Raw genomic sequence first — 72,089 nt, forward strand, 5'->3', positions numbered from 1 at the left:
TGGCAGGAGGCGGTCTCTCAAGTACCCAGGTCCAATATCATGTAGGGCTTTAAAAGTAATGACTAGCACCTTGAAGCGCGTCCAGAGTCCAACAGGCAGCCAGTGCAGCTCACGGAGGATAGGTGTAAGGTGGGTGTACCGAGGTGCACCCACAATCGCTCGCGTGGCTGCATTCTGGACAAGCTGACATCTCTGAATGCTCTTCAAGGGCTGCCCCTTGTAGAGTACATTACAGTAGTCCAGTCTTGAGGTCACAAGGGCATGAGTGACTGTTATGAGAGCCTCCCGGTTCAGGTAGGGATGCAATTGCTGCACCAGGCGAACCTGGGCAAATGTCCCCCTGGTCACAGCTGACAGATGGTGTTCTAAAGTCAGCTGTGGGTCCAGGAGGACACCCAAATTGCAAACCCTGTCTGAGGGGCGTATAATTTCACCCCCCAGCATGAGAGATGGAATACTGGGCCAATCTTTGGGAGGGAAAAACACAAGCCACTCGGTCTTGTCAGGATTGAGTGCAAGCTTGTTCACACCCATCCAGACCCTGACAGCCTCCAGGCACTGACACATCACTTCAACCGCTTCACTGAGTTAGCACGGGGCAGACAGATACAACTGTATCGTCCACATATTGATGGTACTTTATCCTGTGCCGACGAATGATCTCACCCATTGGCTTCATGTAGATGTTAAACAGGAGGGGGGGCAGGACCGAGCCCTGCAGCACCCCATATTTAAGGGGTCTAGGGGTCGACCTCTGCCGTCCAACTAACACTGACTGCGACCTGTCAGAGAGGTAGGAGGAAAACCACCGAAAAACAGTGCCTCCCACTCCCACCTCATGTAACTGCTGCAGAAGGATACCATGGTTGATGCTATCAAAGGCCGCTGAGAGGTCAAGGAGCACTAGGATGGAAGCATTGCCCCCATCCCTGGCTCTCCAGAGATCATCAATCAGTGCGACCAAAGCAGTTTCCATGCTGTAGCCAGGCCTGAATCCAGACTGAAAGGAGTCCAGATAATCGGTTTCATCCAAGGACCGCCGGAGCTGAGACTCCACCACTTTCTCAACAACCTTCCCAACAAAGGGAAGGTTGGAAACTGGATGATAGTTACTTAGAATGGCTGGATCCAAAGACGGCTTCTTCAGGAGGGGTCTCACCACCGCCGCCTTTAAAAGGGGTGGGAAGGCTCCCTCCCGAAGAGAGGTGGCAACTATTGTCTGGATCCAGCCCCGTGTCACCTCCCTGTTGTTCGTGACCAGCCAGGAGGGGCACAGGTCCAGTACACAAGTGGAGGCACTCGCCGCTCTGATGGCCTTGTCCACTTCCTCAGGCATGACAAGTTGAAAATCAATCCATAAATTCTGCTCAAGACCCTCTCCCGATACCTCGGCTGGCTCTGAGCAATTGGAATCCAGATCTGTCCGAATCCGAGTAACTTTATCCGCTAGAAACTGAACAAACTCCTCAGCTCTACTTTGCAAGGGTTCACCCAGATCCCTCCCTCTCAAGAGGGAGCAGTTTATTCTAAACAAGGCGGCTGGGTGCGATTCATCGGACGCAATCAGAGCGGCAAAATGTGCACTTTTTGACGCCTGTATTGCCACGAGATAGGCTCTGATATGGGCTCTCATCAGTGCTCGGTCTGACTCAGACTTACTGGCCCTCCAGCGGCGCTCTAGGCATCTCTTTTGGCGTTTCATCTCCCGGAGTTCCTCATTGAACCAAGGAGCTCTCCTGGATCCACTACCTCGGAGAGGCCATAAAGGCACAATCCGGTTTAGAGCCTCCGCCGCCGCTGAGTTCCAAGCAGCAAGGAGGGTCTCCACCGGACTGTGGACGAGAGTATGAGGTATAACACCAAGCGCCGTCTGAAAACCCAAAGGGTCCTTTAGGTGCCTGGGGTGGAACCACCTAATCAGTTCCTCCTCCCTACAGTGGGGGATTGGCCTCCGAAAGTCAAGCCTCAGTAGGAAGTGGTCCGACCATGACAGGGGTACGATCTCAGTACTCCTCAAACCAAGATCACGACTCCACTACGAAGGCAAATTGAAATCCCCCAGCACCATAAACCTGGGGAACTCAACTGCCAGCTCGGCTACTGACTCGAGGAGCAAGGGGAGGGCTGTTGTAATGCTGTTGGGAGGCAGGTATGTTAACAACAAGCCCACTTGTCCCCCCCCAAGGTCCAACTTCACCAGCAAGGACTCACACCCGACAAGATCTGGAGCAGGGATCCTACGAAGAACTAGAGACCTTCGGATAACAATAGCAACTCCCCCACCCCTTCTCAGGGGTTGCGGCTGATGAAGCACCTGAAAACCCTCTGGGCACATCTCAGTGAGGGTGACTCCTCCCTCTGGACCCAGCCAGGTTTCAGTAATACATGTCAGGTCTGCCCCCTCATCTAAAATTAGGTCCCGGATGAGGGGAGCCTTGTGAACCACAGACCTGGCATTTAGCAACAGCAGCCTGAGACCTGGGCCCTGACTACTCATGCCATCTGGCCTTGGAGTGGAACTAATTGGCCCGGAAGGAGGGATCACTGTGACATAGCGAACCCTCCTTCCCCGGTAATGGCTAGCCCTAAAGTTCCCGCCATATCTGCCCCTCCCTGTTATGTCCGTAATGTTCTGGACCACTCCCGTGTCCGTGTTCCCCCCACCCTCCCCCCTAGCTACCGCATTCTTCGGCAGGCCCTTCAAATCAGTCATTCTACGCTGGGATTAGGCCTAGGGCCCCCCAACACTTCTGCAGAGCACTCAGTGCAGGGGGTACCCAGGTTGTGGTCCCAGCCTTCTCAGACATACACAATCATACAACCAAACACTCCCCACAAAATGATTTAAAAAACACAGATACAGCAATATGGAATAAAAGTGGGAACAGTCAGTCAATCACATTCATACTACACACACTCACCATACCATTTAAAAAGTTGTGCACTAGCGCAATTTGAGATCGTGCAAGAACGCTCTAGAATGAGGGAGGGAAGCTATAATACAGTATTCATGAGGTATTCCTATTAAGTAACATATTAATAATTTGACCAGGATTGTAATCCTGTTCCATAAATGGTAATGATCTCAGGTAATATTGGTTTAACAAAATTTAAATAACGGAATCCTGTTAAACTTTCAAAATTCTTTTATTATAAAGTAAAACAGTAAAACATCTTTTTTCCAAGCTGACTTTTTTTGCAGGGTTGACAATATGTGATTTTCTTTTCAACCATTCTCCCCTTTTAAGGAGCCTTCCCTGCTGTTGGATAAGAGAGAAGAAAAACTTACATTTCAGAGATAATGAAGGCTGAATAATTTGTACCCAAAGGATTTAAGAAACATGTTTTAAGTTGTTATTGTATATGTGTTCCTGTTTATTTGTGTAGCTGTATAGCTATGGATTTTGTATGCAAGGAATAACATAAAGCAGTTTGTAAGTTCATATTTATATTATTCTTAATAAATTCACAATGGAAGTGGGGTGGAAACTATCAACTGAAGTCTTCCTGCTGGTAGGAGAATTAGCAGGAAGCTCCTTTAGTCAGTCTTTCAAACTCAGGACAAAATCAGTATTTTAAAAAAAGAGACAGAAGAAGAGAGGGCTAATTGACACATTAAAATGTGAGATAATGGTAGGTCAGAACATATAAAGAAGTTAAACTTTCTTTATTACATTGGGAATTGAGATTCCCATCAGAGAGATTCCTTAAAATGGAACAGAAAACAGAGATGACATAATTTCTCTCTACAAAGCAAAACATTCCACAATAGCACATTTATATTTTAAAAGACTGGCAAAGCTTTCTTCTCAAGAATCCAGAGGTAAGTAGAGCTCTTTTTCACTCATTCCATCTGTTAAAACATTGCCAAATAACTTTTCAGGATTCAAGTTCAGGTAAATCTGAGGGAGATGGGCAGTTAACAAATATGAAATATAAATAAGGTATAGAGGATGTGCTCATCTTTGTTTCTTAGCTGAGGGAGCCAGCATTGTCCAAAGATACTTCTGTGATCATGTAGCTAGCATGACCATATGCCAAGGAATACAGAATGCTGTTACCTTCCCACTAAAATGTATGTATGGGCAGGAGCTGTGGCAAGTAATGGGAGCTCACTAGGTTTCAAACCCGGGCTGTCAGCTTTCCAACTGACAAGCTCAATGGCTTTAACCTCTGAGCCACTGTATCCTTTAGAAATATAAATAATTAAGTTAAATTAAATAAATAGTGGCAAACTTGTAATGAGAAATAAATTAATTATATGTTAACACCAAATCATGTAATACTAATGAAAGGCCCTTCATGCAAATTTACAGGGGTTAATGAATACCTTGTTTGACCAGATAGAATATCTAATCTCCTGGCTTTTCTTATTACCGTATATACTCGAGTATAGGCCGACCCGAATATAAGCCGAGGCACCTAATTTTACCACAAAAAACTGGAAAAGTTATTGACTCGAGTATAAGCCTAGGGTGGGAAATGCAGCAGCTACCGGTAAATTTCAAAAATAAAAATAGATACCAATAATGTTTTTGAATATTTATTTCAAAGAAAAACAGTAAACTAGCGGTGTATTCAATGAAATACTTCACTCACCTCATGATGCTGATGTCCCGCTGTGATGATGATGTCCCGTGCAGCCGCGGGAGCGATGTCCCGCCTCCTATGACACACGGCACAGTGATTCCTATCATTGGATCACTGTACCAGAGGAGGTGGGACATCGCTATGTGGCTGCTTGCCATAACAAGGAGGAGGTGGGACATCGTTGCAGAGCGGCAGGAGGGGGAGGAAGAGGAATCGTAAGACAGCACTGCATTACATTAGAACGTGAGGAGGGGGGATGGTGCGGTGCGCGCTGCGCGGCAAACTGACACAGAGGGAGGGGAAACTCACAGGGGCACTGGGCCATTCACGAGTGTCACCCAGCGGCATGGCCCCGCCCCTTTTTCTCCTCCATTTCGGGCAAATTTTCACTGACTCGAGTATAAGCCGAGGCGGCTTTTTTCAGCCCAAAAAGTGGGCTGAAAAACTAGGCTTATACTCGAGTATATACAGTACTTGAATATGTATATTAAAATCTGAAAATATCACTTTTATAAATTTGATAAAAATTGATCAATTATTATCTGTACACTACAAACTATATTCACCTGTCTAACCATCATCAAATTAAATTCAATGAGGTTGACAGATGGGTTAAGCTTTTGGAGAATATATTGGTATCTAAAAGACATGACTATTTGTAACTCTATATAAAAAAAGATCAGCTCACAATTCTGTAGCAGTTAACTTGAATTAAGCACCACTGATGCCAGCAAATTAGAAGTAAGTTAAGTAAAGAAGCTAGGAGGCAGGCAGGCAGGCCGACAAGAAGTAAGTAAGTAAGTACATAAGAAAGGAAGGAAGGAAGGAAGGAAGGAAGGAAGGAAGGAAGGAAGGAAATTATTTATTTTATATGGTGAATTGCTAGAAAATATTCTTTGAAAGAATAATTTCTTCCTATTAATTTTAGCTCATTCTAAGATTTGGCTTTGCTTACAATTTTAGGTAAAGAGGAATTTAGCAGAATTGTTTAGCTATCTTTATCAAAATTAATACATGCTGGGTGAATAGCCATGCATCATTCTGTTCCAAATAATACAATTCATTACTGTTAAAGTAACCAACTTTTAACTATATTCTGACAGTAAATAGATAATAGTGATCTGTATGTAAAACTCATTTTCCCTCATTTGTTTCCTGTACTAACTTTTTTTTCCATCTGTTTTGGTACAGAATGATTGAAAGAACTAGAACAGGCAACCAATCTTCTGTGAGAGAATTTCTTCTAATGGGATTTTCTGATGACCGTCTTTCCCAATGTTTGCATTTTGTCATGTTTCTATTCATTTATTTAGTAGCCATAGCTGGGAATTTACTCATAATTATTGTTGTGATTCTAAACCATCAACTTCACACCCCCATGTATTTCTTTTTGGTCAACCTGTCCCTAACTGATATTTGTTATATCACAACTACAGTCCCCAAATCAATGGCAGTTTCACTGACAGATAACAAAATAATTACTTTTCCTGGATGTATTGCTCAGGTTTTTTTCGTTATTACTAGTGCATGTTCTGAGATCTTCTTGCTTACCCTCATGGCTTATGACCGTTATATAGCTATCTGTCATCCTCTGCAATATAGTCTCATGCTAAACTGGGACACCTTCAATCAAATGACAGTTACTTCCTGGGTCAGCTCCCTGCTCTATTCATCACTACAAACGGTCATCACTTTCCAATTAAACTTCTGTGGGCCAAACACAATTGGTCAATTTTTCTGTGATATTCCACAGTTGCAAAAGATTTCTTGCACAGATATAAAAGTCAATCAAATTTTGATTTGGATATTTGGATTAATTGTGGGTTCCTTTTGTGTGGGATTCATTTTTGCTTCTTATGGCTACATCATCTCTGCTGTGCTGAAGATTCCATCAGTCGAAGGCAGATACAAAGCCTTCTTGACTTGCAGTCCACACTTGACAGTTTTTTCTTTATTCATGTCTACAGCTTTCTTTTCATACATGAGGCCAAAATCTCTTTCCTTTCCAATTATAGACTTGCTTTCTGCTGTTGCTTATACTGTTTTGCCTCCCATTCTGAATCCCATCATTTATTGCCTGCGGAACAAGGACATTCAAGCAGCTGTGTGGAAAATAACATCAAAAATCAAATGATTTTTTTAAGCCTGATTGAATCACCTTCAGTGTGACAAATACATTATTCTATTGAGCCCCTTCAGATGTGTTTTCCTCCATTATTAGTGTCTAATATATAGGACAGTCTTTTAGCGCTTTGGTTTGTATATTGCAAGTATTTAGATGTAAATGAGGGGAAGAACACATTATTTAGGATATATCTGTGGCCACATTATTTACAGCCAAATATTGTACTGGGTCATTTGTTCTTATTTGTTTATAACTTACATTAATATAATATTTATTCATATACCCAAACACACACAGACTTTTGTTTCTGTAGGATCAGGAGTACAATTTTTCAATACAACACTTTAATTTACTTTCATGGCATTGCAGATATTCGTTTTAATACGATTCATTTTAATCAGAGTAAGGTAATTGGTTATACTAGATCACAGTCCTAAGCCAATATATTACAGCACTTCAATGTCTGCAAAAGGCAATCTCCTTCTAGGAAAATTAGTAATAGATGTTTATCCACCTGACTAAGGTGTTATACAAAGTAGTGGTAGGTTGCTAACCAGTTTACTACTGGTTTGCTTGTGCTTACACGCAACACTTCTGCTCATGTGCAGAAGTGTCCACCTGGGTGGGTGAAGCCTCCTGCTGCCATCACTCTCATTTCGGCTGAATCAGGCCAAACTGGCAGCAATCCACCTCTGATACAATGACTCTCTATAAATTTTATGAATAAGATTTTTCTATCTTGAGCATCATATTTATTATTTTGTCTTTTCTGTCTTAATCAAATCAAATTGTGGCCAAATATAATCAAATCCATATATACTACTTTTAATGAATCATATTTGAATGCTTAAACTCTATTTGCTAAATGCCTGTTAGCTAAAAAGCAATTAAATTTTTAATATATCCACAGATGAGTGATATAATACATAACTATGTGTTCTGACCCCCCTCCTCCCACACCAACACACTCTGAGCCAAAGATAATTAACAGACAGACGGGTCCTTGGCAGCAAACTGGCACAGACAAGCTTCGGCAGCAATCCAGCACAGATAAGCCATGGCAGCAATCCAGCCTGCCAAGCTCACAATAATGTTCTCCAACATTAGTTCCTGCCTTGACTTCTGCAAAAGGGGAATATGCACAAGCAGTCCTTTTATAGTCTGGAGAGGAGCCTAATGACCACCAGCTGAGTGCAATTATCTCCTGTACTTCTGCAACTGTTCCTGATGCCTATTAGCTCTTTGGTGCTGGGCATCCAGGGACAACTCACTGCTGATGTCAGGATCACACTCCCTTGTCTCCTCCCCACTGATCCAAGGCTCAGGTGCCTCCTGGTGGCCAACCAGCCTCTCTACACCCTGCTCAGAGTCAGAACCCCGTCCAGGGTCCTCCACATCCTCCAGAGCCAACTTATAGGGCCCCTCGCTGTCGGAGTCTGGTGGCACAACAACTATGCTATATGTTTCATTAAATGTAAAAGATAAAAGTGTTAATATTTTCAGTATGCTGTTCTTAGAATTTGAGGAAAAGTATATCAACACATACTTTATATCCTTCTACAAAAAACCCATGAGGTTTGTTCTTCACTATTACTTGTAATCAAAATTGCTTTTTAATCTCATTTATAGTGAAAGGAAAAACTAATAACTAATCTTTTTTTTTTAAAAAAATCTTATTTTGGAATGTATGAAGTTTTTAGTTAAAACAGTTCTAACTGATATTAAAAAATGAACAGTTGCAACCAATACAATAATTACAGAATAATAAGAAAAATACAGTGTATATAATGATCAATTTTAGAATTAATATAATATTCCTGGGACCAGAAGTTCCACATCAGTTAAATGCCAAAGTTCATCTTTGAGAATAAACCAGATGCTGCAATTTGGAAGATCTAAGAGAGTGGAAGCTACTTGCTTTGGATAGGGAAAGTTTCTTCAGAGAAAAGAAGTCTCTGCAGGAAAGACCCATTCAGATTTTCTTCATTCATGGGCATACTCTTGACTTTTAAGGCAAAATCTATAGGGACTAGAAAATCTCAAATATGCAAGCTTCTATATGACTAGGGCTTTATAGAGGACAAATTAATATTATTAGTTAATATTAGCTCCCACAACAATGGTACAACATGATAGTAATGAGGTTGCATAAATAGATGCTGCACTACATATTGTGGTCTTCAAGAACACCCCCATATATAGCAAATTACAGTAATCAACATGGCACAATAAGGCCATGAGTAACCTCCATCAGCATCCTCTGTTCTAGGCAAGACTACAGCTGGCATAACAGTCTAAACTGGGAAAGGCCAATCTGGTCCTAGTATTTACCTGTTATACAGCAGGGGAAATAAATCTGTGTACATCACCAGACTGCTGGCCTGCTTTTCATGGTGGCACCCTTCACCACTGTGAATTGAAGATGGTATAGTTCCAGAAATAGTTGGTTTCTGATTGAATAGGTGTTGTTTTGTCTACGGAGATTCTCACTCATCAAGATCATGGTTGTCCCAAAGATGCTTTTTCAGGAACCAGCTAGACTTTCTTGTTTTTTCTTTGCAGACATTTCACTTCTCCTCCAATAAGCTAGATGGTGGAGAATGGAAGAATTTATTCTCCTTGCAGACAGCTGGTCATTTTCATTCTTTTAGAGAGTTGTTGATGCCACTTGGAGGTTTATCTGTATCCTCACCGTCACCTGAGTAGTGCCAATGAGGGTGAATCCTTCTTAGTTGCCTAATATTTTCTGCCATGTGTCCCTTCACTGTTGAATACAGGCGCAGACTGCTAAGGATGAGTTTGGGTTGTCTATATGCTTCTTGAATGAGAAGCAAAATATTTTTTAAAAAGAAAACAAGAAAGTTCAGTTGCCTCTTGAAAAAGCACCTTTGGAACAGCTGTTGTTTTGGTTCACATAAAGCAGGGGTGTCAAACTCGATTTCATTGTGGGCACCACATCAACATTGTGTTTGACCCCAGGATGTGGGGTGGGCATGGCCAGATATATGTCATTTGTGTCAGGGGAGCCTGTAGTGGCCAAAGAACTCTGCCAGCAAAAATGAGCTGTTTCCAGGGTGGCCCTGTGGGTCAGATGTAAGCATTCTGCAGGCCAAATCATTTCACCCCCCCATGGTTTGAGTTTGACACCCCTGACATAAAGCAATGACATCATTTTGATGATACAACATAAATTTATTAAGTATGCAAACAATTACAATGGACACTGAGATCCCAACAAAGCTTGATGGCTTACTGAACAAGAGCAGAAAAAACTTTTGACCTACCTACATACATAGTATTAATTATATTAGACTGGTTTTGATAAACCCAACCCATAAAATAAGTGACCATTTCACAATTTATCATTTCCTACTTATTCAACCTATTAGCTATATTGTCTCTGAAATATAGCCAATGAATATAAACATTTTGTTTTTCTGGGCCACTGGTTCCTATTTGACTCCTATTCTTGCCATCACTCTGAGTCAATTCAGTTTTCTATGGATGTTTTCTCACAAGCCTACTCTAAGTAGTTCACAAGTGTGAGTGTGTGCAGTGGGGAGACATTTTAAAGAATTGGCAATATATATAGGTCACAGGTGCATAGAGGGGTATCTTTTACTATCACATTGCTCAGAGTTTTATAAGATTTAAAGGCCATAAAGGTAAAAGGAAGAAAATCTACCTAAGTATTGATTGGAGAAGTCTATTTCAAGAAACTAGTTTAAGAAAGCATCTCAAAGAGGCTTTTCCCTAGTTAATTCAAAGGTAAAGTTTGATCTGAGGGAGGAGATTCAGGCATTCAAGATTTTGTTATTGTAATTATTCCAATAAAAGTAATTTTAGGTCTACATAGGATTTATTTCTGAGTTTTTGCATTATAGGCTTGGCATAAGAAATACACTTTTCATTTATTCAAATTTTAAACTATTGATTTTGCATATAAGGCACTCAAACAAAACACAAAAGTCAATATGAATTACCATACTAGAGTTAAAGACTGGTATAAGGGTGCACTGAGACCAGTAAATAATGAAAGGGAAACATTCAGGAGAATAAGATATCCATTGTAAATGGTACAAGACTTAGTAAGGAAGAAGACAAATATTTGTGTTGTCTGATTGGAAAAAGAACAGAAAGAAGTGTTGAGAATACTTACTAGCTTTAATTGAGAATTTACTCATTGTGTTTGTTGTTATCCAGAACAATCACCTTCACACTCCTATATATTTCTTTTTGGTCAATCTATCCCTGACTGATACTTGTCTCAATCATTGTTTCCAAATCAATGGCAGTTTCGTTAACAGAAAACAAAATAATTACTTTTCCTGGATGTATTGTTTTTTCAATTGTTACATGTGTAGCTTCTGAGGTTGCATTGCTTACTATCATGGCTTATGTCCATTACATAGTTATTTGCCATCTCTGTAATATAGCCTTATTCTGAAATGGAATGTGTGCAGCCAAATGGCAGTTGCTTCTTAGATGAGTTCCCTGACATATGTATCTATCATAACAATAAAAAAAATTCCAATTAAACTTTTCTGGACTAAATGTGACTGGGCAATTTTTTGTGAAGATTTCTTGTACTGATGCAAAAATTAACCTAAGTTTGATTTTGGATATTGGATTCATTGTGGGTTTATTTAATACTGGGTTTATTGTTGCCTCTTATGACTATACAATTTCTGCTGTGCTAAAAATTCTGTTGAAGGCAAAGTGTTCTCAATCTGTCATCAATTCTTGACAGTCTTTTCTTTTCTTTATTTGTCTCTACAGCTTTGTTTCCATATATGAGGCCACAAACTATTTCCTCTTCCACAATAGACTTATCTCTGCTGTTTTACACTGGACTGGACACTTAGATGTCTGAAATGGTATAAGGTCTCCTGCTTGAGCAGGGGGTTGGATTAGAAAAACTCCTAGGTGCCTTCCAATCAGATTCTGATTGTGGTAAGATGGATGGCCAATAAATTGAATAAATAAATAAATAAATTAAACCACAATTCTCACATAAAGGGTGATAGCAGAAAACAAGAAAGATTATTATTTTTCATTATTATTTTCAAGGAATTGGGCATTAAAAGTCAGCACTTTAAATTTAGAATACACACCCACACACATACATAAAATATGCACTCACACAAAAACCATAACCTTAAACAAAATAAAAGTGAGGGAAAGTGCATTATATATTTGGGTCACTCCATGTCGAGTGGTCTGTGGGTCTCTGCTCGATCATCATGGATTTCGATGAAACTTTGTGTGAACATGCACACATGTCCACAATGAACATTGGTAAAGTATTATGTGTGCCGATGCAATACTTGTGGAGATATAGTCATTTGTTTGATCCCATACCGCAGCCTTCTACAGTATGAGTCTGAGATTCCAGCAAATGTGACACACAGTATCTCTCACAATATTTTTTTTAGAGCAACAAAACATGGCCATCTTGTACAACATTTCACGCTCTATTAAACAAAATAATAAAAACATTCTCATGAGTGATCTCCATCTAGATAACTTGGAGCAAAGTTGGCCAAAAATATTGTGACTTGAAACAAGGTGAATTTTCAAAAGTTCTATAAGTTTCTATTATTTATTTATTCCTAAAAACACAGTTTAGTCTCTAATACATTTATTTTCAGATCTATGCTCATTAATACATCATATAATTATTTAATGTTCCCTTCAAATGATGTAGGATCTTGGCCAACAAGTCAGGTTTATCTAAATAATAATGATTTATTTCCCCAATTAACAAAAAACCTGATTTTAAAGAAGTACAGTTTCCATATTTTAGTAAAAAAAAAAAAAAAAACACCTGCTATTCTTTCCAAATATACCATATAAAGAAACAGATATCACATGGATTCCTGTTCTGACCCCCTCCTCCGTCCAGTAACAAATGCTGAGTCAAGCTTAACTGGAATTTCACAGCACTTTAATTAACAGGAAACATAAACTTCGGTGGTTGAAAGCCCATGCATAAACAAACAGATAAAGACCTTGGCAGCAACTCAGACTTCGACATAGGCAGATAACAGCTTCTCCAGCATTATGAATGAAGTTGAATCCTGCAAATCAGACTGCGTCAGTGCTGGGTTACAACTGGTACACTCTGGTACACTCAGGTACAGGTGTACCAGTGCCTGCCAGGAGCACCAGGTACCATTCTGGTATGGTGCTCCAGAGGGCCCACCTGCCTGCCCACCGTCCTTACTTGTATTTGAGCTCTTTGGGGTTTCCACGCACAGAGTGTACATCTGGAGCATTGCAGAGGCGTCGTGGAGTATCGCAGATGATAAGTACGCATGTGCATGCTGTGCTTGTCTGCACGCGTGCTGCATGTGTTCATGTGGTGGATGCTGGGCCCCGTTGCATCGTACCGGTTGCACCGGGGTCCAGAACCTACCACTGATGTGCATTGAAATTCTATGAAGTTATGCTTGTCTCCTCAACCCTGCATTTTGTCATCCATGGATGACAATTTAAACAGCTAAAGGTTTTTTGGACAATGCTATTCAGATTATTCTCCTTGACCCAAGGGAAGAAATATTGCCATTCTGCCATGACAACAGAATTGCTGCACATGGGCAAATATTTAAACATTTACATTGTGAGCTCAGAGAATTGAATGGTCAAACATAAGAGAAGATATCAAGGAGTCAGTTTCATCCTCTTGCATCACTACCAGTGCAAGGGCAACTAGTTTATCTCAACCATTTAATTCTGATGCTTGTTTGTTTTTTACCTGGGGCAAAAAGTAACTCTGATGGGCTTTCAAGATCCTGCTATTGTGTCTCAGAAGTATCATTTGACACTTATTTCAAAATACTTGAATTAACACAGATTTTTCTATTCAGATGATTCTGGTTCATTGGCTGATATTCCAAACCATTTGAAAGGAATGTTAGATACATTTAATGATATATAAATGTGCACAGATCTGAAAATTAATGTATAAAACCAGATTTGCTGGGTTTGGAGTACAGATGTCAAACTAGCGGTGTCACATTGTTGTCACATGATGTTTCATGATGTTTTCCCCATTCATGGAGCTGGAGTGGGTGTGGCCAGCATATGATGCATCTGGCCTATGGGCCACCAGTTGACACCCAGGTTTAGAGGAAAAGAGGAATGAACAATCTCTAGTTATAAAAAAAATAGTGAAAACTCAGGGCAAATTGATTAAATTATGTATTTTGGCAGAATTAGAGATAGGGGAAAGTTGAAGTGCTTTTGAATAATACAAATGTTGGTAAAAAGAGACTGAGTAATACAGTACAGTTATTCGTGTATGTTTATTTTAAAAAAAATGACAGTTTATAGGAATATTGTCTTTTATAAGGGTACATTTTCTCAAAGATAATCTTTATTCATTTGGGAGTCATTAGAAGCTGCTACAGAGTATATATTTCACATTATAAAAGAGAAAAAGTATGAGAGTATGAAAGTATGTGCTATAGGACTTAGTTAAGTAGTGCATCCCAGTATAAGCTTTATTGTGTTCCTCAAGGCGTGACTTTCTGAAACACAACAAAAAATAAAGATGATACAATTTCTTCCATTTTTGTGGCAAGGTTATTTTTTGCAAAAGTCCATTTATACTCTTGGAAGAGTTATCTTGGAAGCAAAGTAAGCAAAGGTAAATAGAAATATCTATTCACTCATCTGAGTCTCATATTTGTTCAGTTATAAATGAAGAGATATTTTATAAACATTGGACACCTCGCAGTAGAAGTTTATTTTAAGAATATATTGATATGTTTGGTTTAATATTGCTGCATTTATTTATTTATGTGTGTGTGTGTGTGTGTGTATGTATGTATGTGTGTATGTGTGTGTGTATGTATGTATGTATGTATGCATGCATGCATGCATGCATGCATGTATGTATATATGTATAGTTATTGTGAATTATATGCTAAAATGATGCATTTTATTATAATAATTTTACAGAATTGGAAGAAAATAATACACATAATTATGGATAATAAGCCTGATAACAGAGCATATTATCATTTCTATTTAAAGCAGAAATACCCATGAAATTGGTTGTGTTAAAAGATTTGAGGAAAGAGAATTAGTGGAACATTAATTCCAACATCTTTTTATCGCCTATCATACATTCATGCAGATTTAAAAATCTGCATGAATTGTGTATTATGCACATTACACAATAATTTTCAAGTAATGATAACAATTTTATATTTTTCTTGTTATATGTTTCTCTTCAGTTATTTTAAGAATAAAATAAAAAAAGTCTGATTTAATGATGTTGCTATATTTCATGATGTTAGGATTGAGAAAAACAATTGGGAAAAATGAAATTTATTTGCAGGTCAAATTTTAACATCCATTAAAAAGAAATATTATTATCAAAATTCTGTTTGGAGCCCTTGAAGTGACATTTAAAGGACTTCCTCAATACTTGAAATATTTATCACTCTAATTATACAAAAAATCACCTTACTTGGAACTATATGTTTAGATATTTCCTTAATATATATTGGATTCTTGGTTACATGTCAATTATTAAATTTTCACCAGTCAATGAATATATCTGTGGATAAACTTTGTTTATCTTATGTAATAATAATAATTCTTCCTGAGCTAGTCTCAGGCCAACAATTTTAACTTTCATTTGTAGTGATGGAACCTGAAAAAAATTCTTTTGATTTTAAGGAAGTATTGTAAGGATTTATCAAATTATTTTAGAGCAATTTATTGGACATAATACTAAGTGAATTTATTGACTAGTAGAATATGCTGCTAAATGAATACTATCATTAAGGACATATTCAAGAAGGGTGTATTGACAATCATCTGATATAAAAGTAAGATGACTCAGTCAGACTATTATAACCTTTACTCTGCAATCCTATATCCATTTGTCTATACTGATCACACAAATGTTTTCTCCAGGTGTGTTATAAATATTAATCTCAATTCATAATTTCTTTTTGCTTAGAATGGTTGAAAGAACTAGAATGGCCAACCAATCCACTGTGATGGAATTCCTTCTGATGGGATTTTCTGATGACCATGATTTACAACTTCTGTTCTTTTTTCTGTTTCTCTTTATTTACTTGATAGCTTTGGTTGCAAATTTATTCATTGTGTTGGTTGTGGTCCTGAATAACCACCTCCACATACCTATGTATTTCTTTTTGGTCAATTTATCCTTGACTGATATTTGTTATATCACAACCACCATCCCCAAATCAATGGCAGTTTTATTGACAGATAACAAAACAATTACTTTTCCTGGATGTATAGCTCAAGTGTTCTTAGTTATTGCTTGTGTGGGTTCTGAGGTTGCCTTACTCACCATCATGGCTTATGATCGTTATGTAGCTATCTGCCGTCCTCTGCAATATAGCCTTATGTTGAACTGGGATGCATGTAGTCAAATGACAATTGCTTCCTGGATTAGTTCTCTCATTTATGCTATGTTGCTTACCACCATAACCTTCCAATTGCATTTCTGTGGATTGAACATCATTGAACAGTTTTTTTGTGATGTTCCTCAGCTGCAAAATATTTCTTGCACTGATACAAAATTTAATCAAATTCTTATGTGGATAGTTGGATTCATTGCGAGTTCATTTTGTACTGGATTTGTTTTTGCCTCTTATGGTTATATCTTCTCAGTTATTCTAAAAATTCCATCCACTCAAGGTAGATACAAAACCTTCTCAACGTGCAGTCCACACTTGACAGTCTATTCTTTATTCATCATTACATCTATGTTTTCGTACTTGAGACCACAAACTCTTTCTTCTCCCACAATAGACTTATTGTCTGCTGTCTTGTATGCAGTGTTGCCCCCAGTTCTGAATCCTATCATTTATAGCTTCAGAAACAAGGATATCCAAGAGGCTGTATGGAAAGTAATGTCAAAATCTAATCTGGCACGTTAGGCATTCTGCAAGTCCTGTTATCCAAGGAATATCTGGTGACTATAGCCAGGAGATATATTTTGTTGGTGTAGTCTTTGACCTTTGGAATATCTTTCCTTCAAAATAAAAATGGACTTAATCTTTTTAGACATTTATAAGAATTTAAAAACTTGGCTATGTGCCTGGTCTTAGTTTTACTGATATTTTTACTGACAATTGTCTTCTTTTTTTAATAAAGTCTTCTTTATTTTCCATTTTTATAGCATATAATCACATTTATACTATTACATAGCCAACATCGTATTGTATTATTAAATGGTTACATCAATTCATCTTACCATCAACTCCCTAAAAGAAAAAAGGGGAAAAAAACAGTTATTGGCTCTTCTGCTCTCCATACAGTATATTTGTGCATTCACCTCTCTTCTCCCTCTATCATCCCCTCCCTATCTCCTTTCTTCTCTCTGTCCTCTTTCCCTTCTCTACTTTCCCTTCCTCTCTCCTACTCTTCTCTCCCCTTTCCACACTTCATTTCTCTCCTCCTCTTCCTGCTCCTACCCTCTCTCCTATCCCTCTCTCCTTCTTTTACCATTCTCATTTTCTTCCCACTCTTCATCTCATTTGCTTGGTGTATTTCAGCTTCTGAGCAAACTTCATTTTATGTTGATGGTATTTGTAGTTCCTTTTCAAGTTACATATTTAATTTTAAACCTATATTTTCCTCCTTTAAAAAAAAAGAAAATAGAACAAAAAAGTATACATATATAATCATTGTACTTTTAACCCCCCCCCCCCAGCCTAATTTTGGTCGAGATGTAGACCTGGTTACAATTCCCAGCTATTGTCATCATTATCTTTATATAATTATACATATTTACATGCCTCCAATTTGTGATCCTACCTTTAAGACTGAATAGTTTCCCATTATAAGTGTGTTTCAAGTTCCCTCTCCAATTTTTCCATGTCTTGGATTAGATTACCTTTAGTTGTTTATGAATGGCAAACCTTGCTGTTCAATATTCATTTCAATTCTCTTAATCTATTGTATAGAATAACAAACGGTAAACATCTTGCTTTATTTCGTCATCTTAAAAGTTGTATGTATATCCATGTTTCATATATATAACCCATGCTTAATTGTCCTTCTGTTGTCATTTCCAGTCAATTTGCCACTGAGTTTAATTATCATGTATAATAGTGAATGGCAAACCTCTGCTTTACAACCTCCCCATGTCAGTTTCATATTTATCCACATTCTATATATTTTGGGCTTTGTTTAGTTATCTTCCATTAATATATTCAACCAGTTAGCAACTCCATTTTATTGTCATGTTTTTGACAACCTCCCCACATCAATATCAATATCATATTTATCAATATTCCATATATTTCAACCTTTGCTTAACTATCTTTCCATTATTACATTCAATCAATTAGCAACTAATTGAGAGCCAAGGTGGTGCAGTGGTTAAATGCAGCACTGCAGGCTACTGCTAGATCAGCAGGTCAGCGGTTCAAATCTCACCGGCTCAGGGTTGACTCAGCCTTCCATCCTTCCGAGGTGGGTAAAATGAGGACCCAGATTGTTGGGGGCAATATGCTGACTCTCTGTAAACCGCTTAGAGAGGCCTGAAAGGCCTATGAAGCGGTATATAAGTCTACTGCTATTGCTATTGCTATTGCTATAACTCCATTTTGTTGTCATATTTAGAAATAAAACCCTTATCTTAGTTTTATATTCTCCCACATAAAAATTCCTGGTTATCTGATTTTTTTTCCTAGTAAGTCTTTTGTCCCACTTCTCTACTCTTTCTCTCTCCCTTCTCTTTGCTTTGGCACATCCACTCTCTCCAACTTTCCCTAGGTCACCACAAAAAGGATGTTTTTTTATTTCTCTTTGTTGGGGCAAACCTCTCCCTTCAATTTCCCTTATACCACTACAACATCAACCTCTTTTGTCTGCCTTTTGTTTTCCTCCATTTCTACTTCTTCATTATCTTGCCCCTCTTGTCCCCCTTCTTCTTTGAATTCTTCTTTAGATATATGCTTCGCTGGGTTCACAATTCTATTAAGTTTGTTCATTTCTACTGCTATCGGGGAAAATGATGGGAGACATCTTGGTTCTTTCTTAATATCCAGTTCCAAGATTGCAGTTAGTTATACAAAGTCTTATTTTAAGGGTCTGGTCCACCTTAAGTTTTAGCTACTGTGAGACTGGAAGTGAAGCTAGAGCCATCTTAATCTTTTCCAGTAAAATAAAAAGATGAAAGGGGGGGGGGAGGAAAAAAAGGAAAGAAAAAAATCCTAGCATTTTCCAGTTCTTGTCTCTGTAATAATTCTTCCCCCTGTCACCTTCCATCTCCAATCAGCCACAGCTGCTCAAAACATATCAATTAGAATAAACTTATAAAGAGCTAGATCCGCATACGTGTCTCTTTTGCCTCCTGCTCTTCCAACTTCTGGTTTATGGTAATTGGTTAGTTAAAACTTCCCACACAGTCAAGGTTAGGTTATCTGTTATCAGAAAAAAAGAGATAAAAATACTTGGTTTCTATTTGATATCTGAGACAAAATTAGAGTTTATATTGAGTGGGTTCAGAAGAAGACACACTTTTTTCTTGATAATTTTAGCTGGAAGAAATTCAAACAAAGTAAAAATATTGGTTTCTGTTTAAGATCCAAAACCAAATGTAATGTTTATAATTATGGGGATTTGTAACTGCTCTGCTTTCTGTTCTTCTATTCAAAAGTGCAGACAAAGAACTTCGGGCGGCGGGGGGGTATTACAACCCTCAACCTTTCTTTCTTCTTTTTCTTTTAGGAAAAAAAAAAAGTCCCAATCTGACCATCAGTATTGTTTATGTTCTCAAATTTTCTTGGCCTTTTCTAAGTTTAATTTATAGTTGTGGGTTAGACAAATTCTCTTATCAGGTCTTTTATCTCTCCCAGTCTCTACCTGTTCCAAACTTATTTTGACAAAAAAGCCAGCATCTTGTCTGTGATGAAGACTGCCACCCCGACTCCGATTCATAGGCAAATCTGTTGTGTCTCTCAGGGTATAATGACACACTGCCCTTCTTTGCCCCCACATCCAGAGAGGGTTCTGATTCAAAAGAATCTTCGGAGATGGTTTGTCAGACAGGATTCATGTGAGACTCTTAGGAGCCCATATCACCCACATCTATTCAACTGGAGAACTTCCTGTCCAGCAATTTTCTTCTATATGTATATTTATTTTGTAACATTTTTAATTGTTTTATAATTGCTAATCACCCAAAGTCACTTGGTTGATATGGGCAAGTATAGAAATTAAATTAAAAGGTAATATATTAAAATTAAAAGAAACTTTCAGATTTGGGTGGCCCATTTCACTAGGAAAGATACTGTATATTATTATGTCAATGCAACCTTGCCACAGAGAATCTGAATGATTTCCCCATTTCCATGTTCCTATGGTAATGTTCAAAACAGTAATGTTCAAAAGGGTTGTGCACCCTTGTGATTGTTTTGAATGATTACTTACAATGCAGCTGGAAGAGATAATTGAAGAAAAACCTTAGTGTATGATATTTTATACAATCATTGAATAAAGTCCTCTGTTCTTTCTTATTATTTTTACATCAATACAATAACTCTATCTATTGGAATCCTTTTGTTTCTGTATGATTAGAGTTTACCTTTTTCATCAATTAATGATTTCATTTTGTATTTTGATGGTATTAAATATTGTTGTAAGAGAGGTACCTTCAGATTCCTTGGGTCTTCACCAAATGCAATCAGCTACTCTAAGGTATTTGTCTATGGGGAGGGAAGTCAAATCTGCTGCCAAAAATGCACCTTCTTTCAAAAAACAGTTTTAGCCAAAAAAAAAGAGAAGAAGATATTTTTGAGATTATGTCTTTAAAAGTAATTGGATCTCATTCCTCAAGGAAATTTTATGTACCTCAACTATTCTGTTTCACATACATATAAAGTGAGTCAACTCAAGCTATTTCTCTTTATCATTGCTGCTCATAAAGTGACTACAGATAGCAGGGTTTGGGGTGGAGGGCCTGGACATGAAGGAATTCACTATAGTTGCTCTAGCCACAAACAGAATCGTTTCGAGTTTGTGCTCTTCCTTGCTAACTACCTTCAGAAGTCACTCATGAACAATTTTAAAAAAAAATGATGAGTCTGGAAATACATGAGTGAGTGTCTTAAATCCTTAAAATAAAAAAAATGAACATAGTAATTAGTGTTTATAATTTTTAAGAGTTTAAAATAAACAGCAAAAAGAAAGGCAACATTTAACCTACAGAAATTGCTAAATGGACTAAGAATAGCAATAGCAATAGCAATAGCAGTAGACTTATATACCGCTTCATAGGGCTTTCAGCCCTCTCTAAGCAGTTTACAGAGAGTCAGCATATTGCCCCCAACAATCTGGGTCCTCATTTTACCCACCTCGGAAGGATGGAAGGCTGAGTCAACCCTGAGCTGGTGAGATTTGAACCGCTGACCTGCTGATCTAGCAGTAGCCTGCAGTGCTGCATTTAACCACTGTGCCACCTGTTGGAATATTGGAATTTTGAATATTAAGATTTTAAAATTACTGAAGGACAACATTATTAGTGGTAGCATCAGTTCTACTACTAGTACTAATAATGTTACCTAGTTTAGGTAATAGAACAGAATATAGAATAGTATTCTTTATTGGCCAAGTGTGATTGGACAAACAAGGAATTTGTCTTTGGTGCATATGCTCTCAGTGTACATGAAAAGACAAGATACATTCATCAGGAATCATAAGGTACAACACTTAATGATAATCATAGGGTACAAATAAGCAATCAGGAAATAATCAATATCAAAAGAAATCGTAAGGATATAAGCAACAAAGTTACAGTCCTGCAGTCATAAGTGGCAGGAGATGGGTGATAGGAATGATGATGAGATTAAAAGTAATAGTAATGCAGACTTAGTGAATAGTTTGATAGTTTTGAAGGAATTTGTTTAGCAGAGTGATGGCAGCATGAATCAAGCACTCCAAGATCCCTTCCAACTCCGTTATTCTGTTATAAATACACTCCTGAAATATAGTCAGTACAAAACATCATTTCACAAATATTATATTTTCTCCTATTGGAAGAAATGTCCATTTGGGTTCAGTTCCAAGAGGGAAGAAAGACACTGGAAACATGGAGACTGCTTGGAAAGATGGTTTAATGGTGGACAGGACCACATGGGTTTCTTGGTCCTGGGGTAAAAAAAAAAAGGTCACAGATGCTGAGAGTGCCTGGGTTTTGTACCCTCTCTGGGCTTTGAACTTCCTGAAGCACAAGAAGAGTATCATAACTGGTTGCTATTAGAAGTCATAGCTAGCTTTGTAGGTTGTCTCTGTGTCAGGTTTGGTTGAATCTTGCTGGGTGATGCAATGAAGGGCAATTGAATGGCTCTGCCTGAAGGAGGTAGAACTTTGTTATGTAGAATAGACTGGCCCAGACCTTAATGGCCCATTAATGAAGGAGGGGTTAGTTTATGACTCCTTTTTAGGGAAAATATTCTGCCCTTTTAATATTTCCTAAAATATTTCATTCTTCTAGGAGAGGGGTGGGTGTTAACTTACAACACTCCTAAAACAGAAAGTAACTACGATGGGCTTTCAAGATTCTGCTTTTGTAACATTTCTGAAATTCTTGTGTCATTTATTGTAATGATGGTCTAGCTTGGAAGAATAATACTTTTTAAGCTCAATAATGGAAAATGTGTACAGAATCCTTAAGGTAAAATTAGTGTCTTGAGGTTTGGGGAGATGAATTATCCTTGATTGTGATATTCAGATATTGGGGGGGGGGGGTGTTAAACTGAGAATTTCCATTATTGGAAATAAATGTTGGCTGGATTACATGATTTATAAATATGTAGGGATCTGAAAATAAATGTACAAGTCCAAATTAATTGGGTTTAGAGAAAAAGGGGATAAACAATCAAATATAAAAATGATGAAAATTTGGGGGAAATTGATTGATAGCCGAAAGATTATCAGAAAAAATGAATGAAATAATTTTGAGTGATGCAAAAGTTAACAAAAGGTTCTGAGCAGTATATGATCTATTGAAAACAAAGAATGTTTATTTAAGGACACAAAAACGGAAGTTTAAAAGAGCATTGTTCTTTACAAAGGGATATATTTTCTTTATTACAATGACTATTCATTTGGGAATATGAGATTTGTTGTGTTTCCCAGGAGTGACTTTGTAAAACACAACAAACCACAGAGATAATGCAACTTGTGTCAAAGATATCCTGGGTAAAATTCCATTTATTCTCAGTGAAGTTGGCAGATTCTTTCTGGAAGCAAAATAAGCAGAAGTAAGTACTGTAGAATATTCGCTAATTCATCCTAGTCCTCAGATCTTCTTCAGTTATGAAATAAGAGACATTTAATAAATGTTGGATAATTTCAGTTGATCTAAATAGTTTAAAAAAGGATATTGATATGGTTGGTTTAATATTTCTGGATTAGTATATCTTAAACAAATATGTCCAGAAATATCATTATTGTAAATGATATCAGGATGCATTTTTTCTTACAGTATTTGTGATATGTGGAAGAAGATAACTTTCTAATTATAAATAATTATTTATAAAAAGCTTGAGTAGGTTAGAATAGATTATCATCACTAATTAAAGCAGAAATGACCAGATAATTGGTTTTGTTAGAAGAATTGAGGACAGCAATCTAAAGGCACAATATCTTTATTTTCAAAAATTCTTTTATTTTCCATGTTTTAATGCACTCTAATACATAGGACAAATTGGCATTTATTCATTTTTCTTTGGCACATGTGGATAAAAAGGCCAGATGCAATGTAAACAAGTTGCTAACTTCAATGAACCATAATCATAGTAACTTTGCTTTTTTATTATATGTAAGATTCTCTTTGGTTACACAGACTATGATGAAATTTAACAAGTAAATAAAAATCAGAATAATGATGCTTGATGTAGTGTCAGAGCAACATTTAAAATTTTTGCTGTAGTAATGCAATTTGAAAGAAATCTTTTTAAGGATTTAATCAGATTATTTTAAAGTAGTTTTTTGCACCTGATTCTAAATGGAGTTCTAAACTGGAAGGACATACTGCTGAATATATAAAAGTAAGAACATCTACTTCAAGAGGGTTATTTTGAGAATCATCTGGTCATACCAAAGTAGTTAATCTCACATTAAAACCAAAATAACTCAATCAAGTAATTGTAATCCCTTGTCTATAATCCTATCTCCACCTACCTATACTGACAACAGAAACTTTCTTTGGACCACCAAACTGGGATCAAATGCTATAGGATAGAGTAGAAGGATTTCACCTGTATTCAGAAACACTGCATAATACTGTAACACAGAGATTGAGACTGAGGACTCTATCCTGACATTATCCTGAATTTACATTGATGGCTATAACACCTAGCTTTCAACAGAAAACTATAAAAGCTGTGTAGGCTCCATTATTCTAAATGAAATTAAGCAACTCTTTATTTTCTTTATTTCTTCAGATGAAGACATGCCAAGTGATGATTTTCTTCTTAATAGGTAATCCTCTACTTACAAGAGTGATGAAGGTACAACAGCACTGAGAAAAATGACTTACGACTGTTTTCACACTTACGACCATTGGAGCATCCCATGGTCATGTGATTTAAATTTGGATGCTTGGCAACTGACTCATATTTTTGACAGTTTGCAGTATCCCAGGGTCATGTGATCATCTTTTGTGACTTTCTGATAAGCAAAGTCAACAGGGAAGCTGTATTTATTTAACAACTGTGTTATTAACAACAGTAGTGATTCAGTTAACAACTGTGACACAAAAGCCATAAAATGGGGCAAAAGTCACTTAACAAATCTTTCACTTCGAAACAAAAATTTTCAACTCAGTTGTGGTCATAAGTCAAGGACTACCTATAGTCAAATAAATTAATATAATGTTGATATATACTTTTTGTGTTTGTATGTGATTTGTAAACAGAGTTCTTTCCCAGTCAATTACTTATCAAATATGTTAATGTTCCAAAAATTTTGTGAAGGGTGTTTTGGAAGTAAAACAAAAACAAAAAAAGCTTTACAAGTTCTATTATACGATAGTCTGAATTTCTAAAATAAAAAAAAAAATATTTTCTGAACAAAGTTAATATCTCCTTAACATCTCAATCATGGAAAACTCTTTTATGTATTACTCTAAGTAATAATACTTTTGCATATATGGATATCAATGATGTGTTTAGCAAGATCATTGTCCAAGATTTGGTACCTCTATTGATCTCTAATCATACTTTGTTTTTATCCAGAACAATTGAAATAAAAAGAATGGCCAATCAATCCACTGTGACTGAATTCTTTCTGATGGGATTTTCTGATGACCATGGTGTACAACTTCGCCTTTTTTTCTTACTTCTCTTCATTTATTTGATAGCTTTGATTGGGAATTCACTCATTGCATTTGTTGTGATCCTGAACCATCACCTGCACACCCCTATGTATTTCTTTTTGGTTAACCTATCATTGACTGATATTTGTTATATCACAACCACCATCCCCAAATCAATGGCAGTTTCATTGACAGATAACAAAACGATCACTTTTCCTGGATGTATGACTCAAGTGTTCTTAGTTATTGCTTGTGTAGGTTCTGAGGTTGCCTTGCTCACCATCATGGCTTATGATCGTTATGTAGCTATCTGCCGTCCTCTACGATATAGCCTTATTTTGAACTGGGGTGCATGCAGCCAAATGGCACTTGCTTCCTGGATTACATCCTTTATCCATGCTTTGTTGCAAACCAGCCTAACTTTTCAATTAAATTTCTGTGGGTTGAATATCATTGGACAATTTTTTTGTGATGTTCCTCAGTTACAAAAGATTTCTTGCACTGATACAAAACGTAATCAAATTTTCATGTGGATAGTTGGATTCATTGCGAGTTCATTTTGTACTGGATTTGTTTTTGCCTCTTATGGTTATATCTTCTCAGTTATTTTAAAAATTCCATCCAATCAAGGAAGATATAAAACTTTCTCAACTTGCAGTCCACACTTGACAGTCTATTCTTTATTTATCATTACATCTATGTTTTCGTACTTGAGACCACAAAATCTTTCTTCTCCCACAATAGATTTACTGTCTGCTGTATTGTATGCAGTGTTGCCTCCTGTTCTGAATCCCATCATTTATAGCTTCAGAAACAAGGATATCCAAGAGGCTGTGTGGAAAGTAATGTCTAAATCTAAACTGGCATGTTGGGTATTCTGCAAGTCCTGTTATCCAAGGAATATCTGATGACTATAGCCAGGAGACATATTTTGCTGCTGTAGTCCTTGCCCTTTGGAATATCTTTCCTTCAAAATTAAAATGGACTTAATCTTTTTAGACATTTGTACGGTTTTAAAAACATCCCTATGTGCCTGGTCCTAGTTTTACTGATATTTTTACTGACAATTGTTAGAGTAATTTTCTTCTATATGTATATTTATTTTGTAACATTTTTAATTGTTTTATAATTGTTAATCACCCAGAGTCACTTAGTTGAGATGGGCAAGTATAGAAATTAAATTAAAAAGTAATATATTAAAATTAAAAGAGACTTTCAGATTTAGGTGGCTCATTTCACTAGGAAAGATGCTGTATATTATTATATCAATGCAATCTTGCCACAGAGAATCTGAATGATTTCCCTATTTGCATATTCCTAATCTTGATTAATGTTCAAAAGGGTTGTGCACCCTTGTGATTGTTTTGAATGATTACTTACAATGCAGGTGGAAGAGATAATTGAAGAAAAACCTTAGTATATGATATTTTATACAATCATTGAATAAAGTCCTCTGTTCTTTCTTATTTTTACATCCATACGATAACTCTTTATCTATTGGAATCCTTTTGTTTCTGTATGATTAGAGCTTACCATTCTCATCAATTAATGATTTCATTTTGCATTTTGATGGTATTGAATATTGTTGTAAGAGATGTACTGTCAGCATTCCAAATATTCAAAATTAAATCAGAGTCCAAGGCAGAACTTTACTCAAAGTTCCAATTTATTAAGAGAGACATGTTGGCACATCTGTGAAAAATTGAATCTGAAAGCTTCCTGGGTTTTTGCATCCAGTTGAAAGTTCATGATCTTGCCCCCACACCCACAAGTTCATAACATGATCCAATTTTCCACTGTCACGCTGCAGTTCCACCCATCTAGTTCTGGTCAGGTCCAGAGGTACAGAGTCAAAGAATTACCTTGGGCTTCTAGAAAGGAACTTTTTATTTTGACAACAACACATTCTACTCCTTACTATTCCCCATCCCAATTCCCCACTAATGAAAAAGCACAGTAAAATAAGAGAGAGTGTCGCAGGCCAAAGATTCTAAAAGGAATATGACTGCAGGCCTGACAGGCAGCTTCTCCTCAGAAGAAAAACATTTCCTGAAAAGAGAATAACATAAATGTTAACATAACAAAATTAACCACCTCTTCCCCCCCCCCAAAGGGGGGTCCCTTTGGCTTATCGGGAAACTTCTCATGGAATTGTTTTACTAACTTCTCCACTTTTAGGTTCCAGTTTTTCACCCAAGTAGCTTCAGACAAAAGGTAACCTTTCCAATGTACTAAATACTGTAAGCGACCCATATACAACATGGACTCTACGATTTTTTCTACCTCATAATTGTTTCCTCCTCTATCACTGCAGAAGAAGGGAAAGCTTGGGTGGATGGTCTTATGCCAGACCCAATTACTAGAAGCAACATAAGCAGAAATAAGTACTGTAGAATATTCACTAATTCATCCTAGTCCTCAGATCTTCTTCAGGTATGAAATGAAAGACACTTAATAAATGTGGGATAATTTGCAGTTGATATGAATAGTTTAAAAAAAGGATATTGATACGGTTGGTTTAATATGCTGGATTAGTATATATTAAACAAATATGTCCAGAAATATCATTATTGTAAATGATATCAGGATGCAGTTTTTCTTACAGTATTTGTGATATGTGGAAGAAGATAACTTTCTAATTATAAATAATTATTTATAAAAAGCTTGAGTAGGTTAGAATACATTATCATCGCTAATTAAAGCAGAAATGACCAGATAATCGGTTTTGTTAAAAGAATTGAGGAAAGCAACCTAAAGGAACAATATTTTTATTTTCAAAAATTCTTTTATTTTCCATGTTTTAATGCACTCTAATTCACAGAACAAATTGGCAGTTATTGCTTTTTCTTTGGCACATGTGGATAAAAATGCCAGATCCAATCTAAACAATTGCTAACTTCAATGAACCTTAATCATAGTAACTTTGCTTTTTTATTATATCTAAGATTCTCTTTGGTTACACAGACTATGATGAAATTTAACAAGTAAATAAACATCACAATAATAATGCCTGATGTAGTGTCAGGGCAAAAATTAAAATTTTTATTGTGTTAAGGCAATTTGAAAGAAATCTTTTTAAGGATTTAATCAGATCATTTTAAAGTAGTTTTTTGCACCTGATTCTAAATGGAGTGCTAAACTTGAAGGATATACTGCTGAATATATAAAAGTAAGAAAAGCAAGACAGTTATGTTGAGAATCATTTGGTCATATCAAAGTAGTTAATCTCACATTAAAACCAAAATAACTCAATCAAGTAATTATAATCCCTTCTCTATAATCCTATCTCCACTTACCTATACTGACAACAAAAACTTTGTTTGGACCTCCAAACTGGGATCAAATGCTACATGATAAAGTTAGATGGATTTCACCTGTATTCAGAAGCACTGCATAATACTGTAACACAGAGACTGAGAACTCTATCCTGACATTATCCTGAATTTACATTGATGGCTAGAAAACAGAAAACTATAAAATTGCTGTGTAGGCTCCATTGTTCTAAATGAAATTAAGCAACTCTTTATTTTCTTTATTTCTTCAGAGGAAGACATATCAAGTAAGGATTTTCTTCTTAATAGATAATCCTCTACTTACAACAGTGATGAAGGTACAACAGCACTGAGAAAAGTGACTTACGACTGTTTTCACACTTACGACCATTGAAGCATCCCATGGTCATGTGATTTAAATTTGGATGCTTGGCAACTGACTCATATTTTTGACAGTTTGCAGTATCCCAGGGTCATGTGATCATCTTTTGTGACTTTCTGATAAGCAAAGTTAACAGGGAAGCTGTATTTATTTAACAACTGTGTTATTAATTTACCAACAATTAACCTATCATTGACTGATATTTGTTATATCACAACCACCATCCCCAAATCAATGGCAGTTTCATTGACAGATAACAAAACAATCACTTTCCGTGGATGTATGGCTCAAGTGTTTAATTATTGCTTGTTTAGGTTCTGAGGTTGCCTTGCTCACCATCATGGCTTATGATAGTTGTTTAGCTATCTGCTGTCCTCTGTGATATGTGCTGTTTTGTATGCAGTGTTACTTATACAAAACAATGTTTCCTCCAGTTTTGAATCCCATCATTTATAGCTTTCGAAATAAGGATATATCTCTGAGAAAAACAGCACGAATAATTAAAAGAAATTTCTTATCCTAAGAGATTACTTTTCAATGTGAGACACATTGCATTAAACTTTTGGATATGGTAAAAATGATTCTACCTTTGTTTCTCCTGCACTATAGCTATACAGTTACTTTACTTATGGAACATTTCACAACATTGCTTTCTGGTTTTGTTTGTTGGATATGATTACCTGCCTCAACCAATTTATCAAACAGTTTCTCACAGAAATAATCACCCACTCCTTGAGGAGGGATGAGCCGATGTCGCGATGACATGACCTGCGATCTTGAAGTCCCGACATCACAGTTGATACTTTTGCCACTGGACGGTCCATATGGACCTAAACCGTCCCGCAGAGATGGTGATCGGGAAGAATATGTCTTGCTGATCTCAGGTATCCCGCAAAGTCCCTGATTGATCCAAGAGAAGTTCTTTTAGCCGACGACAAAATCGCAGCCACAAGCTGATGAAGATGGGACAGCTCCGGAATGGAAAGAAACAGAAAGAGAAAGTGTGTACAGCTGGTGATGAAATTTTACTGTTTTAAAAGAGACTGCCCGAAAAAAACCTTAAAGGTAAATTAAATTTGAGAACAGAAGAAATAAGTGATGAAATTAAGCTACATTGGATTGAATTGGACAGTGTGTTATCTTTCTTTTTAAATGCTATTTTATGGATGGAATTTGCGCAAAGCTTTTTAAAGTGAATGGATTAGTTTTTCTTCATCTACTTTTTTATTTTTGTAACCTATGGATTAAAATACTTTTTTTTTTCATTTCTATAAGAGTTTTTTTCTGTTTTCTATTTTGTTTCATTTAAGAATTTTACTTTTTTAAAAAACCTGGAATACAAAAAATATACAAAAGGAGTACAAAGAGAGCTGTAACATTAGAGGGAAAGGAAGCAACATTGCCACTTGGAAGCTGGAGGTTTGAGCCTTGGAAACATCCAACTTTCACTTCTTTCTTTGATCTTTCCGACTTTGCGCTTTATGACCTTGCAGCTTGTTTACAGAGAGTGATAAGAAGAGCATGGAGTATTTATGCTGGTATTCTTTTGAACCTTATTGCCATCTGAAGAAAAGTGAAACAAGATCTTATTGTGAGAGATTATAAATGAATTTGTGTTTAATCTAATAAAAAGCCTTGAAAGCCAGGGTGGCAGTGTTTACCAGTTGGAAGAATGGCACAACATCAACATCAACAAAAAAACTTTAACATTGCAACAGATAATGTTTGAAATTCAAAAATTATTAGAAGTATCAGAGAGAATTGAGGAGAAACTGTAAAATCTAGAGCATATAACAGCAAAATATGATGGGGAATCTCAATTGAAAAAGTGGAGGCTAGAGTCCTAAAAATTGAAGAGAAAAACAAGCACAAAGACAAGAAATTTATTGACATCTATGGTGAATGGAGTGTGGTTGGAAATGCAGAGAGTGCAATATGGAGTGGGGAGCTAGATGACCAGGAACTCTACCCCAGATGGCAAGGTACAGAAGAAGAAAAAAGAGAAAAATTGATGGATTTAAGAAGAGAAATCTTATCAGAAGCACCATTGATGACCAAAGATATGCTGATTAAAGAAACAGATGGAGGGTATCGAGATTATATAAGAGGTGCAACAAGCAATGAGCTGCAAAGAGAAGTCCACACAAATATTATTAAGGGAATAATCAGAAGATTAATTCCACAAATGGCTAAAGACATAAGATTGCATTATTACTGGAAAGATACCGGTTGATATATGAAATTTTTTATAATAATAAAAAATTAAACTTAGCTTAATTTAGAGCATTATGTAAAAATGAAGTGATAATGGATATGATTAAATAAATAATTGAAAATGATAATAATGTATGCATATGTAGTGATTTGATAAGAATTAATTAGATATGAATGGTGAATGGTGACTATGAAAGGAAGATTAGAAATTTTGTTATGCCATAAAAGCTAATATTAAAAAAATTGAATTGAATCTAGTTAAACTTTGAATATTAGGTCAAAAGAAATGTTATGATAATGGACAGTCAAATAAATGTTTGATAATGATGATAATAACATGTATGTATGTATGTATGTATGTATGTATGTATGTATGTATGTATTGGCTTAATAAAAGGAAATTGGATATAAATTGTAAACAGTGATTTGGAAAGGAGGACTAGAAACTTGGTTCTAAATGTTATTGATTTTTATTTAGAATAGGTTATAAGGATTTAATGTTGGTAATGTTGATTTGATATTGGAAATAGCTAACGAAATGTCATTATGAGTTTATGCTTTAAACTTTGGAATATTTTATACAAAAGGATGTTAAAACAATTGTGGTCAAATGAAAATTGAGATATGATGATAGTAAAACCTATAAATATATTTGATTTAAAATATATGATTTGATGTGTATTATAGGTGATGACTGTGGAAGAGATGCACAAAAGCTTTTTGTAACCAATTGACATACTTTCTATAGTATGTAAAGAAAAAGGATTCTTTGTGTTGTATTTGTGTTTATTCAAAAATAAAAAAAATAAAAAAATTAATCACTCACTCCCAACCACACACCTAAATTTACATCCTACACTAATTGTTGAGTTAGTCTTTTCTAAAGTCTCATATAGTTATTTCAAAAACTAGGGACATGAAAACAGAGCTATTTTGTATGTAAATGACACAATGCTGTTGGTGGAGAACATGGATTATTTGAAGAGGATATTTGATATTTTATAGGTTGTAACATAGATCTCAATCTTATTAAATACCAAACTGCCTCTTTTTCAAAGAAAAATGGTGTGAAGAATTAGAAGTTATATAAAATGTTGAAAAATTACAAGTTAATTAATAGGAATTCCCTTGGCCAAGCACAATTGGGAAGTTTTTCCATAACATTTCTCAGTTACAAAAAAAATATTGCACTGTTCCAAAAAGTATCACCAAGTTCTTGTCTAGGTCAATGGGTACAGTGTATATTCATTTTGTACTGGATTCATTTTTGCTTCTTCTGGCCACATTTTGCCTACTGTGTGCAAGATTCTACCATTGAAGGCAAGTATAGAACTTTTTCAACTTATAGCCCTCATTGGCTGTCTTTTTTGTATTGATCATCATAGCTATGGTTTCATACATGAGGTCATAATATCTTTCTTCTCCCACTTCCATATCCCATCCTAGATAGCTCATGGAACAAGGATATCCAAAGCATATAAAAGAATTAACAACAACAGTTAAAAGTAAATCAGCCTTAGCCTGGCTGATCCATCTTCAATCTAATTTTTATAATATAGATATAACTTTCAGGCCATGGGTAAAATATGCATCTGCAACTTTTTATGTTATTTATACCTATAAAGAAAGTCTCTTAGCCCTTTACTCTAGATATTTCCACTAAATCTTCAATTGTTTCAAACTATTATAGGAATTACAAATGTCATCTAGTTGTACCTAAAGTTTTAAAACACATTTTACTGTATTTCACCCATCACATTCTGTGAAGTTTAAAGCTTAATAAATCATAACAAATATTTATTCTGTAAAATACATTTCATGAAGCTCAAACATTCTTTTTAAATACATATAAATCTACCATCATGCTCTAAAAGGTCACTTTTAGCCACATTAAATCAGAGGTGGGATCCTACCAGTTCGCATTGGTTCGGCTGAACCAGTAGTAGTGGCCTGGGTCGCTGGACCCGGCAACAACCCCGGTCTGCCACACCCCTAAACTGGTTCTCTCGGCGGTACCATAGGCACCACCATCCCTTTTTTGCCTTCTGCACATTTGTAGAGCAATTTTTGTTGCACTGTGCATGTGTACACATTGTGCATCAAGCACAGGTGCAGTGCATTCCTGAATGAACTGGCAGTAGCAGCAGCTGGAACCCCACCCCTGCATTAAATCTATGAATAAGGGGTATGCAAGAACTTCTCAGCTGGATTATGGAATGAATTTAAACCTTGTCTGCAGCACCTCATATTTTATATGAACCAGGACAGTGGCACATGGCTGTGTTTATAGAGATGGCATCTTCCCCCAATGGATGTGAAAAATATGATCAGAAATGTGTTGTTTAGATGTTTTGTGTTAACAAAGATAGTACCATATAGTAATTAGTCCATTGATCATTGGCAGAGGAATTTATACAAATGTGATTTCACTGCTGAGAATGAATAAGAAAAGAATTAGTGAGGAAGGGGGGAAGGGCTACCATATTTTTTGGAGTATAAGATGCACCTTTTCCCCTCAAAAAAGAGGCTGAAAATCTGGGGGTGTCTTATACACTGAATATAGCATTTTTTGCCTCTTGAAACCCTACCCCTTCACCAAAATGACCTTGCAGAGCCTGTAGAAGGCTTTCAGAGAGCTCCTGGGCACTGGGGAGGACAGAAATGAGCGAAAAACAGGCCATTTTTGCTCAATTATGCTCCCCAACCCCCAGGAGTACTTTATAAGCCTCCTAAAGGCTATGCATGTAATTTTTTTGACAAAAAATGGACCCATTTTTGTGAAAAATGGCCCATTTGTTGTTCATTTTTATGGGGGGCATCCCCCAGGAGCATTCTGCAAGCCCCCTAAAGGCTATTCATGCCTTTTTTTGGAAAAAATGGGCCTGTTTTCGTGAAAAACTGGCTGTTTTGGGGAGGTTTGCAGAGTGCAAAAACTTTTTTTAAAAGTTGCCTCTTCAAAACCTTGGTGTGTCTTATACTCTGGTGCATCTTGTACTCTGAAAAATATGGTAAATAAATAAACAAATAGACAGCTGTATTTAAGGAAATATGAATTTAGTTTTTTGTTTCTGTTCTGGAAGTTTAGTCTCCTCCTCCCATAAGAGACTTTGAAAGAAAAGGGCACAAAATAGACGTCAGTCAATTTGAAATTTTATTCAACTGTATTTGTAATTCCCATTAAGGAAAAAATGGGAATAAGTGGTAACATGCTTTTCTGCTTACATCACTAACTGAAATAATGTATACAGCATGGAATTAAAATCTTGTTTCAAATTTCTGGAAGTAAAGGAAAAGTACCTGGCTTCAATGTTTCTTTAAGGAACAGAAATAAGAAATAGTCTGTTTGAATTGAAACCTGCCATCATCTCTCCAAGGATATGTGCCACAGTTATCCTTTGGCTTATTGGTCTATTTACAATATGTGAAAAACACTTTATGAATAATATTTTTAGGGGAAGGGGCATATTTATAAATTAAGTTCACATGCACACAGAATATTTTGTTACTTTCATTAATTGATTGATTTTAATTAATCAAGTGTTGAGATATTTAAATAAGAAGCCTCTATGTACATGAATGAATACTTGAAGTCTATTCCAAATGAGTAATTTCTGCCCTTGAATATGTGATTTATTTATATTGGGTAAAAGACTAAAGGATCATAGGTCTCCTCACCAAAACTGAAATAATTATTGTAGGGCTTCCTCCTGAGGTTTGTGGCTTGGGCATAGGTAATTTCCCACTGACAGAAATTCCTGTTCTTATCACAGTTTTCAGCTCATCAATGTCTACCTCCTTGCTAAGATATAGTTGCTCTAATTTTCTCAGATTGATCACAATTACCTTGTATCAATAACTGTATTGTGCAACTGAGAAAGCAGGTAGGATTTCATAATACAACTCCTAAGAGCAGTAGAAATAACTGCTTCTTCATGTAATTGTGATGGCCCTTAAGGAATGACTCTTCAGAGTACTGCAGAAAATAACGATGAAATATTTTTGGCTGTTTCTATAAGATCACAGTAAAAAAGAATGGTTCATTAATCTTCCAGGAGAACAAAAGTAAATGCAACTATTTTAGTTTGTAACCAAGAATGACCACTGTATTTAAAGGGTTTCAGCTTTTGGTTCTAAGAATAACATTGAGCTGAATGTATTTTTTTTTGCAGTCTATATAACAAGTAAGTGTAAAAAACCTATGTTTTAATTATGAATACTTTGTAAGTCATGTATTGCCTCCTTAGAATAGGAGGAAGCTTCAATATGTTGGTGTTATTATATTTATATTGTTATATATTGAAATAGTGCTGCATGATAGGAAGTGGGCAACTGCTATCTGTATTGTCTTATACAGAGAATTATAATGGTAGAATAAAGGCCAAATACATTCTTATTTTTAGTACTAGCATTGGTAATAAGTGCAATTAAAGTGTTAAATACCAATATTTAACACTTCTTCTTATAAGATAATACCACAAAAAAAAAACTTTTATCCATTTTTCTACTATCTCTTTTTCCCCTATGTGAGGTGGGTAGGTAGGTAGGGAGTACCTACCTACCTACTTACCCACCTCACATATGGGAAAAAGAGATAGTAGAAAAATGACTTCAGAAGCAAAAACAATTCGTCCAATGTTCAGAGTAAGCCCAAGTAAAGTGACAAGCCTTCAACAGGACTCCTTAAGGTTTAGCACTATGAATTTAATATATTTCAGGGGAGAGAAGCTTTCAGATTGAGCAATTGCAAGAAGGGTAGCTTACTGTGTTTACAATAGAGTCTCCATAGATTATTTCAGCAATTAGTGAAATCTTTCAGAAAGCTTCATCCCACATTGTGTGGACAAATATTTAACTGTAATCAGTTAATAGTTTACAATCCTAAAGATTCTAAGGCGGAGGAGATCAAGCAATTTCTCTGATGATTATGCCTCTCTATCATGATTGCTATGCTGGAATTATAAAAAAAAATCAGAATTGTATAACTTTCATTCATATTATCTTAAAATAGAAGTTATCAAATCATTCAATTCATTGACCCTTTCTTGAAATTTCAGGTTGCTCATTTATCTCAAACATTTATTATTTTAAAGCAATCAAGAGTACTTTAAATAATATTACCTATTAATACTTAGAGATTGATATTGACAATTTGGAGAAACCTGTATCAACTCATTTGTGGAAATATCATATATGAAGGAGATGGTTAAAATTGGAAGTATAAAAGGCTGTGAGTGATTAATTAAAACTTTCCTTCCTGGCCATAGATAAAATTACTTACATGTACTTTAGGAAACAGATCTGCCATCTCAGTACTTAAAATAATTTCTACTGTTTCCAGCACATTGGATTGTAATTGATAGAACCATTTAATGTGTGTGTGTGTGTGTGTGTGTGTGTGTGTTCGTTCCAAGATTGATGAGTCAGGAGCCAAAAAGATGCAGATTATATATTTCAATATATGACTTTTCCCCACTTACAATTAGGAATATTGTAAGTGAGATGAATTAATTTTAATCTATTACAGTATATCAGTGAATTTTATGCAAGTTCATTAGAATTTGCTAGCTATTGGACACAAACTGTTGATATTATAATATGAGGAATTTATAAACAGCTAGGGAAAATGTTATGAAATTTATATTCTTCACAAATTGATTAATCATTTAACTGCTTTCTACAGGATTCAAATAGATGAAATGGCCAACCAGTCTACAGTGAGAGAGTTTGTTCTGATGGGATTTTCTGATGACCCAGATTTGAAAATGTTGCATTCTGTGACGTTTCTTATTGTTTATGTAACAGCTTTAACAGGGAATTGTCTCATTATAGCAGCAATGGCAACTGATCACCACCTTCATACCCCAATGTACTTCTTTTTGGTCAACCTTTCCCTTTTAGATATTTGTTCCATCTCCACAACAGTTCCAAAATCCATAGCTGTTTCATTGACAAACAACAAAGGGATTTCCTTTGCTGGATGTGTTACTCAGATCTTTTTAATGGTCATGTTTGTTGGTGGTGAGCTTGCTCTGTTAACCATCATGGCTTATGACCGTTACATAGCCATCTGCCATCCTCTGCAATATAGGCTGATCATGAATTTGAACACCTGCATTCAAATGGTATCAATCTCCTTCATATGTAATCTGATCAATGGGCTCTTACAAACCAGTATGACTTTTAGATTAAACTTTTGTATGTCAAACATGATTGGCCAGTATTTTTGTGACATTCCTCAATTACAAAAGATTTCTTGCACAGATACAAAAATCAACCAAATCTTGATACTTGTTCTTGGGTTCTTTTTGGCTTCCTTTATTTTTACATTCATCTTGGCTTCTTATATATACATATTTTTGTCTGTGATGAAAATTCCATCAGTTCAAAGCAGGTATAAAGTTTTTTCTACATGCATTCCCCACTTAGCTGTTTTTTTTCTATTTATCACCACCGCTGTATTTTCCTTTATGAGGCCCAAATCACTCTCTTCTCCTTCTGTGGACTTGCTTTCTGCTGTTTTGTACACAACTTTGCCACCAGTTTTGAATCCTATCATTTATAGCTTTAGGAACAAGGACCTACAAAAGGCTCTCAAGAAAATACTGAATAAAATAATGAATTTATTGCACCATTACAAAAATTGAATTCTTTTAAAAATGCTAATTGTAGTGCAACTTTGATGTGATTTAGCATTTGCAGTTTCTTTGTATTCATTTTTTGTATTTATTGATCAGCTTAATGAATGAGACCCTTGATTTACTGAGTACTGTGTGCCTATGTTTACATCCTTGTTTACTTTTATCAATGCCACAGGATGAATTAATAATCCCAATATTTAAAAAAGGATATGGTACAAGCCCTCTAACTTTCAACCCATAAATTTCATTGACATGGGGTGTAAGCTATCTACAAGGTATCTTTGAAAGAGACTAATTGGGTGGATATTAGGCAGTTTGTAGTAGAAGAGGAAGCAGGTTTTTGAAAGTAACATAGTAGTACAGATCAGTGTTTCACTTTGCAACATCTGATTTACAAATCATTTTCAGTGCTATGTGGAGGAATTTGGAGAATTTCTGACAGACAATCAAATCAATTTGCAGAACACATACATTAGAGTTGCCTGGATAACAGTCTTTATCAAGTTAGCCTTCAAGATGGTGACTACCAGGCAGTGATACATTTCTCACTGCATGAAGGTATGTTTCCAGAATCTTTTAAGAAAGCTGTTAGGTACAAAATCCTGACTTGTCCACCAACCTGGACAACTTTTGTCCATTTTCCATCTCCTCCTTTAGGAAAGGTAGTAAAAAAGTTTATTGAATGGCAGCTTCAGAGGGTCTTGCATGAAACTGGACCCCTTTGGCAGCCTGGATGTGAGAAAGAGACATTAGTCATGTTTGTCAATGATCTGTGGCATGACTAGGAGGAGGTAGTACATCCATTCTTGCTCTCCTTGACCTCAGTGGCTTCAGTATCATCAATCATCGTATCCTTTTGGGTAACTATGGGAACTGGGTCTGGACAGCACAGTTTTGTGCTGATTTGGCCCCTTTCTCAATGGCCAGTCCCAACTGGTATTGATAGGGTTAAAAGTCCAGCCCACAAATGCTCCTTTGTGGCATGTCACAGAGCTAAGTTCACTCCCCATTCCTTTTTAACATCTACATGGATCTGTTAAGTGAAATCATCTGCCATCATGGTTTGAGATCATCAGTATGCTGATGATACCTAACTTTATATTTCTATTCCAGGGGTGCTGTTACTGCTGGAGGATGAGATAGCATGCCCCAGACAGGCAATTCTTTTTCATGGCTCAGCAGTTTTTGCCTCAATCACTCAGGCCCTGGTCAACTTTTCCCTGTACTATGCCATGCACTCTATATCGGGTTCCCCTTAAAGAGCATTCATAAGCAACTTCTGGCTCAAAATGTGACTGTGTGAAAAATACTATGATAGCCCATATAACATCTTTGTTATGTGAGTAATATTAACTGTCAGTTTGCTTCTGGGTCCAATTCAAGCTATTAGTTATTACATATAGACTTCTTTATTGCATGGTTCATAGCTATCTGAGGAACTCCTCTTGTGCCAGCAGAAAAAGTAAGTTGCAGATCCCATTGGTCAAGGAATTTCAGCTGTTGTGGTCTAGGAGATGAATGTTTTCTGCTGTGGTGTCTGTCCTGGGCACTGCACACCAGAATAACTAGACACAAGGACAGTTTTTTTCCCCAAATGCCATCAATCAGCTTAACAGCTAATTCCCACAACTCTGTCAATAATTTACTAAGAATATTACTATTATTATTCTTTTCCTGCCTAGTAACTATCTCTCCCCACTTATGACTTGTATCTTTCAATTTAAATTGTTTTTATTTGTTTCCTAGTACGATTTGATGGCTTATTAGTAACTTTAACTATCACTAAGTGTTGTATCTTTTTATTCTTGATGAATGTATTTTATTCTCCTTATGTACACTGAGAGCACATGCACCGAAGACAAATTCATTGTGTGTCCAATCACACTTGGTCAATAAAGAATTCTATTCTATTCTATCATACCTTGCAAGGTGACTTCTGCCTTCAACCTTATGGCTTTCCTTACTATCTTAAAACTTGCTGATTGACCTGGGATCCGGACAGGGGCATGCCATAATGGAGGTGGTTATTGGATTAGAATATCTCACCTGCACTCTATTGCATACTCTCCACTATCTTAGCTCTTTTCTTGTTATTTTTATTCTATTGTCTTATTATTTAAAGCTTTTATATTGTTTTTATCAGATTTGAAGTCACGTGTCAGCAAGATGGGCTGCAAATAAAATTATTAAATAAATAAAATAATACATTGGAATAGTTTTAGTAACAGTTGTATCACTATGCCACATCAATCTTCTGTCAGATCTTCCTGTGCACCCTTATCTAGCAGGGGAAAGGCCACATCAAATACTACTATAATATGTGAATTTCCATCACAGATTTCAATCATCTCCAATAGATTTGCATTTTATTGAATCAAAATGGCCCCACCTTGATTCTTTGATTTAAGATGTTGAAGCAGAGAAGCTCAATGTTTTCCAGAATTCTCAGATGGAATGATGCATTAATTTTGGAAATATTGATAACACTCGGGTGAGACTTGGAGATGAGAAATGCCCAAGTGAGGGTATTTCTTGCTTGCCTATTATTCACATGCAGACATATTTTGCTACCTCAGAATTACAGGGCTCTATGTGTGTCCTGGCCATTTTGTGGAAAATGAGCCTTAAACATTTGAAATTTTTTACTGGTTACCCTATTGTATGTAGAAGGAAAAAAAATGGTATGTGAGCCTGCCAACAAATAGTGCGTGCAAGAAAAAAAATGAGGCCGATGATGACTAATCTTGGGGTCATACTGGAGGCTCCGAATATCAGATAGAACCTTGTCACACTAAGTTACACCATAACAATGAGAATTATAATTTATTTATAATAATAAATTATTTATTTATTATTATAAATAATATATTTAAATATAAATATTATTAATATTATTAAATATTTATATTTAATAAATATTAAAAGGTTAATATTTTTTGGGAAAAAACACCGAATTCAACTTGATATTAACTTGATTTTTTTTGTGACCATAAAATGCTTACAAATTACTATTTAATGGTTTAGCATTAAATGTAAGAATGTAAATGCATGTCTTAATACTGAGAATTACTATTTAATCCCTTTAATTTGCATAACAGTTTCTTCAAAATGGTGCAGTAACAGTCATTATTGACTTCAGGCATCCATTTGAGCGTACTTTCTATGTTATATTGTTTTGCTTTGGATAGTGTGTGTACCTGTAACTCTGTCTTAGGTGCAGGCAATATAATAGATGTGGCAGACAGTGTTGGAGAAGCAGGTTTCCCATGAACACTCCTCATCTTCTTTTCAAAAGCAGTGAAGGTTATCTTGAACCTTACTGTTGAATAGATCTGGGTGAATTTTAGTTGTGATACTGTAGCATAGATTACACAGCTCTAACTGCAGTGCCCTGAAATATGTATATTCAAGTGTGACTCATAGCCACAATTATTACTAGGATCAAAATGCAGAGTTCTGGGCCTGCATTGCAATAGCATTAGTGAATGGTATAGCCTTAAGACACAGAATATTCTCTTGTTTTCAATTAAAAGTTCCATATCCAATTGGTCATCTTCAGTTTTTGGAACATATTTGGTTCCATTCGGTTCATATAAGTCTGAAGTTGCTTTCGTATCGTGGAAAAGAGACATTGTTTCGATATTCACATCAGTGGTGGGATTCAAATTACTACTGGTTCTGTGGGCGTGGCTTGGTGGGTGTGGCTTGGTGGGTGTAGCAGAGGAAGGATACTGTAAAAATCTCCATTCGTTCCCAACTGCAGGGAAAGGATACTGCAAAATCCCCATTCCCTCCCAATTAGCTGGGACTCAGGAGGCACAGAATAGATGGGGGAGGGGCCAGTCAGAGGTGGTATTTACTGGTTCTTTGAACTACTCAAAATTTCCATTACCAATTCTTCAGAACTAGTCAGAATCTGCTGAATACCACCTCTGATTCAAGTGTCCAGAAATGGAGGCAATGCTAGGTGCTGCAGGCCCCATCTTGGCTCCATCACATGGGAGCAGCCAAGCGCGACAATTGGCTGCTGCAAATAGAATCCTATAGTTCTGAGTTTTTGTATGATAGTGTAGATAGAACTATGTAATTTTGCTATTTGTGGTGAATTTATTTAGAAATTTTATGAAATAACTTGTTAAAAAATTAAAATTAAGTCATGGTATATAGACTCTTAACTCATTTTCAACAAAAATGTCAGATAAAAGCCTGTAATTTTGAGATAGTGATGTACTTCCCCAATTTCCCTAATCTATAAATACATTTCACAACTGATATTTACATACCCCATATGGAAATTTAAAGTTGGTGTACTATAATTGCCCAATTCCAATATATGGTACTGGAGAACTGTGAGACTCTTTGATGAGTTTTAGTCACCTCTCATAAATGCTTGTGATCATGTACAGAAAACAAAGCTGATTTCCAAGACTCAAGGATGGAAATAATGACTTTGTCTTTGTATATACTATTTTACTTTCTCCCCCAATTGTTCATGTTAAGCAGGCTATTACATATGCAAGTTGTAACAACAATGATTGAATGATAGAAATGTACTTATTTATTAATACATATAAGGTGGAACTTCTGGTCATGACTATAATTTGTTCCATAACTTTGGTTGCAACTTGATTTGTAAACAAACAACAGAAAATTTGGTGCTTACAAAAAACCCTGATTTGGTCTTGGTCAGAAGCATTCAAGATCAGAAGTTTTACTGTACACACACACACACACACACACACACACACAGAGAGAGAGAGAGAGAGAGAGAGACTTTCTATATCACTTTATAGGTATTTAAGCGAATTCTAACATGCATTCTTCTGCCAATTTGGATTCCATTTGAAGATTAAAAATTAGAGAAGATTAAAAACATCAGAGAAGGAAGTGTTTAAAAAGATGATTAACTAAATTGCATACTTGTTAGTAAAACTCTTGATAATGTTGTGAAACAAACACCGCCTCCAAGGAGTAATTCCTTGAAGAATCACAGATAACAATTATTTTTTTTAAAAAAAATGCTATTTGCTTTAATAAGGGTCATAGTTAATCACAGCAATGCACTGACTTCTAAAGAAAATTTAAGTGAGTACAAAACATCATTTCTTTTGAAGAAAAAGTAAGAGTTGCTAGGATGCTGAAGAAATGAATCAGTTCTAAAGGAAGTAGGGCATTGTGATAAGTCTTGTTTTTGAAATTGCTGTTTTTACTAAAAATGACTATATTTTAAAATTAAAAGGTTTTCTAGAGGGAAAAATTGTAATGGTAAAGATAGGAAACTCACTTGCTCTTTTGTAAGTGAAGATTTGTTTCGCATTGTAAAATGATGATGAGTTTTATTTAAATACTACAAAATATAAGGATGATTTTTATCTATTTCATTAAAAGTTTCATTCAAGTAGCTAATTTTTGAAGAGAAAAGATTTCCATCTGATTCCAAGGAAGATTTTGATAAACAAATAAGTAAGTAAGTAAATAAATTTCTCTGAAGAGATTGAACTGCAGTCAATGTGATATGAAATCCAGTATACCATTCTTTAAATGTGGTGCTTACTTTTCAGATAGTAAGAAGAAAATGTAAGTGTTTTTTTTTTGTTACATATAAGAATACCAACATTTTGGAAGCTTGATTTTCAAATGCCATACATTCAATTTTATATTATCTGATTAAGTTACCATATCTCATTGCACAGAATCCCTATTTTGTATGTGAATAATACTGAAAAAAAGTTGTTAGCTTAGAGTATGGCAACTGTTTATATCTGAGCCTTTGAAAGTGTGAGTGGGATATTTGTAATGTAGAATCTTGCAAGGGGATGGAAGGATATTGCTAAAAGTGTATTCCTCATCTTTCATGTCCTTGTAACTTTTTTTTGTAGGATTAAACAAGTGGGATGACCAACCACACTTCCGTGAGATATTTTGTTCTCATGGGATTTTCAGATGACTGGAATTTGCAAATTTTACATGCTGTGGTATTTCTCTTTGTTTACTTAATAACTTTAATGGGGAATTGTTTCATTTTAATGGCAGTAGCATTTGATCAACATCTCCACAGTCCAATGTATTTCTTTTTGGCAAACCTTTCCTTGGTAGATATTTGTTCTATCTGTACCACAGTTCCCAAATCGATAGTTATATCTCTGACAAACAACAAAGAAATTTCTTTTGGTGGATGTGTCACACAGGTCTTTTTCATGGTTACATTTGTTGGTAGTGAGCTGACTTTGTTAACTACTATGGCTTATGACCGTTACGTGGCCATCTGTAACCCTCTGCAGTATAAGATAATCATGAACTGGAATGCCTGCATTCAAATGGCAGTTGCCAACTGGATTTGCAACCTGATCCATGCAGTGCTGGAAACAGGGATCACCTTTAGATTAAATTTCTGTAACTCAAATATGATTGGCCAATATTTCTGTGACATTCCTCAGTTACAAAAGATTTCTTGCACTGATATAAAAGTCAATCAAATTCTGATACTTGTACTTGGGTTCTTTTTCGACTCTTTTTGTTTTGCACTCATCTTTGCTTCTTATGGTTACATCTTCTCCACCATAATTAAAATGCCATTGGTCCAAAGCCGACATAAAGTTTTTTCAACTTGCACTCCTCACTTGACTGTTTTTTCTGTATTCATAGTCACAGCTGTGTTTTCATACATGAGGCCAAAATCACTTTCGTCTTCTACAGTGGATTTGCTTTCCGCTATTTTTTATACCATTTTGCCACCAATTTTGAATCCCATTATTTATAGCCTCAGAAATAAAGACATCCAAAATGCTGTTTTGAAACTACTGCAAAATGTCATATACTGTATGAATTGATGGCAAAGTATCAATTTTTATAAAGATTAAACATACCCTCTGGATTATCTTACCCTGCAATCCAAGTGGCTCCCTTCCTTATTATCTCCTGGAAGACCTTAATCATCTGACAATTTTTCCAGCTTTGTAGTGGGGTGACTATAGAGCTCTTATTAGAAATATTTTGTATATAACATGGAAGGTTTTTTTGTCTGATAATGCACTTTTGTTTTTCTTCACTGATTTATTGTTCTTTTGTAATGTAAGCCATTCTGAGTCATTTTGGAATTGGGTAGATTTAAATATTTCCAATGGTAGGACTTAATGAATCAAGTATTATTTGCATTAATAGATTTCATATCAAGATAAAAAGGATTTAATTATGTAGAACTCTTTTTCCAAGTTAAATATAATTATTGGTCACTATTTTAAATAGTGTCTTTTAAGAAAATTATTCTAGATGAATTACATGACAAAAATTCTCTTTTTTCTGTCAATTTTCTTCTCATTTACTACTTTCTTAGATTTAAATGCTGAAGGCCAGATCAAGTTAATTGTTTTGTTTGCCCATTGATAAATTTTGTTTCTGAATATAATTCTAGGCAATAATATGATTTTGGTACATTTAGTCTGAATAGCTTGCAACTAATAAATATATTTTTAAAGAAAAGTTTCTGACACATTTGAAAGTTCTTTTTTTAAAATTTTAATCAAATTAAACGTAACACAATATTTTGGATTTTTTTTCCAATAAAAAAGCATTTGCAACCACATACATTGACCAAATGTTATCTAGTTATTATCATTTGAGGTAATTAATTTTATGGTGAGCAAAGAAAAACTATAACATATAAGCAATTCTTAATATAAACATAAAGGAAAATAAAATATATCTAGTTTTACATCAATTAATTACATAATTTAATAATTTTTGTTTTCAGTTGTTATATACAAGAAGGCTCAGTATTACTATCAGAGAATCACCTTTTAACTTTATATTCATGAATAGTTTTTGGATGTGATAACACATGCTCTCTTTTTTTCTTTTTTCTGTTTGGTATTTGGTAATATTTTGTGCCAAATTGGAGGGAGGGAAGGAGGGAGGTAGGGACAGAGGGAGAGAGGGAGGGAGGGAGAGAGAGAGAAAGAGAGATTTCAGTGTAGTAAAATATTAAAGACAAAGTGGGGATGATATCCTGATTTCCAAGCAGCCCCTTTACTCCTGCTGCTGCTTCTTTAAGAGTCTGACTTTTTTTACCCTTCTTTGGCTAATCTTTTCTGTATTTGTCTAGTCTCTTCTGATTTTGATCAAAAATAACATGTTCTGAATCTGTGACTTGACATAATATGCAAACTTCAACTGTGAGTCTCAGTGGAACACTCATGCTCTGGCGTTATCATAGCTGTTATGTGTTTGGAAGATTTTGTATATTACAATCTGGATCCTATTTAAAGAGAATGATTGAGTTGCAAGAATGATTAAACTTTATTTATTTCTGAGAAATCAATGCAATATATTTAACATGTTGAATAGAATTTTAACATTCAAAATGAAGGAACCTATTTAGACATGTAGCAATATCCCATAACAGAAGACTGATTGGTTGAGTAGACAATGGATGCAATGGCTCAGTGGTTAAAGTCTCTGAATTGTCAAAATAATAATAATAATAATAAAAAATTCAAAAAAAAGTTTCTGAGTTGTCAGTTTACAATCTACCTTAAGATCCAAGTACTGTGTGATCGGATGAATTCCTATTACTAGTCCCAGTTCCTGCCAACCTAGTAGTTTGAAAGAATGTAAATACAAGGAGATAAATAGGCACCTCTTCAGTGGAAACATGGCCATTGAAGTGTCTTCAGACCGCACTGATTCCCTCGGCTAAGAAACAGAGATGAAAACCACCCCTAGAGTCAAACATGACTGGTCAGGTTAAACCTTTACTTTTATCTTTAAACAATGGTCATTGTTCAGAGGAAAATGATTACTTATACAAGTAGTACACTTATGGAGTTCTGAATCCAAAATGCTTGATGGGGACCAGGCAGATAAGTTGCAGAAATTTGATGAAAAGCAATTGACGACACAACAGTGTGATATTTCAGGGAACTTTCTGCTGATATCATGGCAAGATTGGAATTTTCCCCATTAGTGGGCTCCGAAAGGAGATAAAGCCACTGTAGTGGTGGCAAAGAAAAGAGGGGTGCCCTGCAGGTCACAGAGAGTCACAATCTCAAGAAATAATGTTGATGTTCAAAAGCATTAAGGACACTATGATAATGAATTTTAGGGAGATAAATGCAAAGTATAGATGGGAAAATAGAAAATATTTTACAAGGGACAATAAATAAAGACCAAAATGTCTAGGAAAAGAAGGAGACAACAGAAAGAATGGAGAAATAGACAGAACAGACAAATCAGCAAACAAAGCAAAAAGACAAGAAAAAGAAGATAATAAGGATTATAATGACCGATGAAACAAATCAGGGGTAAAGTATTTTAAGAGATTTAAAAATGGAATGGGAAGATATTTTTGAAAATGAGACAGGGGTTTGGGCAGATATTTTGGAAGCTTGGCAGCATAAGATGATAGAGATGGGTGAAATAGTCAGACTAAACAGTAAAAATGTAGATGTAGATAAAAACAAAGACCCATGAGAGTAGTATGGGAGACATGCCAAAAAACAAATAAGAATTGAAGTACTAAAACAGGTGAAAGATGATGGATAGAAAGAAAATCATGGATCTATAGATGTTGGCCAAAAGAACAAAGAGCAGTGCTAAAATAATTGTAGTGAATCCCTTGGAAGTTTGTACCTTGGGTATGGGAAATTTTCCACTGGCAGGAATTCCTGCCTTCATCACAGTTTTCAGCTTGTCAGTGTCTGCTCCTTGTGAATATCTAGTTGCTCTAATTTTTGCAGCTCAATCACATTTTATTTCTATCAACTACAGTGACAATGTGAGAGATTCCTTTGATGTTTTAGTAAATTCTGCCCTGTGCAAACCTAGATATGATGACTTTACTTTTTATTGATAAAACGCTCTGAGGTTGTTTAGGTTAGAGAGCAGAAAGAATGAAACTCTATGTAAATGTAATATAGTAAACCACAAACTAGTGCTCAAAAAAACCCAGCCATTTATATTACTTTATGGTTTAATGTGTTCACCTAAGAAATTAAGTGTGATTCCACAATGCAACTCTCAAGACCAGAGTGAACAACAATGATTCTTTGTGGAATTATTATGGTCCCCAAGGAATGACACTGAAATATTATAGAAAACAGCAGTGACAAAATAGTTCTTCTGTGCACCAATAAGATTATAGCGAAGATGAATGTCACACTCATTTTCAAAGGGAATCGAGGTAAGCACAATCTTTTTAGTTTTTCTAAATCCTTGACTAGTGTTTCTAAACATTCATAACATTTTGGTTCAATTAGTTCAGTTAATGTAATTATTAAGATTCTATATAATGAGAAACAGTTCTAAATTTAAATATTAATAAAATATGAGACATTTATTCTCTTACTGGAATAGGGGAAACCTACGCTGTTATCTATTAGATTATATTATTTTATATTTAACTGTTATGATAGGAATGTGAACAACATCTGTCCCTGGAAACATTTGCAAGACCTGTCTGAATGGTAGATTAAGGATAATATATATTATTATTTTAAATAGTAGTAATAGTATTTAATGTATTTCATACTTCTTATATTATTTCAAAATTTTTAAAACCATATCAATACATACATACATACATACATACATACATACATACATACATACATACATACATACATACCAGGAAAAAAGAGGTAATAGAGAAACTAACTTTGGAAGCAAAAATAATTCATCTAATGTTCAGAGAAAGTCCACATAAAAAGACAGGTCTTCAACAGGAGTCCTTATGATTTAACAGTATGTCACTTACATGTATCAGAGGACAGCAAGATTTCAGCCGGAGCAATTGCATGTAACTTATACTGTACTCACAATAGATTATCTTTAAATGCTTTCAGCAATAAATTTAATCTTTTGGATATCCTGATCTCAAGTTGTTTGGATCCATATCTAATTGTAACTATTGTTATAAAAAGTGTAAGGAGCGTTAAGCATATTCTACTTCTCAATGCTGGAATCATAATACAATGATAATTTCTAATGTTCATTTACACAGGATTAAAATCAGGAATCACCAAACTCTTCTGTTCACCAGGCCTTTCCGGCAGTTTCATACTGTTCATCAAATGCCTTAATTTTATCATAGAAAAACAATTTAATACATACTACTTTCATTAATAGTCCCCAATGATACCTGGGCACCGCTATTGGCCACTTTGGAGAAGCCTGCTTAAACACTGTCACAAAACAAACGTCAGTTCTGGCAATATAAAATATGAAGGAGATGGTCAGGAAGACTAATAGAATGGAAATGATGATTTTGAAATATTCCTTCCTACTCCAAAAAAAGTCAGTTATATGCATTTTAGAAAACAGAGGGGTCATTTGATTACTTAAAATAATAACTCGTTTTTCTTTCTAACAGGGTAGATTATAATTTGTATAGCAATAGCACTTAGATTTATATACCACTTCATAGTACTTTTACAGCCCTCTCTAAGTGGTTTACAGATTGCCCACAGAAATCTGGGTTCTCATTTTACCTACCTTGGAAGGATGGAAGGCTGAATAAACCTTGAGCCAGTGAGATTTGAACTGCTGAACTGCAGCTAAAAGTCAGCTGAAGTAACCTGCAGTATTGAACTCTAACACTGCACTACCTTGGCTCTGTATAATTATTGTTAGACTCATGGACCCATCAGATATAATTGTTTTCATGGGTAGTTATAAGATTGTATGAACCTGGATCCAGACTGATCCATATTACATATTTCATTTATTTTTCTATTAACAAGGAAAAGTGTCAATAGGAGGAATATTATTTTAAGCAATCTTTGACAGCAAATCATGAATTCTAGGAAAATTGATTACAATTTGCTAGCTATGGGACCTACCCTATTGATATTCCAATCACATAATATTGTTAGGTGAGCAGTTAGAAAATTGGATGGAAAGTGTTATGAAATTTATATTCTTCACAAATTGATTAATTATTTAACTACTTTCCACAGGATTCAAACAAACGAAATGAACAACCACTCTACAGTGACAGAGTTTGTTCTGATGGGATTTTCTGATGACCCAGATTTGCAAATGTTGCATTCTGTGATGTTTCTTATTGTTTACATAACAGCCTTAATGGGAAATTGTCTCATTATATCAGCAGTGGCTATTGACCACCATCTTCATAGTCCAATGTACTTCTTTTTGGTCAATCTTTCCCTTTTAGATATTTGTTCCATCTCCACAACAGTTCCAAAATCCATAGCTGTTTCATTGACAAACAACAAAGGGATTCCCTTTGCTGGATGTGTCACACAGATCTTTTTAATGGTCATGTTTGTTGGTGGTGAGCTTGCTCTGTTAACTATCATGGCTTATGACCGTTATGTAGCCATCTGCCATCCTCTGCAATATAAGCTAATAATGAACTGGAATGCCTGCGTTCAAATGGTAGCAATCTCCTTCACATGCAATCTGATCCATGCTGTAATAGAAACCAGTATGACCTTTCAATTAAATTTTTGTTTGTCCAACACAATTGGCCAATATTTCTGTGATATTCCTCAGTTACAAAAGATTTCTTGCACATGTACAAAAATCAATCAAATGTTGATCTTTGTTCTTGGGTTCATTTTGGACTCATTTATTTTTGCATTCATATTTGCTTCCTATGCCTATATCTTCTTTGCAGTGATGAAAATGCCAACAGTTAAAAGCAGGCATAAAGTGTTTTCGACCTGCACTCCCCACCTAACTGTTTTTTCTTTATTTATCATCACAGCTGTATTTTCCTATATGAGACCCAAATCACTTTCTACTCCTTCTGTAGACTTGATTTCTGCTGTTTTATACACTGCTTTGCCACCCGTTTTGAATCCTATTATTTATAGCTTTAGAAACAAGGACCTACAAAAGGCTCTCATGAAAATAGTGAAAAAAATAAGAATTACATAACATTTTTGGAGTCACTGATCTCTTTCAAAAAATAACTGGTACAACTATGATTCAACAATTGCAATTATAATTTATTTGTATTTAATGTATCTGAATGAAATAACTTGATATTAATTTGAAGGTAGCTTCTTATATTTAGAGATTTAACTGTTTTTTTTTCTTTATTTATGGCTACTGCTTACACTCTCTACTCCTTCTGTGGACATGTTTTCTGCTGTTTTGTACACAACTCTAAGATCTTACCTATTCACCATAGTTAAGTTAATGCCTTAGGATTAACTAATTTTAACAGAAAAGAAGAAGTTAGGAGAAAGGGGAAAAATAAGAAAAAGTGGAATTCGTGATAGCCCAAGATAAAATTGATAAAAGAGGAAGAAGGAGAAAAAAAGTTGTATTAGTAGATTAAAGGGAATAGTTGTATGATTAGTATTGTTATGCAACTAATTAAGAAATAAAGAAAGTATAGTATATTGTTAATTGTAGAAAAAAATGAAATAAATGCTCCCTGTATCAAAATGTGACTAGAAGATATTTATTATTTATAGTAAAATAGACTAATAGAGAAATATGAAATAATATTTTGGTGCAATTTTTAAGGGGCAATTAAAGATATTGTTTATATTTTAAGAAAAATGAATTTAAAATGGAAAATAATGAAAGAAAGTAACTTGGTTGGAAGTGAAAACCAAGCTATGATGTAAAATGGATTATGTAAATGAGGAAAGATCCAGTCAACACTTTGTTTCTATAATATCTGTAAAGTTATATTAAAAAAATAAAAAAAATTGGAAAATAATTTGATGAACGCATTTGATAAATAAATAAAAGTTTCTCCCGGCCACAGGTGGCACACATAGACATTTGTTAAAGCACGTTAGTTTCCCCTGTTAGTTTTAAAACTGCTAAACTATTATGAAACTCTTTTTAGATTTGTTTAATGTAATTGTAATGTACAAAGTGACAAAAGAGTGAGGTTTCTTCCAGTTGTCTATATTTTCTTTTAATTTTTCCGTTACTTCACCAACAACTCCATGAAATATTATTGAAATTTATTAGTCTAATTTATTACTCTTTGTTCTCTTTTCATAAAATATTAGGGTTGGAAGGGTTCTCAGGGGTCTTCTAGTTCAACTGCCTGCTCAGTGCACAAATCATCTTTCTTTTCTTTCAAAAATAATTATTTTTGAATAATAATTATTTTTGAATAATACTTATTTTTAATAATTATTATCTTTGAATAATAATTATTTTAAACAATAAATATATTCCACTTTAAAAATTTAAGATAGTAAAAGTTTTTTTTAAAAAAATCTACATAAGGTAATATGTTTCCTTCATCTCAAGTTTTCATTTATACATTTTAGTGGAAGAGGCAATTCTGAAAATATATACAAGCCAAACTTTTGAGAGCTTATAGGCTAAATTCATACTTGGAAACATACTGCTGGTCTAGAGAATTATTGACTGTAGTTGCCATTATCTCCCAACAGATGAGTGGTTACATTTTGTATAAGTTAAAGTTGCTGAATAGTGTTCCAAAACATGGATAAAGGCATAAAAACTGTTCTCTGTCTCTCTAACTCAAAGTATGATCACAAAAGTTTCACCAGCCAAAGTGAGGGAAGGCCCCCTGGCTATTGCCACCATTTGAAAATCCAAAATTGTTGAGAGTTCACAACAGCCTCCATTTTATGGTCCTGTATTTTATGGGAATGTCATTTCATTCTCGATTGAAAATGTTTTCTGAATGAGTAAAAATTTCTGCTTGTTTTGATTCCAGGTTAGCATTTTGTCCTCTTCATCTCAAAACACTGTTTCAGATGTAACCCATGAAGAGTCAAGACATGAATAAATTGGAGTGCTTTTATTAAAAGTTGCACCAATATGACAAATAAGTCTGCTGTTAATTCTTCATGTTCATCTTTATCTAAGGAGTAGGCCACCTGAAATACTACTACATTGATACTTTCAATTGTATCCCATTGACTTGTCTGTATATCAATATGTTCATTTGAATGAAGTGAAATGGTTCTACTTTGATGCTTTGATTTACATTGCTGAAGCAGAGTAGCTCAATTTTTCCCAGAATTTTGAGATGGAGTGATGCATTCTTCTAAAGCCACTGGTAACCTTTCAATGGGATGTGATGATGAATAGAATCCTTTCTGTGCCACTTATTGACATACAGACAAACAATACTTCCGCAACCTTCATCATTTACAAATACATCACACAACCGATATTTATGCACCCACATAAACTTTCTTGTTTGTTTGTTTCACACTTTTATTACTTTTGCAAATAACATCTTCCTCCTCCTATTTTCCCTACAATAAAAACCCTGTGAGGTGAGTTGGGCTGAGAGTAACTGGCCCAAGGTCATCCAGCTGGCTTTCAAGGCTAAAGCTGGACTAGCCTGATACCTTAAAGACAAAACTGGGTTTCATATCATAATTGCCCTGTTCCAATTCATAATATTACCATAGATGGAGTCACTGAGGCAGTTGGCATGAGCTTAAATGGACTCTGGAGGATGCTAGAGGACAGTGAGGCCGGGAAGAACATTATCCATGGAGTCATGATAGGTCGGACATAACTTTACAACTAACAACAGCAATACATAGTATATGAGAACTGCACGGCTCTTTGGTGGGTTTTATTCATAAATGTTTGTGATCATGTAAATAAAACCAAATTGACTTCCAAGTATTCAGAATAAAAATATTTACTCTGTCTTTGTATATAAAATTTTTTGTATTTGTATAAAATGTCTCTGTATAAAATATAATATTGTGTCTTTGTATATATTGTGTCTTTGTATATTAGCACAACAAAGAATGTTCTTTCTGTGCCAACTCAGAAAGTTCAAACCGCCCAAAAGAGCTGCTGATTCTGTTCTACAGAGGAATTATTGAGTTTGTCATCTGCACTTGTATAACTGTATGGTTTGGCTCTGCAATGAAACAAGACAGACACAGAGTTCAACAGATAATTAGAACTGCAGAAAAAAAATTTGTACCAACTTGCCTTCCATTAAGGACCTTTGCATAAGTTAAAAAGAGGGCTCTGAAAATATCTACAGACCACTTACATTCTGGACATAAATTGTTTCAACTTCTACCCTCAAAATGATGCTATAAAGCATTGCACACCAGAACAACTAGATACAAAGAATGCCATCACTCTGCTAAACAACTAATGCCCACAATACTGTCAAATTATCTACTAAGACTGTATTACTATTATTTTTCTCTTCCTCCCTAGTACCTATCTCTTTCTTAGTACCTATCTCTTTTCACTTATGACTTTAACAATGTTGCTTGTATCTTTAAAATGTATATTATTTTATTTGTTTCCTAGTATAATTTGATTGCTTATTAGTAATCTATGACTATCACTAAGTGTTGTATCTTATGATTCTTGATGAATGTATTCTATTTTATATATATATATATATATATATACACTGAGTGTATATGCATCACAGACAAATTCCTTGTGTGTCCAATCACTTGGCCAATAAAGAATTATATTCTATATTTTACTTTTTGTCCAAGTGCTTACAGAACTGGACTCAAGTGGGACAGTTTCAGATGTAATTTTAGAAATAAAGATGGAGGCATACCAATCTATTTATTTATTCATGTATGCTTATCAAATATACTTTTTTATTTTCAATTTTTCATAACATACAATCACATGTATACTATTACATAGCCAGTATCCTATTGTATTAAGTGGCAATTACATCAATTCCTCTTGTCATCAACACCCAAAAAGATAAAAACCCATTATTAGCTCTTCTGCTCTCCATACACCTCTTTCTTCTACTTCTCTCCTACCTCCTTTCATCCCTCCAGCATCCTTTCCTACTCTACTTCCCCTTCCTTTCTCCTTCTCCTCTCTCTACATTCCACTCCTTCTTATCCTCCTCATCTTCCCCCCTTACCCTCTCCTATCTCTCTCTTCCCATCTTTCTTCTCCCTTCTATTTCCCACTCTTCCTCTCATTTGTGTATTTCTGCTTCTGAGCAAACTCCAATCTATGTTGATAGTATTTATATTTCCATAACAATATATTTAACATATCCTAGTTTTAAAGAAAAAATAAGAGAAAACAGTATACATGTGCAATCATATTACATTAAAATCTAACACCCCTGTCAAACCTCCCTCCCTCCCACCCTCCCCTACAACCCCCCCGCCTTCCCTCCCCCGACTTCCCAGAACCCATACATGGTATAAATCTTTTAAAAAACCAATCTAAAATATATTGGAAAAAAGAATGTATGTATTTTAAGAGCCATATTCAAGTTGCTAATCTTTTGAAGATTAATCTGATACCAGGAGAGGTCATGACTACAAGAACGTTAAATAAATAAAAATAAATAAAAAGAAGGGATGGAATTGTAATCAGTGTCATGTGAATATGATTAGAATTTTAGCATACAAAGGGAGGAAACCATTTTAGATATTTGGCAATATTCCAAAACAGAAGATTTATTGCGAATGAAGACAATGACAGTTATTCAGAAGAATAAGTTAATATTTTAACCTTAAATTTAACTGAAAAATTAAATTGTAATAATTGTTTACACACAAACACACAAGCATACACACACACACACACTGTAGAATTTTAAGGGTGCTTTTTCCCTGCAGTATTTTTTTTCCAGAGATTAAGTTATTTGTGTGCTAAATTTGATTGAAATCGCTCAAGGTGTTCCAGAGTTATGTGGAACACACACACATAGATGGATGATAGATAGATGGAAGATAGATGATGATAGATAGATAGATAGATAGATAGATAGATAGATAGATAGATAGATAGATTGATTGATTGATTCTACTTTGTTAATACAGTATCTGTTTTAAGATATATTAGAAGATTGATATGCACTTATTAAGACTATTCCATAGGAATTATTTCTACTCTTCCTGGCTCAGCTCTGTTTTGTGCAATGGGTAATCTATTGATGTTTAACAAAAGATTTTTAAAAAACTTCTGTTGTAGAGGTTCCTCTGGAAGTTTGTAGCTTGGGCATGTCTGGTTTCCTATTGGCAAGAATTCCTGCCCTCATCATAGTTTTTAGTTTCTCAATATCTACCTCCTTTCTGAGATCTGATTGTTTTAATCCACCCAGGACCCATGGTGGCATAGTGATTAGAATGCAGTATTGCAGGTTAACTCTGCCCACAGCCAGTAGTTCAATCCTGACCAGCTCAAGGTTGATTCAGCCTTCCAACCTTCTGAGATCAGTAAAAGAAGGATCCAGATTGTTGAGGCTAGATGCTCACATTTATAAACCACCCAAATAATGCTGTAAAGCACTAAAGAGCTATCATATTATTGGAGTATAAGACACACTGGAGTATAAGATGCACCAAGGTTTTGAAGAGGCAATTTTTTTTTAAAAAGTAGGTAGGTAGGTAGAGGGATAGAGAGGGAGAGAAAGAGAAAGGAATACAGTAGGTAGGCAGGAAGAGAGAGAGTAGTTAGGTAGGTAGATAGATAGATAAAGGGATAGAGAGAGAGAGAAATAGAGATAGAGAGATCGAGAAATACAGTAGGTAGGTAGGGAGAGAGAGGGAGAGAGAGGGAGAAATAGAAAGAGATAGAGAGAGAAATACAGTAGATAGGTAGGGAGAGAGAGAGAGTAGGTAGGTAGATAGAGGGAGGGAGGGAGGGAGAGAGAGAGAAATACAGTAGGTAGGTAGGGAGAGAGAGAGTAGGTAGGTAGGTAGATGTTTCCAGGTGTATTTATCCATGTACTGGAGAAGGAAATTGTTGACAGTCTGCAGCACCTAAGACTTTGTTTCTGCTGCCACAGCACTTGATCAATCTAATTCTCATCAATCAGTTAAAAGGCTTTCCAAAAGGGGCAAAAATGTTTTTGCAATGTGCAAACCTCCCAAAAACGGCCCGTTTTTCACAAAATGGGCCCATTTTTTTTCAAAAAAAAAGAGAGGCATGAATAGACTTGGGGGGGCTTACAGAGTGCTCCTGGAAAGCCCAAAAACGAGCCAAAAATGGCCATTTTTTTGCATAAACAAGCCCGTTTTTAGTAAAAAAAAAATTCATGCATAGCTTTATGGATGCTTATAGAGTGCTCTGCGGGGCTGGGGTGGGGGGCAAAAAAGGCACATTTTTTGTTCATTTCTGCCCTTCCCAGCCCACAGGAGCTCTCTGAAAGCCTCCATAAGGGTATGCACAGCCATTTTTATGAAGAGAGTGGGGCTTTGGGAAGCAAAAAATGCTGTATTTGGTGTATAAGACACACCCAGATTTTCAGCCTCTTTTTTGAGGAAAAATGTGCATCTTATACTCCAAAAAATACGGTAGTATATAATCCTAACTGCTATGGAATGTTACACTAAATACCTAAATGCTATTGCTATTTATTTTCTCAACTCCCTTTACAATTTCTTTGTATCGACATCAGTGGTAGCGGGGACATTCTTTTCATGCTGCAGTAAATTCTGCACTGACCACAGAGTTGAACAAGACAATTTCACTATTTTCTTCAATAGAAGTTCCACATTTTTTTAGTGTAGAGAACAGAAAAAATGAAAATCTGCCTAATGAACCAAATGAATGAACCAAAATGAACCAAAAGCTGATGTTCAATACAGTCCATGATATTATTTCATGGTTTAATAAATGTTGTGCAATTAAGAAACCAAGTGTGATTCCATAAAGTACTTCTCAAGACCAATGGGAAAAACAATGGTTCTTTGTGGAATTGTGATGATCCCCAATGAATGATTTTCTGATGTATGGCAGAAAAAAAAACAGTAACAAAATATTTTTGTTCTCTGCTACATGTAAATGTCCAAGTAAGATTACAAGTAAGAATGGTTCACTGATATTTCATAATAACACAAGTAAGTACAATCCTTTTGGTTTATCACCAAGAATGACCAACGTTTAAGGATATTCAATATTTTTTCTGAGAGTAACATTGATTTTAATGTAATTATTAACAGTTATTAACAGTAAAGTTGTAACATTTAAATTTAAAGAGTGCTCTATGTCAGATATGAGTACAATATGAGTGATGAACACTTTTACTGGAATAGTAATTTAATAATATTTTCTTAATATTATATGTTTTCAACTTCCAGTTCTTCACAATAACCTAGGACCTTAAAAACAACATTATTATTAATATTATACTCAAATAATTTAATAATATTACAATTAAATACTTTAATAAATTAAAACACATTGTAAAATTATTTATAATATTACAATATATTTTAAAATTGTTATGATATTGATATGCTATCTCTTGTCTTATATATAGAACTGTCCTAATAGTGGAATAAAAGTTAAATAGAATACTATTTTTAATGTTAGCAATAGTATTTAATACATTCTATATTAGTTCTTATAAAATACTATTAACTTTAAAAATGTTATGCATCCCAATGCTGGAATCATAATGCAATAAGATTCTATAAGTGTCATTCATATTTCCTGAAAAGGAGGTTCACAAAACTCTTCAACTCACTGACACTTTTATGATTTTTCGAATTGTTCATCAACCCCAATCATTTACCGTATGAAAATAATTGAATAAATACTGCTTAATTAACAATAGTAATGAAATTTAGGAATAGAAATTGAACACATTGAGGACCCTTGTCTTAAACAATGTATCAATGCAAATAATCAATTCTGGCATTATAAATATGAAGGGGATAATTAGAATTTGAAGTATAATAGGATGGGAGTGATGAATTAAATATTTCCTTTTTGACCTCACATAAATTATAGAAAAAATGCCACCTGGGTATTTAAAATAAGTTCTAATTTTTCAAAAAGATTGAATTCTGATTGGTACAAGTATTCTATAAATTAATTCTATCGTTTACATTAAAAAATATAAAAATGTCTCAGCCTGCAGCCAAATGGATGAATACTAAATATTTCAATATATAATTTTATTTTCTATTTACAAGCAGTAGTCTTGATAGAAATAATAATTGTTTTTAAGTATTGCAGATAAGTGATTTCTATGAAAGTTTATTAGAATTGCTTAGCTATGGGACACATTATTGATATTCCAGTAGTATTGGATGAGAACTTTATAAAATGGAGGGGGAAATGTTATGAAAATTATATTCTTCACTAACTCGCTTAACTACTTTCCATAGGATTCAAACAGACGAAATGGCCAACCAGTCGACAGTGAAAGAATTTGTTCTGATGGGATTTTCTGATGACCCAGATTTGCAAATGTTGCATTCTGTGATGTTTCTTACTGTTTACATAACAGCCTTAATGGGAAATTGTCTCATTATATCAGCAGTGGCTATTGACCACCACCTTCATAGTCCAATGTACTTCTTTTTGGTCAACCTTTCCCTTTTAGATATTTGTTCCATCTCCACAACAGTTCCAAAATCCATAGCTGTTTCATTGACAAACAACAAAGGGATTCCCTTTCCTGGATGTGTCACACAGATCTTTTTAATGGTCATGTTTGTTGGTGGTGAGCTTGCTCTGTTAACCATCATGGCTTATGACCGTTACGTAGCCATCTGTCGTCCTCTGCATTATACAATGATCATGAACTGGAATGCCTGCGTTCAAATGGTAGCAATCTCTTTCATATGCAATCTGATCCATGCAGCATTAGAAACTAGTGTGACTTTTAAATTAAACTTCTGTGGATCCAATGCAATTGGCCAATATTTCTGTGACATTCCTCAATTACAAAAGATTTCCTGCACAGATACAAAAGTTAGTAAAATGGTGATACTTGTTGGGTTCCTTTTGGATTCTTTTATTTTTACATTCATATTTGCTTCCTACATCCATATCTTCTCTGCAGTGATGAAAATACCAACAACTCAAAGCAGGCATAAAGTGTTTTCGACCTGCACTCCCCACCTAACTGTTTTTTCTTTATTTATCATCACAGCTGTATTTTCCTATATGAGACCCAAATCACTTTCTACTCCTTCTGTAGACTTGATTTCTGCTGTTTTATACACTGCTTTGCCACCCGTTTTGAATCCTATTATTTATAGCTTTAGAAACAAGGATCTACAAAAGGCTCTCATGAAAATACTAAAAAAATAAGAATTACATAACATTTTGCAGTCTCTGATCTCCCTCTCTCTCTCTCTTTTAAAAAAAGTAACTATGATACAACTATAATTTGCAGATATAATTTCTTTGTATTTAACATATTTGTTTGAAGTAACTTGATTTTAATTTGAGGGTGACTTCTAGTATTCAGGAATTTAATAGCTTTTTAAATGTCTCAATTATTCAGTTATTAAACCTAAATCCCATCTGTTCCTGTTTCCTGTTTTCCCTGACAACAATGATCTCAGATATATTTGGCTAAGAGAGAATGGTTCTTTGGATAAACTTTCCAAATGGAAAGTTGTACAATTGGATTTCCCCAGTTCTAGTCTAACAACTATATATTACAGTTCTCTTTAGAGAGATGCTAGATTGTATATGCTACCATAAAACCATGATTGGATGGATGGATGGATAGATAGATGGACAGACAGATGGATGGATAAACAGACATATTGACAGATGGTATATAAATAGATAGATATGGGCAGATATTTCTTTTCTGTGAAACATAGAGCAATATCTCCAATTCATAATAAATAATTAAATTTTCATGTTAAATTTAGCAACCAAAAAGTAATGTAATTAATATGTTTTCTATTTAAATATTTCTCTTTCTTGTCTGTCTCTGCCTCCCTCTGTTGCAATTGAATCAAAATACTTAAGTAAATATTGTGTCAATCCATTTTTTGATAAAGTTTGAATTCAAGTAGATATTGAGATCATTCTGATCAGATGTTTAACTGTGCAAGACAGACAGAATTATTGTTTCTTTCCATCATGAATTAATAATATCCTTAAAATCCTGGACCAAATTTCTTATTTTTTATTTTGATCTGCCAATCCTGTAAAAATGGAATTTCAACAATACTCTGCCAGATGAAAAGACAAAAAATAAACAAAACAAAACAAAAATAAGTGTGTGTGTGTGTGTGTGTGTGTATAACACTATCACACTATCATGATGGATTGATAAAAAAGGAATGGTGTCCAATGATCATAGACATGGGACCATGTTATCATTGTTCAACATAATTAATGGAACCCCAGCGAACAGACCCATTTGAACTATTGTGAAAAAATAACTGGTTGTTAAAATACTAACGTGCAATGCCATTTCAATTAGCTTACATATGTACTGTATATAAATACACCACATTAGATTTATTTAATATAATATATAATTTTGTAGATTTTAGCTCTGCATTTAACACAATACTTCCACGCAGTCTACTGTCGAAACTTAAGGATCTTGACCTTTCTTATTCAATCTGATTTTGAATTATGGATTTCCTGTCAGGCTACTCTCAGAGGGTCAGATTAGGTGATAATATCTCTTCAGCCCTTATTCTTAACACTGGTACACCACAGGGTTGTGTGTTGAGTACCATACTCTATACTCTTTATGTGCATGACTGCGTTCCCACTCATGCTAGTATACTATTACTAAATTTGCAGATGATACAACAGTGGTGAGATTCATCTCCAGGGGGACGAGTCTACATATTGAGATAAGGTGGACCGGTTGCTTTTGTGATGTGGAGACAATAACTTGGTCCTTAACACCAATAAGACCAAGGCACTTATAGTCGACTATAGAAGGAATAGATCAGACATCCAGCCCTTGCTTATCAATGAAGATTGAGTGGATCAAGTGGCCAGTTTTTAGTTTCTCTCATAAAAGGGGACTTGGCCTGGGACACTCACATTGCAGCACTGGTCAAAAAGGCCCAGCAGAGATTATACTACCTGAGACTTCTCAGGAAACAACAGCTGAATAAAAAACTGCTGGCGACCTTCTACCATTGTACCATAGAGAGTATTTTAACTTACTACATCTATGTATGGTTTGCCAATTGCACAATGGCAGGTAGACAATTCTCCAGTAGGTTAATGTCATTGCCCAGAGGATCATTGATTGCCCCCCCCCCTTTGGAAGACTTTTAAAGCTCCTGCTGCCTTAAGAAAATTCAAAACATTCTTAAAGAATCATCTGATCCTTGGCACCGTTTTTTTTTTTTTAACTATTACTATATAATAGATGGTACAGGAAAATAAAACAAGGACAAATAGGCTGAAAAACAGTTTCTATTCCAGGGCAGTAACCATATTGAATTCTACTGTATAGTGCAATATTAATGCAATATCAGAGGTTTTCAATTCAATTGTATGGAATGTGAAGGATGTGTGTTCATGTTTTATTTTTTATAGTTATAATGTACACCGAAGATGGCATTTAATTTCATTGTACAAGGTATAATGACAATAAAGTAAACTACTATTATATAGCTGCTGCCAGAGGGCTTTGTAGTTATTTTTTTCTTCAAATCAGGCTTAAGGTCTAATCTAGAGCAAGTCCAACTTGATTCCACTTCAGCTTCTTTTGTCCTCTTCACTTCAAAATACTGTTTCAAAGGAAGAATTGAGATATGGAGTGTTTTTAAATTGGAGTGTTTTATTAGCATTCTAATTTATTCTTGTCTTGATTCTCACCAGTATGTTACATCAGCCTTCTGGCAGATCTTTCTGTACATTTTTACCAAGCAGGGAATAGACCATCTTAAATACTATTATATTGATATTCAGCTGCCCTTAACAGATTTCACATACACAACATGTATGTGCAAATAGTCATTTTCAATCAAAACCTGGTTTTCTTCTCTAGTTTATACCACAAAACCTCAATACAATGGACAATGATAAGAGTCTGTCTAGAAATTTCTGGAGGTTACACATTTCTGTTGTTTGGTAAACACAATGCTTCAGCAAACTTTGAAGGATGCATTCACTTTATAAAAGTGTCAGAGAAACAAATATCTTAAACTAATTCCCTCAGTTCTAAAACTAAAGTTAAAAAAGCACATTGTCCTGTATTGGTCTGTTTTAGAGCCCCTCTCAGATTGTCCTACTGGGTAAAAGCTTAAGAGCATGTTCTTAATGGAGAGCAATGGAGGAAAAGGCTGAAATGAACATTCTTTTGCTGCAAGGCAACTTCCAGAATAAATGGCTCTGAGCAGTTTATGGAAAATGTTGCACTGCATGCTGTGTAGCCAGCCAAGCAGTTGTTGAGAACTTGTCCACAAACTGCAGAGAATCTCTAGTGGAGGTGGCAAATATTGGAAACCATAAAATCTGTTCTTCATGAGAATTTTCTATTTTCTAGAAGTTCAATCAGTTTAGGAAAGGTAACATATTTTGCAAAGCCATTTAGTTCAATTCAGACAAACATAATCAGCTTATGTTTTGTGGGGTGAACCAGAAAAGAAACAAAATCATATGGGCTAATTCTACTTTATTTATTCATTGAATTTGCTTGCCATTTATCTTATGACAAGGCAATTCTTATAAAGCTACATTGACAGAATATTGAACGTCTAAAAATACAACCCCCCTGCTTCTCCTTTGTAGCACAAAAAACTAGGGAGGGTGCCTTCTGAGCATCTTGCCTATCCATTATCCAGACTGCAAATAGTAGACTCTTCTATCTCTTAACTGACTATTCCCTTAGCTTTGTCTCTTTGTCCAGTCTCCCAAAGTTTTTCCTATATGCAATTACTGAGCATTACATCACACCAATCCCACAATATTCTAAAAGTTGAAAATTACCCAGTAAAAAGTCTTAATTTATATCTCATGCTATTATAAATATCTATATTATGGTTGTTTGTGAAGAATTATTTTTCTTTGTTCCATGTTTAACAAATATCTAAGCTTGTAAATATGCATTGCTACTTAAAGAGACTATAGTTTACCAGTTTGCTTCCATCATTTATTTCAATAATTCAAAAATTCCAATATGCAGAAATAAAGACAAATCCATCGATAACAATAATTATACTAATTACAAGAAAAATATAATTTGAGAATATTCTACCATTGGAGCAAAGATAACATATCTTTTCATTAATCATCAACATTTATCTACCTCTAGAACCCACTTCTAGTTTCAGGATTATTTATAGCTCCTATGCCAGTGATAAAATTCAATTTTTTAACTACTGGTTTTGTGGGTGTGGCTTTGTGGGTGTGGCAGGGGAAGGATACTACAAAAATTCCCATTCCCTCCCCACTCCTGGGGAAAGGATATTGAAAATCCCCATTCCCATCCCATTCTGGGGCTAGCCAGAGGTGGTATTTGCTGGTTCTCCGAACTACTCAAAATTTCTGCTACCAGTTCTCAGAACCTGTCAGAACTTGCTGGACTTCAGGTTCCTGTCCTATATAGTGATAAAGTTTTGGAGTTAATCAAAACTGACATAAATATGCTTCTACCCGGAAGCCTTAAAGAAATCAGTTCCCACTATTGCACAACTTGCACTATTCGCTCTGCTTGAATTTATTTCCTCTCATTTCTATTTCTTTCAAAGCAGACCCTGCTAATAGCACTTCCTAGCTGAAAAACATAATTCATCATTATCCTCATCTTCAACATTTTCCTCTTCTGGATTCAGACTTCTTCATAGAAATCAAATAAAAATAAAAAAATAATATAAAATAAAACCACTCTTCACCTATCTCTGAGGGAAATAGGCAGTTACGAAATGTGAAACAAATCCTGGAGAATGTTCAGCTTGTTTCAATGGATTCGAAATTAAAATTGATTCATCCAAAATGTATTGTTAATTTATTACATTTCCCTAATCCTCCAAATAATACTTTTCAAAAGATGGATTCATTTTGTTAGAGATACAAAAAAAAGAGGGTTCACTGAAGAGTTCTCAGGTTTATAATTGCTTACTGTTTAATTTAGAAAACAGCCATCTTCAAAGTGAAATTTTATGATGGAACTCATAAAACACTATAGGGAATAGACTTGATTCCTTCTACTTTTTTTTCAATATGACAATATAAAAACAAACCCAGGCACATAAACATCTCATTTTCTAGAAGTGTTGACTGCAGGCTGAGGTAAGCAACTTTATACATGATAATCAGGACAGATTTAAAGTATTATTTTTTTTATAACAAGAATGGAGGAAATTGTATGACCAAAGAGTAGTAATAATGTAGAGGTCTGAAAACATAGAGAATATATTTAAACTCAAGTCCTTCTTTTACAAATCTGCAAATGATTGATGCTAAGTTAATTTTTCATTTAAAATATAATGATTTAGGTAGAAAAAGAAAGAAATTTAGATATGTGCAACAACTCAAAGGAGGATAGAAAATGCACTGTTGTGAAAGAATGCATAACTTAGAATTTGTTAAATTTTACACACAATAAACACTTTTCTTGCATGGTTGAATGGAGGAATGAGAAGATGGGTGCAGTATAGATGAACAAAGGGACACATAAATCACTCATATTTAAGACCAACAGTTGAAGCTTTTTAATTCATCATATGAACTGATCATTTGAAAATCATTTCATAAGAAAAGGAAGAGAGATAACCTAGTAGTGTATGATGCTAAAGATAATGCTATAATTTGGTGTACCTATGGAAGAACACTTGAGAAAGGAAAATAATTAAATGTAAACATACTTTATTCATGTAGATTAAGTAATAAATTATTACAAAATAATATGTATAATAAATATTTAAATGAAAATATTACTGCAAACTATTATTGGTAACATTGTTCCAAAATTTTATGCTGCAATAACTATTTTTAACCCATTCTTTACAGGTATACTGAAATAAGTATAATGGGCAACAAATCCATTATAACAGATTTCCTCCTAATGGGATTTTCAGATGATCAAGATATGCAACTTTTCTATTTTTTTATGTTTCTCTTTGTTTATTTAACAGCAGTAGTGGGGAATTTTCTCATCATCTCAGCCGTGGTCTTCAATCAACATCTTCATACACCCATGTACTTCTTTCTGGTCAATCTATCATTTGTAGATATTTGCTACATCTCTACTACAGTTCCCAAAACAATAGCTGTTTCAATTACATACAACAAAATGATTCCTTATGCTGGATGTGTTGCACAAGTCTTTTTAGTTATTACATTTGTTGGGGCAGAGATTTTCTTGCTTACTATCATGGCTTATGATCGGTATGTTGCCATCTGCCATCCTTTGGAGTACAGATTGATTATGAACTGGAATGCCTGCATCCAAATGGCAGCTATTGCATGGATATCCACTCTGATTCATGCAGTGTTAGAAACCAGTTTGACTTTTCGGGTGAACTTTTGTGGATTCAACATGATCGGGCAGTTTTTTTGTAATATGCCTCAGTTACAAAAGATAGCTTGTACTGATTCAAAAGGTCACCAAATTTTAATTCTTCTGATTGGGCTCAGTGTGAATTCTTTTTGCTTTGCATTCATTTTGACATCTTATTGCTATATTTTCTCTTCTGTATTGAAAATTCCAACAGTTCAAGGAAGACACAAAGCTTTCTCAACTTGCATTCCCCACCTCACTGTTTTTGCGTTGTTTATTATTACCGCTGTTTTCTCATTTTTGAGACCAAAGTCACTTTCCTCCCCCAAAGTAGATTTAATTTCTGGAGTTTTATATACAATTTTGCCACCTGTTTTTAATCCCATAATTTATAGTTTGAGGAATAAGGATATCCAAAAAACTGTGTTGAAAATATCACAGAAATTAAAAGAATTTATGGTTTGAATGTGAACATTCTTATAATGACATGAAAGTAACCCCTAATTAAGTAGCTCAGTGGTGACTGTATAAGATTTGTAGGAGAGATTGGTCCAGAAGATGGCCCATGGCAAATGCAATGATGTTCTTGTTATCAATATGTGACAATAAACAAAGCTCTGATTTCTTTCCATTTCTATATTACTTCTTTGTAAATGGTAAAGAATACATAGCTAAATAAATAAAGATTTTGCAAAGGGTGCACAACAGTTGTTCTATTTCTATGTCTTTGAATTTTGTTAACTTCTCCAGTTCTGTCTCTTGTATTCTGCTGCCTCTAGGTACTGCCACTGCCACTATCCAGACTTTTTTGCCTTTCTCATTGACAAGTATTATTATAATAATCTTCATCATTATCTTGGTTTGCAATAGACATCTTTGAGGTTTATTTGAGGTGGATTGGAGAGTACTTTGTTGGGGAAGCTGGGATAGATGCTTTTAAAGCTGAATGAATAGAATTTCAAAGAAAAAACCTTACTAATATTTGCTAGCAATAATTCTAGGCAAATTCCAATGAGGCAGAAGCAATTATCTTAATAAGGATAATCAGTATTCAGACGTTAAATCAATAAGTAAGCATCTCTGGGTATGTATACACAGACCCACAATATGCTACCATGTAGTGAAAGACAGAAAGTTCATATTGCAGGCATAATGTCTCTACCATATAACAAAACTAAAGAAATCAATATGAAGGAGACAATGCTCCTTCCAAAATCTTTTGGCATTATCAGCTACATTTGGTAGAGGAGCATAAGACAGACTATATCCAAATAGGATTTTGCTATTCAGACATTCAGACTATTGCTATTTCTATTTGTATTCATACTGCCTTCATTGGCATGCAAACTAGATACCAGAATATATCTAATAAGTAATCCTGTCCACATTCCACATGATTGATATCAGCCAGGTAATGTTCTCATTGGCGGAATTGGTTCTCAATCAATTTATATTTCACCTCCAGAGATTTCCTATAAGAAATATCCTTTTCTTGATGAGACTGACATTCAGATGTAAGTAAATAATAACAAACATAGAATGCTTGGCTTTGTATCTGTATCTATCTTCCCTACCCCCCCATATATACTCATATACACATGACTGTTTCTTTGTGATTTTTTTCATCCCCACCCCCTTTTCATAGTATGCTGATATTCTCCTTTGATAATCAAATTAATGTTATGAGATATATATGGGTGTACAAATAATGTGAAAATTGATTTGTGTAAGAGTATGGCATCTGATCCAATAGATAAAGGCTGACTTAAAAATGAACCTTCAAATATTGTGCTTCCAAATTAAACAATAAGAAGATAACCATGATCTTTGTAGAAACTGATTGTTTATCAGACACATATTTCAGCTGTCTCCAATGAATTTCCCTGTAGCTCAACCACTTTTCTTGAGGAGTGTCCTTAATACTCCTTCATTTCTTACAATAATAATATGTTGTTGGGTGGAAGAAAGAAGAAAGCAAGTTTGCATTTTATATCTTAGAAGCAAGTTTTGGCTTGAATGAGAAACTTTGTTCAAATTAACATTTTGGGGAATATGAATAGTAGGATATTTATGGACATTTTGGGATTGGCTATCAGAATATTATTTCCCTCCCCCCTCTTTCTTGCCATATCTTAGGAAAACCAATTCAATAAAATAATGAGCACTAACTTCTCTATGCAGAGTTGCAAAATGATACACTATCAATGTAAAGGGTTAGTCAGACCAATATTTAGACTATATAAGGCAGAATCTTGCATAGATGCAGATGTATGAAATTACTCTTTCTGCTGTTTATTACAAGTTCAAATCTTCTGGAAAAATCAAATATTTTTTTTAAAAAAAGTTTATTTATGGGTCTATTGCCACAAGGAACAGTGATACAAAGCAACCACTTTCATTTTATTGTATGGTACCCAATGAAGTTCACCTGTATCTTGGGATTATTCAATTATTACAATATTTCGGATGGACCTGGATTGGGCTTTTTGTTGTGGATGATGACAGTGGAGAATATTTCTTAGAGATGATAGCACAATTATTTTACCTGAACAGTATATGCTCAGCCTTCACAAAGAGAATCCCCAAACAAGCCTCTTGGCATACAGAAGACCAAATGAACAATATGGTCTCAAATATTTACCAGCCTTATATTGTCTATGGTGAAACCATGATAATGTCATGGTTGATTCTCATAATAGATTTTTTGCATGGAGAAAATATATCATTTAAAAAAGTATGGATTATGACATCCCAGATTGATTTTGCATTATCAAGCCTCCAAAGGCTTGCAAGTGTTTCAAATGTCCTTTCTTTATCAATACATTCACAACAGCTCCAAAACTTTAAGGAATTTCTTCAGAACCTAAAGCCTTGTAAGGTGCAGGGAAATGCTCTATTCAAGGATTTTTGTGAGCAAGTCTTCAACTGTGAGTTTCCAAAAACTCAGGAACCAATGGAATTGAGTGGAATATGTACTGGGGAGGAGAGTCTACAGAATCTTCCTGAGTCTCTATTTGAATTGTTTGTGTCTGGACACAGCTACAGTATCTACAACTCTGTCTATGCTGTTGTAAATGCCTTAACTTTAATGTATGCATCTAGACACAACAATAAAGTAATAATGAAGAGTACAGGATATCAGAAAATCTGGCATTGGCAGGTAATAACTACAGGATAACTTCATTTCCATGAACATGTCAGTATAGTGTAGAATCAAAGAGTCTCTTATAGAATGCAGAACCAATGATATAGTTTTCAGCACCTTATTTATATATTGAAAGAAGTTTTTTTTTAATTGAGGTATAAAATTGAAGAACCACCACAGTTTAATACAATGTAGATTTGTTTGAAAATAAAGGTTTGTAAAAGGTGCTGCTATAAGAAATAGTTTACATTTTAGTAAAACAAAATTAAAACATGAATAAAATTATACAGTGTTCTTGAATCACTTCCAAATTAAAATGCAGTTGTATTTGAAATAGACATATTTCTGATTTCTGACTTTTATTTTTTACAAAGTTACAAAAGGTTTTCATTAATAAAAATTGCACATTAACATATAGGGATTCATTAAACATAACCTGAAAAACATATTCAAAGAATTTTTTGCAACAAAGTTATGGTAACAATAATGGTTACAATATATATAAATGTCTGTGTAGACAAGTATAATAATTCCATACTACTGAAAAACAGTTTTATCTGAAATTTTCATAACTGAGCCTTATAGATTTGTGCAATTTTCATGACATGAAATTAATTCTAAAATATTTACTTTTGATTATGGTCTTCCAGTTATGCAAAAAATAGTTTAAAATATTTGGTCTGTGGCCTGACTTGTTCTTTTGGAAGAAACTGAAGTTTTTTTTTCATCTTTTTTAAAAAAATAAACCTGTTTTATATTTTGAGAATCTGCTCTTACTGTTGCTTTCAAGTTAAATTGAGGAGTACTTGTGTGAAAATGCAGCCAATTTCTATAGTGGTTACAATACCAGTACAAAGTACAAAGCTAAAGGGTTAACTTGGGCCAGTCACTTTATCTCAGCAGTAGGAAGGAGGCAAGAAAACTGAAATCTGGCCAAGAAAACTGCAGGGACTTCTCCAGGCAGTCACCAGGAGTCAACATTGACTCAGGGGCACAAAGAAGTGAAAAACGTTTAGACCATTGTTTTAAAATATAATTTTTAAAACATTTATCATATTTTTCAAAGTATAAGATGTTCCATTTTCCCTCAAAAAGGAGACTGAAAATCTTATACACATTGTTTGCCTCCCAAAACCATGCTCCCTTCACCAAAATGGCCGTGCATAGCCTTATGGATGCTTTCAGAGAGCTCCTGGGGGCTGGGGAGGGCAGAAATGAGCAAAAACAGGCCATTTTTGCTCATTTTTGCCCTTCCAGCCCCCAGGAGAACTCTGTAAGCCTCCACAAGGTTATCCATGCCCTTCTTTTGAAGAAAAATGGGCCCATTTTTGCAAAAAACAAGCGGTATTTTGCCCATTTTGCCCCCTCCCGGGAGCACTCTACAAGTCTCCTAAGGACTATTCATGCCCTTTTGGGGGGGGGAATGGGCCCCTTTTGTGAAAAATGGGCTGTTTTTTGAAGGTTTGTAGAGAGCAAAAAGACCTTGGTGAATCTTATACTCTGAAAAATATGGTATTCCTTTACATGCAAGTTTGATCTCTGAAGAACTATCAGAGTTTTGAAAAATATATAACTAATGTTACTAATCTACAACTCCTTTCATTCTTAGACTGCTAGGAATTTAGTTCAACAAATCTATGCGATCAAAAATCCCCTGTCCTTAATGTTCATTAGATCTTCAGCTTACAAATATACATAGAAATGTTTCTTATTGTTGAAGATAAAAACAAGTTATTCATTTATATCCTTTGCTTTTTTTACCTTTTTGCAACTAGCTTTACCAATTGATCATATTGTATTTAACAACACAATTGGAGAAACAGTTTGATTTAATTCAAACAGAGAAATCAGAGCTGGATTTGACATCATTAATTTAGTAATATTCCCAAATAATTCAATGCATAGAGTGAGAATTGAAAAGGTATAGCAGTATGCCCTGGCAGAAGAAGAATTTGCTATTAATGAAACCTTGATTGTGTGGCATAGAAATGTCAACCAGATGCGGTCTTTTAATATCTTTGGGGGCTACTTCTTTAACCAAATGACTACTGGAAACTGAAAAATTTGATCTTATCATGAAAAACAAATTTGATAATATGTTTAAAATTTCATATTACATTCAGATTTTTTTAAAAAAAAGAGTTTAAAGAGCAAATTGTTCTACAAAAGATATAAACATAATTTATTATTGCTATAAGTATGAAACATGTCAAATAGATGACATTGGTGAGATTTTAAATTATGATTTTGGGTTCTCAATAAATATGTTTTGCTACAATAGCCATGCCTAGTGCTCTTGTAAAAGCAATGGTCTGAATAGATAACATTTATTGCACAATCTGAAGTTATCCATAATTAATAAGTGTGAAAATTCCAATTGTTAAATTGAAATTTTCACAATCTATTATTAATTATTCATCTATTATTAATTTTAAATTAAGGTTAATTTAAATATATAACATGTGTTAGATTTGAATGTTTCATATGAACACTACAGCTGATAATTATTTTTTATTTTAAATATATTCTCATTTCTCCCAACTTGGGCTTATTAATAGACAAAGCCCACATCGTTTTGCAGTCACTCTTGCATTCCTGGTTATCAGAAAAAAAGAAAAAAAAAAGAAGGAAAGAAATTCTGCTGTTATGATTGCATTCCATGTCATGAGGGGATGGTTGCAAATCAAAATGGTTGGTGATATAACATGCACACATTTATGTACATGCATACCTATCTGTCTGTCTCTCTGTTTGCCTCTATCATCTATCTATCTATCTATCTATCTATCTATCTATCTATCTATCTATCTATCTATCTATCTATCTATCTATCTCTCTCTCTCTCTCTCTCTCTCTCTATCTCTATCTCTATCTCTATCTCTATCTCTATCTCTATCTATATCTATATCTATATCTATATCTATATCTGTCCGTCTGTCCGTCTGTCCGTCCATCCATCCATCCATCCATCCATCCATCCATCCATCTATCTATCTATTTATCTATCTATCTATCCATCCATCCACCTTCTAATCATTTATTATCTATATACGCAATATCCATCTATCTCTATGTATCATCCTTTTTATATTACAAAAATAAACTGAGCAACAGTTATCTATCCAGACTCACTTTTCATAGATGAATGGTTAAAAAAACCTAAAATTCTACAATGTATAGCAAACTATAAAAAAAACAATCTCGAAATCAATCAAGGACCACTAATTCATCATCATTAATGATAGCCAGAGCATCTCCGACTCTAGGACTCAAAAAGTAGCAAAATA

General features: G+C 34.8%; 8 protein-coding genes across 8 annotated transcripts; all 8 read left to right on the forward strand.

Moving 5' to 3' along the window:
* Window positions 1-5,782: 5,782 nt before the first annotated feature.
* LOC116521437 (olfactory receptor 14A16-like) lies at window positions 5,783-6,724 on the forward strand. The gene has a single exon (XM_032236110.1). The coding sequence runs from the start codon at window positions 5,783-5,785 to the stop codon at window positions 6,722-6,724; it is 942 nt and encodes a 313-aa protein (XP_032092001.1).
* Window positions 6,725-15,693: 8,969 nt separating this feature from the next.
* On the forward strand, window positions 15,694-16,644 carry LOC116521438 (olfactory receptor 14C36-like). Its single transcript, XM_032236112.1, has one exon. The coding sequence runs from the start codon at window positions 15,694-15,696 to the stop codon at window positions 16,642-16,644; it is 951 nt and encodes a 316-aa protein (XP_032092003.1).
* Window positions 16,645-24,964: 8,320 nt separating this feature from the next.
* On the forward strand, window positions 24,965-25,942 carry LOC116521439 (olfactory receptor 14A16-like). The gene has a single exon (XM_032236113.1). It carries the CDS (start codon window positions 24,974-24,976, stop codon window positions 25,940-25,942), a length of 969 nt encoding a protein of 322 aa, XP_032092004.1. The 5' UTR covers window positions 24,965-24,973.
* A 10,647-nt stretch (window positions 25,943-36,589) lies between these two features.
* On the forward strand, window positions 36,590-37,546 carry LOC116521440 (olfactory receptor 14A16-like). The gene has a single exon (XM_032236114.1). The coding sequence runs from the start codon at window positions 36,599-36,601 to the stop codon at window positions 37,544-37,546; it is 948 nt and encodes a 315-aa protein (XP_032092005.1). The 5' UTR covers window positions 36,590-36,598.
* A 5,888-nt stretch (window positions 37,547-43,434) lies between these two features.
* Window positions 43,435-44,370, forward strand: LOC116521441 (olfactory receptor 14C36-like). Its single transcript, XM_032236115.1, has one exon. The coding sequence runs from the start codon at window positions 43,435-43,437 to the stop codon at window positions 44,368-44,370; it is 936 nt and encodes a 311-aa protein (XP_032092006.1).
* A 5,128-nt stretch (window positions 44,371-49,498) lies between these two features.
* LOC116521442 (olfactory receptor 14A16-like) lies at window positions 49,499-50,437 on the forward strand. The gene has a single exon (XM_032236116.1). It carries the CDS (start codon window positions 49,508-49,510, stop codon window positions 50,435-50,437), a length of 930 nt encoding a protein of 309 aa, XP_032092007.1. The 5' UTR covers window positions 49,499-49,507.
* Window positions 50,438-58,606: 8,169 nt separating this feature from the next.
* Window positions 58,607-59,530, forward strand: LOC116520649 (olfactory receptor 14A16-like). The gene has a single exon (XM_032234929.1). The coding sequence runs from the start codon at window positions 58,616-58,618 to the stop codon at window positions 59,528-59,530; it is 915 nt and encodes a 304-aa protein (XP_032090820.1). The 5' UTR covers window positions 58,607-58,615.
* A 5,650-nt stretch (window positions 59,531-65,180) lies between these two features.
* LOC116521443 (olfactory receptor 14A16-like) lies at window positions 65,181-66,122 on the forward strand. The gene has a single exon (XM_032236117.1). The coding sequence runs from the start codon at window positions 65,187-65,189 to the stop codon at window positions 66,120-66,122; it is 936 nt and encodes a 311-aa protein (XP_032092008.1). The 5' UTR covers window positions 65,181-65,186.
* Window positions 66,123-72,089: the final 5,967 nt, after the last annotated feature.

The sequence above is a fragment of the Thamnophis elegans genome, chromosome Z, assembly GCF_009769535.1.
Source record: "Thamnophis elegans isolate rThaEle1 chromosome Z, rThaEle1.pri, whole genome shotgun sequence".
NCBI lineage: Eukaryota > Metazoa > Chordata > Lepidosauria > Squamata > Colubridae > Thamnophis > Thamnophis elegans.

What these genes read in the sequence shown, in the direction of transcription:
- LOC116521443 (XM_032236117.1), top strand. Translation starts at nt 65,187, where the DNA reads ATGGGCAACAAATCCATTATAACAGATTTCCTCCTAATGGGATTTTCA.
- LOC116521441 (XM_032236115.1), top strand. Translation starts at nt 43,435, where the DNA reads ATGACCAACCACACTTCCGTGAGATATTTTGTTCTCATGGGATTTTCA.
- LOC116521439 (XM_032236113.1), top strand. Translation starts at nt 24,974, where the DNA reads ATGGCCAATCAATCCACTGTGACTGAATTCTTTCTGATGGGATTTTCT.
- LOC116521437 (XM_032236110.1), top strand. Translation starts at nt 5,783, where the DNA reads ATGATTGAAAGAACTAGAACAGGCAACCAATCTTCTGTGAGAGAATTT.
- LOC116520649 (XM_032234929.1), top strand. Translation starts at nt 58,616, where the DNA reads ATGGCCAACCAGTCGACAGTGAAAGAATTTGTTCTGATGGGATTTTCT.
- LOC116521440 (XM_032236114.1), top strand. Translation starts at nt 36,599, where the DNA reads ATGGCCAACCAGTCTACAGTGAGAGAGTTTGTTCTGATGGGATTTTCT.
- LOC116521438 (XM_032236112.1), top strand. Translation starts at nt 15,694, where the DNA reads ATGGTTGAAAGAACTAGAATGGCCAACCAATCCACTGTGATGGAATTC.
- LOC116521442 (XM_032236116.1), top strand. Translation starts at nt 49,508, where the DNA reads ATGAACAACCACTCTACAGTGACAGAGTTTGTTCTGATGGGATTTTCT.